Here is a 72,089-nt window from a genome sequence, read left to right as displayed (position 1 = left end):
TGATAAAGTCTTATCGAAGCATCTCGTATCAGAAATATGAACTTTGGTAAGAAAGTTAATAAAGTATTGATTTCTAGAAGTCCAAATGATTTATGGATACATGTCAAAGCTAGTGGGAGCATAAGTGTTATGCTAATAATTATCATGTTAGTGGGAGCATGATTTTTATGTTAAATTTTGCAAGTTATCAATGTTAATTATAGAAAAAAAAAATCAATTTGCAAAGTTTTGGGGGTTGAAAAGTTGTTTGCTATAATTAAGGGAGAGGAAATTACACTTCATTTAAATCTAAAAGATTAGATTTTGAGTTTTTAATCAAATTTATTCATAATTACATTATTTGCGTTCTAAAATTTGATTATGATTATGACATCCCTTTTCATAATCTAAATTATGAGAACATGGCAAATAGAAATAGATATATTATAGCAAAAGACTGGTCTAGTATCATGTCTTTATGTGAGACATCATGAATCATGTCCCATATGCTTCAGATATAGGATCGATTACATGTGCTGTGATATTCATCTGTTCTAAAATTTTCCCAATGTCTGGGGCATTAAGAGGGAAAAGGTACTAGAACTAGGTATGACTAAAATGATTAAGCAATTGTCGAGGACAATTTGAGGTTTACCAAAGATTGGTTGCTCATGGACAATTGGAAGTATAGTGTTAATTTTGGAAGGACCATATTGACATATTCTGAAAGGAGGCAACTCTTGTTCAGAAGTGATAGTAAAAAATAGGAATGTGGAAATGTTTCCATAGGTGGAAGTTATTCATTAAATATGTGTAAGATTAGAAAACTTAATGCAAGAAGGATGTTAAAAGGTATGTACTTTGAATGTGAGACTTTGTTTCCAAGGAATTGCTCTCAGTTGGAATACTTTGTAAATATCTGTTGCCAAGTCTTTTTGACTTTTGTGCATAGTCATTACAAGAGGATCAATGCATATAAGTTTAGAATCTAATAGATTTCAGTAAATGGAAAAGAATCTTGTATTCTTACATTTACGGTAAGGATTTGAGATTGTGAAATAAGCATCATTGGAATCATGTTCAATTGGTCTATTTCACAAAGTAAGGATCATAGACAAACATAGTGTGCATACTTGGAGTATGGAATAACTATTGGTTGGACAAACATAGTGTGCATGCTTGGAGCATGGCATGACTATTGTTTCAATTCAAGTATTATGTTTTGGTAAATCTAAACATTATACAATGAATAATGTGTAATCAATAAGGTGATAAATAAAAGATGTTTTATTTATATTCATAAGTTATGAGACCATATTGGATTTGATTATTCTTGTGTTTCACTTTGCATGTTTTGGCTTCCCGTATAACTAGGTTATTCAAATTCTCCACAATCAATCATACTTTGGAAGTAGGTATGAATCAAGATTTTCATGAATTGGGCTTGTAGACATCAATTAGTCAATTGTCATAAATCAAAAATCGAGAAACAACAAATGGACAGAGAGAATGATTATAATCCATGTCTCGGTCCATATGATATCTGGAATGGAGGAATATATGATCCCTTATCTAATGGACAAGTCATTGACTATATCAAAGTTTGACAATGGCTTTTAAGAGCTACGATTGCTAGTCGGGTTTTGGAGTCATACTTGCAATAATAGTTTTAGACTTATCCAAGTGGGAGACTGTTGGATTAGATGTCTAAGCCCATAACTATTAATGGTATGTACTTGACCCGAGAGTAGCATGGTCAATTTAGGTTGCATACCATCTGGACAATTTGTTAGGATGGACTTTTAAGAGAAGGTTATATATGATTTATTAATGTATTATATGTTATAATATATTAATATGAAATCATATGTTTTAATTAGTATTGATCAAGAATTAATTTGGAATTAATTTAGTGATCAAAAGAGACTAATTAAATCTATGGGGACTAATTATGGTAATTAGTTATATTTATATATGTTGGGCTTATGATCCATGTTGGACCAAGTTTATGTATGGATACATAAAGAGTTGGGCGACATGAACCATGGATCATAAACCCATGGGTATGGGTTTGGGTTAACCCATGACCTTTGGAATGCCACATATAAATATGTTGCTTCATAGCCAAAATCACCACAAAAAATGTATTCTTGGAGGATATGGACGGTTTTGGTGTGTACGGATTCTCTCTCAAGTTTCATCCTTTGTCCATGATGTGTTGTGACTTCATTTAAGGCTTCCACACTATTGGGGCTACTAGATCCAAAGATTTTAGGCTTGTATGTGCACCATAGGATGTTGTAGTATACTAAAACCCAACATATGAAACATGGTATTCGACGTGAGCTGATCGACCAAAAGGCCACTCTCATGAATGGGATTAGATCTGAGTGGATGGCAGTGGTTTCTACCGTCAAAGCGCACAAGCAGTTCAAAAATACACTTTAGCCAAGCTTGTTGGGATTCTTAAGGCGCATAAGAGTGAGGTGTTGAAAGAAGTGAAAGTTGTTTCTAGTATGGGGTCTCTAGCTCTCGTTGCAAAAGGGCAAGATAGTTGCATAGGATGAGTCTGAGTCTGATCATTCTGAATGTGATCTTACAAATGAGGAGTATGCTTTAAGGGTTTCAAATCCCAAGTGGTTTACAAGGAAGAAATTTCCATCAAACAAGAACAGAAACTGGCAGGGCAGCTACAACTCATAAAAGGTGAAAGAGGAGAATAAATGCTCTTCTCAAAAGGAGGAAGACAAGAAGGAAAAGAAGCTCATGGGTGACTCTGGCTATGACTGCAACTATTGTCATGGTAAAAATCATTTGGCCAAGGATTTCATGTTGAGAAGGTTAAATGAGAAGAAAGAAGGGGAAGATGATGAGACTTACCACATGCGAAAGTTGGAAGAGATCAAGAAGAAAAAGGTTGCCAATAACTCTATGCCTGCTTTGATTGTGCAGGAAAATATGGCTGAAAACAAGTTTGGAGGAGTTGAGGTCTGGTCAACAAAATTTGAAGATGATGAAGTCCGCAGGCCCACACATGGTAGGGCGTTCATTGTGAAAGAGGAAAGTTTGCGGTTTGCAGGAAGGTGTTTGATGGTGACAAATGATGGGTCACAGATGCAGGAGTATGATATTGGAAGTGGAAGAAGAGATGATAGCTGTTCCACAGCAAAACCAGTTCCTAAGCAAATCAATGAGTGTGAATTGCTGATCAACAAGGTAAATCTAATTCTTGAATCTCTCAATATACCTGTTTCTAGATACGAGACTGATTTAAATGACCTAAAATTTACTTTTTCAAAAATTGGTGATAGTTTAAAAAGAACTCGTCTGACAAACTCTAACCTAAATGATCAAACTAGCAAGGTTTCGTCGAAAAGCGATGAGAGGCGAATATGGATTAAGAAGACGAGTAGGATTTGTCTAAGTCTAGGGATCAATTATTTTACTTCCAACAAGACAATTTGATGCTTTTTAAAACAACATAACATTTTTTGTTTGATTGCTAAAAGGCTTTACTTTAACATTACTCAATTGCACCTTGATTGTGAGATTGGTGAGAAAATTCACAAGATGATTTTGCCATTTCTCAAAGTAAAGGAAGACGAAATTGACGCCGACTGTTATAAGTGTGAATCCACCGTATCATCTGACGAGACTTATGAAGCTTAAAAGATAGGACTAGAACAAATTGAACCGTACATTAAGTCCAAAGACCACAAAAACATGTTAAAACAGCTTTTGGATGAAAACGATAAGAAGCAAATCAAATCTGGTACTATACAGAAATTCGATTCATAAAGTGCTAAATTGAGTTCAGAAAATAAGATAAATATTGAAAGTACATCTGATTTCGATGAGGACAGTGATATGAGCGAAATATCTGTAGAGGATGAGGTGGATTGCTCAGAGTTTATTAAAAATGAAACTGAACCTGCGAAAGATTTGATTTCTGAAAATTTGGTTGAATTCGCACGTATTTTTCAAAATAAAGCTGAAATTTTAAAAGCCAAAGCAACAATTTTTCCCAAAGTACAAACTGTCCCTAATCAAGCGTTTGCTACTAAAGGACTGGACAAAAATCAAATTGTCAAATTAACGCCCATCGTCAACAAAGACAACAAAGATGGTTGCAATGAGTATTTTTTGGTCCGCTCCTATAGACAATGCAGACGATACGAAGAGTCTGTCAAAAAGAACCTCGTGGAGACTGAAAGGAAGATATGTGGCAGAACCACTGAACAATCGCTCGAGCTTTGAAAAGGGAAGTTCAAGTGGAACCAAGGAAATTCAAAGCGAACCTAAGTCAGTGGCGAACGAATCCCATGCAAGAAAAGCAAAACCCAAGGCGAACATCCACAAGTCCTCTAAGCAACTTATAGAGCAAAAACGTCAAATAAATGTCAGATATCAGAGAAATCTCAATGAAAGGAAGCAATTTTGGCAATCCCAAAATTCCAACTATGTTCGCAAAGAAAAATCCTCCAATCAAAATACGAAAGCTCGTTCGCATGTGAATCCCAGTCAATGTTCGCGCTGTCATACTTGCAATCCACAAAAACCCAAAAGGAACTTTATTCCTCTTTCAAAGAAACCTACGGAAAAACCAAAACCTCATCATTCTCTACCAAGAAAGTCTCATCCAGTGATTATAAAGGAAAAGGAAACTCTGAAGCACCAATCAAGAAAACTACAACTAACTCAAAGAAAGCTGAAAAAGTGTTTGTAAAGAAACAAATAAAACATAAACAAAAAGCATTAGTTCCAAAAGAAACGAACGTCAATAATAAAATAAAAGTATTCACCATAACAAAGAAAGATAAAACCACATTAGTTAAACGTACTTATATGGTTGATCTTGCAATTGCTTTTCCCCTTTCTGTAAAAGGCTCACAAGGACGCAAGAAACTTTGGGTTCCTAAATCTGCTTGATTTTTGCAGGTAATTCGTGACAAGCAGTTCCACTCTGATTGGTATATAGACAGTGGCTACTCACATCACATGACTCGAAGGAAGGAGGAGCTACGAGAGTTTCGAGCTCTCAACGATGGTGGAAATGTGATGTGAAGTATGGAAACAACTCATTTGGAAAGATCAAAGGCTGTGGGATGATAACGAACGGTGATTTTTTTATTCGTAAGGTGGCATATGTGGAAGGTTTACAACACAACCTAATTAGTGTTTCAAAATTGGTTGTAGGGACGGGCTTGAAAGTATCCTTTGACGATGAAGGATCTGAAATTATTAGAAAAGAAGACGAAAGCATTTCTCTTAAAGTCACAGTGAAAAAGAGAAATGTATCCATTGAATCTGAACCCGATACGAGGGAAGCCTTCCATATGATTGCTTACGAAAGCTCACTCTGATGATAACTGGCTATGACATGTAAGACTTTCACACCTCAACTTCAAAGACATCAACAAGCTCATTCTTAGTGATCATGTACGAGGGCTTCCTCTCTTGAAGTATGATAAGGATCATTTGTGTGCAGCCTGTGAGATGAGGAAGAAACGCAGGAAGAGTCACCCAACAATAATAAACACAAAAGTCATTGAACCATTGGAACTTCTACATATCGACCTTCGTAGACCTTCTGCAATTGAAAGTGTTGGTGGTAGTAAGTACATTCTTGTAACAGTTGATGATTTTTCATGTTTCACTTGGGTATATTTTCTTATACAGAAATCTGAAGCTACTCCAAAACTCAAGGATTTTATAAAGCACATTGAGCTTCAACTGTGAAAGCTGGTTCGCAATGTTCGCAACGACAATGGGCTAGAATTCAAAAACCAAGAGGTTGAAGAATTTCTTCCTGAAAAGGGAGTCTCATACAAATTTTCTGCTCCTTACACTCCATAATAGAATGGTGTAGTTGAAAGGTGAAACCGCTCTCTGTGCGAAGCTGCACAAACTATGCTCACTTTTGCATGTCTGCCTCTATATTTCTGGGCGGATGCTATTGCGACTGCTTGTTTCACCCAAAATAGATCTATCCTGAATAAGCGATTCTCTATTACTCCTTATGAAATCTTATATAATCGTAAACCTAATGTTAAGTTTTTCCATGTATTTGGTTCCAGGTGGTTCATCTTGAACTCCGAGGAACAACGAAACAAATTTGATGCGAAAGCTCATGGGGGTATATTTTTGGGATATTCGCTGACCTCCAAGGCATATAGGGTACTCAACAAACGATCAAAGAAGATAGAAGAAACCTATTATGTTACGTTCAATGATAGCTACTTGAAGAGGATTCAGTCGAATGAGAGTCAATCGAAGGAAATCTTTCCTAAGCCAAGTCCAGCCACTATTCCAATCTCCAGTCTGTAAGAGGAATTCATGCTACTCTTTGATGAGCCAGAGAAGGCTATCACATCTGAAGAGAAAGAAACTAACAACAAAGTAGATGAATTGAAGAAGATAATTGATGACACTACGAAAGCCATCCATAATCAGCCATCAACTGCGAACGTACCTCAAGACACAAGCACTACATTCCAAGGGGAGAATTCTGAATCTACTGCAAGTCCTCAGGGGGAGCAATCTAGGCTTGTCAAATTCGGGTAGAATGGGTCGGGTAGAACGGGTAACGGGTATGAACATTCGGGTAATAGGTTAACCCGATAATAATATAGGTCGGGTTTTAGGTATGAATATTTATTTTCGGGTATACCCGAATACCCGAATTCGTTTTTTAAATAATACCAAATATACAATGCAGTCACATATGCACACTTAAAATAAAACAAAACCCTTCGTTTCCTTCTTATGAACGACGGCTCAACAATCGACGCAAACTTGCAAATGGAATACGACGTTGAAGCTGAAGTCCTGAACCGTCATCACAATTCTTAGTTTCTCACTATCACGCAGAATGGAATTAAAAAAAGTACATAACATATTATAATGATTTGTATTGTTATTATATATGTACTTGTTAATTGTATGGAGTATTTTCCTACCCGATTCTTTATTAAACCAACCAACATGTAAAAAAAATTATCAATAAGTGTCATTTAAGAAAATTTTGGGTATACCCAATAATTACCCGACCCGACCTCAAACCCGAATACCCGAATTACAATATAGGTCGGGTATCGGGTATTATTTTCTTAAGGAAATACCCGTTCTACCCGAAACCCAAAAATTTTACCCGTTCGACACCCCTAAAGCAATCTACACCACAAGATATGAGAATTCCATCGCAGGGGGAGGGTTACCCTTTGTCTCCTTCTTCTGATTCACCCTCAGATACAAATGAATCACCTCCCACAATGACTCACGAACCTCCATTCCCATGAGGTACTTCAATTCATGAAGAAGATGATCTCTCGTCATTCGAGGGGGAGAATAAGGATGCAAATGACGATTCAGACGTTCAATAAGAATACAAAGAAGTAAATGTTGAATTGGATCCTTCTTATGATCCAAACTATCCTCCGCTGACCAAATGGACCAGAGATCACCCAAGAACCCAAGTTAGCAGTGAATCTTCTACAGGTGTTCTTACAAGTTCTCAGATAAAAGCGAAACAAACTACATTATTCTCTAAAGTGGAATTATGTATGTTTAAATCATTCGTTTTCAAAGTAGAACCCAAAACGGTTGATGTTGCTCTCGATCATTCTGATTGGGTGCAAGCGATGAAAGGTGAACTCAACGAGTTTGAACGAAAGAAAGTTTGGAGGCTAATTCCAACTCCACCAGATGCATCAGTTGTAGGTTTAAAGTAGGTGTTTCGCAACAAAATGGATAAAGAAGGGAATGTTATAAGAAACAAGGCGAGACTCGTGGTTAAGGGGTATTGTCAGGAAGAAGGCATCAATTACGAAGAAACCTTCGCACCTATTGCAAGGTTAGAATCTATTCGCATCTTCTTGCTAAGTTTGGCATGGTGGGAGACTCTAAAGCGAAGGTTCCAATGGCATTCGGAACGAAACTGACACCATCTCTGGAAAAACTAGCTGCTGATATGACCCTTTATCGTCAAATGATAGGATCATTGATGTATCTAACAATGAGTAGACCATATATTACATTTTCCGTTTGTTATTATGCTAGGTTCCAAGCAAATCCTTGCGAACCTCATATGGTGGCCATCAAGAACATTTTTAGATACTTGAAATAAACCTCATCACTTGGCATATGGTACCCTGTGAAATCAGGCTTCTTCATACAAGCGTTTTCGGATGCTAACCTTGGGGGATGTGGATTAGATAGAAAAAGCACAACTTGAGGATGCCAATTTATCGATGGCAAACTTGTCAATTGGAAATCCAACAAGCAGACATGCATATCCTTGTCAACATCTGAAGTTGAATATATAGTTGCTGCCTCATGTACATCTCAAATCATTTGGATTCAAAGCCAACTTCGTGACTATGGATTAAGCATGAAACGAGTCCTATTATACTGTGACTCCGAAAATTCCATTCGTATTTGTCACAACCCAGTGCAACACTCAAAGACGAAACACATAGCAGTGACATATCATTTCATCAAGGATCACGTAGAAGATGACAACGTTGAAATTCACTTTGTAAGATCCTATGATAAGTTGGCTGACATATTCACAAAAGCCTTTCCTGAAACAACCTTCAATAGAATTCTTCAAGGCCTAGGAATGATGGAAGCTGAATTTGTTCCAAAACCACTTTCGCATACATAATGATTGCACTACGACTTAGTGCGAACGTTCGTAGTAGTTCGTAATCCACTGTTCATTCGCAGTCTACTTTTACACTGCGAATCAGTGCAAACGCTCGCAGTAGTTCGCAGTCAACTATTCATTTGTGGTTAAGTTTTTCCAATATCCTTTTGTACTTTATGTATATTATTTCTTATCTTTGTTTCATCTTTCAATCTTTTCTGTTTTTCATTCTTTTTCAGATAATCTCAAAATACAAAAATATTTTATTTGTGTTTAAATTTTTTTATTTTTTTTATTTTTACTTTTATTTTTCACAAATCTCAAAATCACCAAAAATATCTTAAGAAGATCATGGAGGCACAAATTCATATCATATCTCAATTCATGAGATAAGGCATGTATAAAACTCTTTATCTATGTATTAGCTAAGTGTCCCTAGAAGCATGCTGCTACATGTTGACCAAAGCCTCAAGCGATTCCATGTGAAACCTTAATGATTCGATCATACCTATCTTTTCTTCCCAATCAGGCTGTTAAACTCACATTAGTCATGAGCTACCTTCCTCTTCTCATTTTTAGTTACGAGTTATCTGCTTAGTCACTTTCGTTTAGCAGAGGTACATTCGCTTCTCCAGAACCACCTTCACACTTCTCCACTGCCTTCACACTCATGAATGTAACCCTTGAGACTCTTAGTTACACCACTGAGGTTTATGGTTACACAACTTCTGTGTTAATGATCTTAGCTTCGTTCACCACGAACTGAGTGAAGCCCAAAATCCAACACAGATACATGAATTGACGGTGAACAATTAAATGTTCAAGATTTTCACCATGGAATTAACGAAAGCCAATTTTGTGGTTTAGAAGTCTCTTTTTCTTTTGTGAGATCTTAATGATGTGTTCTTATCCCAAGACACTTCTTCCCATAAGATCCAATTTTATTTTTGAGATTTCAAGATCTAATCTTGTCACCAAAATAATTCCAAACCTACTCGTTTAACTGACTACACTGGTCACATGAGTACTTCATCCAACATTCGTACTTATGTCAATTTTGTTGTTTGGTTGGAGAATTAGCCACCCATTTAGCCTAATTAAAATATGCCTTTCAACGTTTCTTATCAAACATTTGATCGTATTTCAACAGGAAACCACATAGACACTTCTTAGTCTCTCTTGACATTGAAGGAAGAGATATTTGCCTGGGATCAACAGTTTCATGTATTTATTTAGAAATCACAAAATCCGACAAACATATATTGGTTTATTTCTTTATTTTTGGGACACTCTTGAACGAAGATCCTAGTGATTTTCCCAAGTCTGGTTCGTGGTTCTTATGGTTCTTTTGAGATTCGCAGGTTTATCAATAACTCTTGAAAATGAAAGCTCTAGTCTCACTGCAAAAGAGATTGCAATATAATAAAAGCAAAGGGAAGAATTTCAAACGGTTACATTTTTGGATAAGATTTGAATTGGGCGCGTGAATATATTTTTACGCTGCCTGATACACGTTCTTGACGTCAGCAGCTGTTAGTCACGCTTTTTAAGGCGCTTTTTCAGCTACTGATGCACTCTCTCTCCTGATTTGTCTCACCAAACAAATTGTATATAAGGATTTGAATGATTTTTTTCTCACCACCACTCCCATATTTTCCCACAAACATTTCTAGCAATCAAACATCTACTGTTCATCTTCTTTCTCAAGAGTCAACAATGGTGTGACAACCCGATATTTCGAGACAATACGATGGATCACAAGTTAAATTTAGGTTAAAATTTAACTTTCCTAAAATCTTATTTTGGTTAAATAAAGTAGTAGCAATCGTATCAAGGTTTTTGTACATATAAAGAACCCTAGAATCCGAGTTATAACGAAGAAGTTATGACCAACCGAAGATTCTCGGCAAAACCGACAACACCGATTAAACGAAAAACGCGAAGTTTCATTACAATATTTTTTAGCCTTAGGTATCTAAATGAAAGTTTTGGATATCATTAAACCATAAGCGTACATGAAAAGAACGTCCAAATCTGACTTCGTATGAGGAAGTTATGATTTTTCTAAGTTACGGATATAGCAGTAGACAGCTAAAAACTCGAAATAGAGATCGAGAGACTTTTAGCCGACACAAACTAAATGAGAATCTAAGGTCTCAACAATGGAAGCGCAACGGTAAAAAGTCTGAGGGAAACGAACTTCGGAGGAAGAAGTTATGGAACTTTAACGGACTTTTCCTGTCCCGACCTATTAAAATATAATATTAAAAATAAAGTCAGAATTTGCCGACGGAGTCTAAACGAAAGTTGTAGATCGTAGTCTCACATTCGCGTGGATATAAAGAACGTCGAAAACGGAGTTCGTATGAGGAAGATATGAATTTTTGAAGTTTACTGAATAATTAAAATATAAATTTAATTCAAAATCCGGTATTATCCGAAGGAGGAGTCATCAGACCAATCCAAGTTACGCCCAGCGTACCCTCGTACGCCCAGCGTACTCAGATGCTAGGCTCCGGCTCGTCCACGTCGCTCCGATGCTTCGACCAAGGATGTGCTCATGCATGACGTTGCGTACGCCCAGTATACCCTCGTACGCCCAGCGTACGCGAGGGATTCAAACCCTATATAAAAGGTGCGAGGATGCCGGCCATTTTTGCTCAATTCTTCCCTTTCTCACACCGAAGCTCTGCGTTTCAACCCTCGGAGTCATCCCAAAGGCCCGGTTTTCATATCCAAGTTGGGAGGGAAGTTTTACGTTCCCGAGATTCCCGAGAATCCCGAGAAATCCGTTTGCTTGAGTAGAAGTTCTACTCGGTTTTCGTCTCGCTTTCTTCAATCTATCAAGTGAGTTCATACCCCTATAATCCACACTTTTAAATGTTTTATAAATGTTTTTATATGCTTTTAAGGGGGGAATACAAGTAAAACACACGATAATTTTCGTGTGTTATATAAAGTTTCATTATACACTTTTTATGAATGGAATCATATGTGATTTATAACTATTATAAGGAAACTTTCATATGCAAAATGTATCACGATAACATCATATCTTTTGAAATGAAAAAGGTTGTTATATGTGTATAAATCAAACACTCTGCTTATACTGTATGTTTATGTGTCCGTCTTAGACACGATAAAAATTATACTTTTCATAACAAGTGAACATTTTAGTAGGGATTACTATACAAACGAGACACACTTAAAGAAAACTATAATAGGTATAGTTTTACGAGAACATCACGAACTTTTACTTACTAGAAATACTATTTCAAGGAGATACATTCATATACCAGAACAAACGAACATTTTCATATGTACTTCAAATAGTTTTCTCAAACGTTTTTTACATGTTGAAATACTTTTAGAAACTGTCTTACAAACTGTAGGTTTCCTTTTGAATCTCTTATAGTTGTGCTTCAAACAAAGGTTTTCTCACACTTAAACTGTGTTGTCAAACGGTTTTCGATTTGATTTATAAACTGACATCAAGTCATAAATTCTTATCTACTAAACTTTTCAAAGGTTTTACAAAACTTCTTTTATGCTTTTATATTATAAATTGCATGCCTCTATATGTATAGTTATATAAGAAATGTTTAAAAGACATAGGAAGGCTATCCACCCTGTTTCCTTTTCCTCGATTTGGATGTGGTCTGATGGGATATTGGGTACTCGTCCGAAAGTCGTTTAAATATTAGTTATATATCATATGTACATATATAGTCTTAAATGTTCCATCAGTCAGTTCAATTCCGACACTCTTGGGTAGCAAGAGTGTATAAACCTACTTGGACGCTCATCAATTACATTCTAGTAAACTATTATAGGAATAGTTTAAGGGATACAAAACATTATTCTTATTACAAGAAATTACACCAGAGTCAGTTCATTCATGAGTCTAGACTACATGCTATATGAAGGGATACTCTTACAGAGATTCCTCTTACATGGATATACTTATAGGGATACACTTACAAAGATCTCCGCTTACATGAATATGTTTACATAGATGCGTTTACATGAATACGTTTACGTAGATAATATATGATGAGTTACTATTACATATTATATATGTAGATACTGTTATATAGTTCTCCTTCTTATCTTTACCTTGTGATACAATCACATAATCGACGAGATAGATTGGACTTTATATCCTAGTACCAAAGGATACTTTGTGGGACTAACCATTCCTATAGCCACTGTTAGCTACAGAGGATAATGACACATCTCCTGATGTCTACGGTTAATACTTATACTAGGAAACATTTAAGGAACTAACCATTCCTTCCACCTGCTGTTAGCTACATAGGAAAATGAACATCTACGGATATTCACGGTGAGAACGTTTCGGCAATTGTGATGTCGTGTTTATCCTAATACCAAAGGATAATACTTATATGGCTATATTTTCCTAATACATGACGTCCTCCGCCCCAGAACGTTTCCGCCGTTCTCGGTTTTGGGGTGTGACAGATTGATACCAATTTGTCACACCCCAAAACCGAGAACGGCATAAATGTTCTGGGGCGGAGGACGTCATGTATGTATCACAACAATGTAAAGTAGTAAACAAGCAACAACACCATCCATTGCATTAATAGAATAATTCAGCTTACAAATGTGTTCTTTCATAGTATAAAACAACATAACGAATACTCAAATTAAAAGACGAGTCTTGACTGCTCTGTCTTCTCTAAACCTTGCATCGGTACCTGTCTATTTGTAACCTGAGAATACAAGTTATTTTGAAAGCGAGTATCAGCAATAAAGCTGGTGAATTCATAAGTATTTTAATGTTATTGCTTTGAAAATTTGTTATGAAAGACTGGTGAATGTTTGATGAAACATTTAGTATAAGTATGAAAACCCTAGAAAATCCCATATTTCCTACTAGTATAAAAAGTAGTCTTCAACCAAGACCCAAATGTTTTGAAAGTAGTCTTTAACCAAGACCTGACTGTTTTGAAAGTACGCATCACTTGAAAATGTGATGGTTTTTCCCTGTTTAACTATTATTATAAAATTAAAAAAGAAATAATATAATAACTTATGTTGTATCCTTTGGTACTAAGATACACACGGCGTGGAAACTCGCCGTAAATGGTTCAACTGTAGACATCCGTAGATGTGCATTTACCTCTGTTGCTAACAATCGGGTTTAGGAATAGTTAGTCCCTTAAGTATACCTGTAATGGTATCAACCAAAAACATCCGTAGATGTTCATTTACCTCTGTAGCTAACAATGGTGATAGGAATGGTTAGTCCCACAAAGTGTCCTTTGGTACTAGGATATAAAGTCCAATTTATCTCGTCGATGATGTGATTGTATCACAAGGTAAAGATAAGAAGGAGAACTATATAACAGTATCTACACATATAATATGTAATAGTAACTCATCATATATTATTTGCGTAAACGTACTCATCTAATCGTATCTATGTAAACGTATTCATGTAAGCGAAATCTCTGTAAGAGTATCCATATAAGTGTGTCCATGTAATAGGAATCTCTGTAAGAGTATCCCTTCATATAGCATGTAGTCTAGACTCATGAATGAACGGACTCTGGTGTAATTTCTTGTAATAAGGATAATGTTTTGTATCCCCTAAACTATTCCTATAATAGTTTACTAGAATGTAATTGATGAGTGTCCAAGTAGGTTTATACACCCTTGCTACCCAAGAGCGTCGGAACTGGATTAACTGATGGAACATTTATGACTACATATATACACATGATATATAACTAATAATTAAACGACCTTCGGACGGGTACCCGATATCCCACCAGACCACATCCAAATCGAGGAAAAGGAAACAGGGTGGATAGCCTTCCTAAGTCTTTTAAACATTTCTTGTATAACTATACATATAGAGGCATGCAATTTATAATATAAAAGCATAAAAGAAGTTTTGTAAAACCTTTGAAAAGTTTAGTAGATAAGAATTTATGACTTGATGTCAGTTTATAAATCAAATCGAAAACCGTTTGACAACAGAGTTTAAGTGTGAGAAAACCTTTGTTTGAAGCACAACTATAAGAGATTCAAAAGGAAACCTACAGTTTGTAAGACAGTTTCTAAAAGTGTTTTAACATGTAAAACCATTTGAAGTATATATGAAAATGTTCGTTTGTTCTTGTATATGAATGTATCTCCTTGAAATAGTATTTCTAGTTTGTAAAAGTTTGTGATGTTCTCGTAAAACTATACCTATTATAGTTTTCTAAAAGTGTGTCTCGTTTGTATAGTAATCCCTAGTGAAATGTTCACTTGTTATGAAAAGTATAATTTTTGTAGCGCCTAAGATGGACACATATACCTACAGTATAAGCAGAGTGTTTGATTTATACATATATAACAACATTTTTCATTTCAAAAGATATGATGTTATCGTGATATATTTTGCATACGAAAGTTTCCCTATAATAGTTATAAATCACATATGATTCTGTTGATAAAAGTGTATAATGAAACTTTATATAACACACGATAATAATCGTGTGTTTTACTTGTATTCCCCCCCCCCCTTAAAAGCATATAAAAGTATTAATAAAACATTTAAAAGTGTAGATTATAGGGGTATGAACTCACTTGATAGATTGAAGAAAGCGAGACGAAAATCGAGCAGAACTTCTACTCAAGCAAGCGGATTTCTTGGGATTCTCGGGAATCTCGAGAGCGTAAAACTTCCTTCCCAACTTGGATATGAAAATTGGGACTTTGGGATGGCTCCGAGGGTTGAAACACAGAGCTTCGGCATGAGAAAGGGAGGAAACGAGCAAAAATGGCCGGCACCCTCGCATTCTATTTATAGTGGCTGGAGGACCTCGGTACGCTGGGCGTACGAGAGTACGCGTGGCGTACTCATGCGTCATGCATGAGCGCATCCTCGGTCGAAGCATCGAAGCGACGTGGACGAGCCGGAGCCTAGCATCCGAGTACGCTAGGCGTACGAGGGTACGCTGGGCGTATCTTGGATTGGTCCGATGACTCCTCCTTCGGATAATACCGGATTTTGAATTAAATTTATATTTTAATTATTTAGTAAACTTCAAAAATTCATATCTTCCTCATACGAACTCCGTTTTTGACGTTCTTTATATCCACGCGTAGGTGAGACTACGGTCTACAACTTTCGTTTAGACTTCGTCGGCTAATTTTGATTTTATTTTTAATATGATATTTTTAATAGGCCGGGCAGGAAAAGTCCGTTAAAATTCCATAACTTATTCATCCGATGTCTGTTTTCGCCAGACTTTTTACCGTTGTAATAACATTAATGAGATCTTCGATTCTCATTTAGGTCATGTTGGCAAAAAGCTGTTCGATTTCGATTTCGAGTTTTTAGCTGTCTACTGCTATGTCTTAAACTTAGAAAAATCATAACTTCCTCATATGAAGTCAGATTTGGGCATTCTTTTTATGTATGTTTACACTTTAATGATATCTAGAACCTTCATTTAGATACCTAAAGCTAAAAATTATTGTATTGTAACTTCGCGTTTTACGTCTATCAGTGTTGCCGGTTTTGCCGAGAATCTTCGGTTGGTCATAACTTCTTCGTTATAACTCAGATTTTAGGGTTCTTTATATGTACGACAACCTTGATACGATTCCCACTACTTTATTTAACCCAAATAAGATTTTAGGAAAGTTAAATTTTGATCTAAATTTGACTTGTGTTCCATCATATTGTCTCGGAATATCGGGTTGTCACATCATCCCCCTGTTAGAGGGAATTTCGTCCCGAAATTAGAGTTCATGCTACGGATAGAAGTTTTATTTGCTCCTCATGTTCTTAAGTGAACTCGGTTCCTCGCTTGGCATTCCAGCGAACCTTTCACTATCGGGATACGACTTTGCTTCTTTCGTTTGACTTCACTGGCATGATAACTCTTCTTGGTCGAACGTATGTTGAATGTTTTTGTGGACTGTGAGAATAGTACATCTTGTACCCTACAAGTAGTGTCTCCAGATCTTCAAAGCAATTACCGCTGCTCTTGACTCAAGATCATGTGTTGTATAGTTAACTTCCTGTGTCTTAAGCTATCTTGAGGTATAGGCAGTAACCTTTCCTCTTGCATAAGAACACAACCAATTCATACTGATTATGATGTCAGAACCTTGTGGTTGATTAGATGTCGTGAAGATCTAAAAGAAAGTATGATTACCCATGAATTAAGGAAAAAGGATAGGTACTTTTGTTCTATCTATCTTTCTTGTCCCAATCGACAGAAAGGGCATGTGTTGGGCTTCTAAGTTTATTCGCATGGCAACACGATCACTCGTAGTCTTGGGCTGTCTCTGTCCTGAAGTTCATATTAGAATTCATACATGGTTCAACGATCACAATCTCGTATATACGAGTTGTATATAATTAAGATTGAAAAGGTAGTCGAATAACTGATTCTTCTTTAAGCTCACATCCCATCGAAGAAAAAGGAGTTAAAGCGGAATCGTCAATTCTAAACCTGTAGAACCTTGATTATACATCACCCCTATGTATACATTCATCAGCGACAGATCAACTGTATGGATCTTTGGATTTGAACTTGACGTACTGTACGAGTGGTACTTCGGGGATTTCTTCGGAAAGGAAAAGAACTATGAGGTACTCCATCCATGAGTACTTGGTGTTCCGATATGACGGCTTCGTTGGAAAGGTGATTTCGAAGAAAGAGATGCACGTATGAAGTTGTTTTTGTGAGAATCAAACTAAATCAAGTCGTATGATAATGTCGGAATCATAAGGAAACTTAAAGACATTAGATTTGAACATAAGACGTTTATAGACAAAACACAATCGTGCAACCATCAACAGAGTTACAGTACTTTAGACTACTATAAGACTATTGTTGCGAATAAGGTATACTACAAAAGGCAAGTATACCCAGCACGAGCATCCCTATACCGACGAGATCCCACAAAAGATAAGACTCTGGTTGCACTAGTTTTGGATGGTTTATAAGTCTGTTACAACGAAACGCCTAAATTACATTAACGTGGGTTCGGAGTAGGTTCTCCTACAACTGTGATCCTGAGAATCCTACCGTCTACGCCAGAGTTCTTTGTTATAGGGCAATCCTTCTTGAGGTGCCCTATCTGCCCACATTGGTGGCATGACTGGCTAGTGCTAGCCTTGGTGCCCTTCTCAGGATCAAGGCTAGCAAGGTAGCCAGTCATGCCACCAATGCGGGGAGATAGGGCACCTCAAGAAGGATTGCTTTGAATATCTGGAGACACTACTTGTAGGGTACAATATGTACTATTCTCACAGTCCACAAAAACATTCAACATACGTTCGACCAAGAAGAGTTATCATGCCAGTGAAGTCAAACGAAAGAAGCAAAGTCGTATCCCGATAGTGAAAGGTTCGCTGGAATGCCAAGCGAGCAACCGAGTTCACTTAAGAACACTAGAATAAGATAACACTTCTAACAGTAGCATGATTATCAATTCTGTTTAAACTCAAATTTCGGGACGAAATTCCCTCTAACGGGGGGATGATGTGACAACCCGATATTTCGAGACAATATGATGGATCACAAGTCAAATTTAGGTCAAAATTTAACTTTCCTAAAATCTTATTTTGGTTAAATAAAGTAGTAGAAATCGTATCAAGGTTTTCGTACATATAAAGAACCCTAGAATCCGAGTTATAACGAAGAAGTTATGACCAACCGAAGATTCTCGGCAATACCGACAACACCGATTAAACGAAAAACGTGAAGTTTCATTACAATATTTTTTAGCCTTAGGTATCTAAATGAAAGTTTTAGATATCATTAAACCATAAGCGTACATGAAAAGAACGTCCAAATCTGACTTCGTATGAGGAAGTTATGATTTTTCTAAGTTACGGATATAGCAGTAGACAACTAAAAACTCAAAATAGAGATCGAGAGACTTTTAGCCGACACAAACTAAATGAGAATCTAAGGTCTCAACAATGGAAGCGCAACGGTAAAAATTCTGACGGAAACGGACGTCGGATGAAGAAGTTATGGAACTTTAACGGACTTTTCCTGTCCCAACCTATTAAAATATAATATTAAAAATAAAGTCAGAATTTGCCGATGGAGTCTAAACGAAAGTTGTAGCTCGTAGTCTCACCTTCGCGTGGATATAAAGAACGTCGAAAACGGAGTTCGTATGAGGAAGATATGAATTTTTGAAGTTTACTGAATAATTAAAATATAAATTTAATTCAAAATCCGATATTATCCGAAGGAGGAGTCATCGGACCAATCCAAGTTACGCCCAGCGTACCCTCGTATGCCCAGTGTACCCTCGTACGCCCAGCGTACTCGGATGCTAGGCTCCGACTCGTCCACGTCGCTCCGATGCTTCGACCAAGGATGTGCTCATGCATGACGTTGCGTACGCCCAGCGTACGCGAGGGATTCAGACCCTATATAAAGGGTGCGAGGATGCCGGCCATTTTTGCTCAATTCTTCCCTTTCTCGCGCCGAAGCTCTACGTTTCAACCCTCGGAGTCATCCCAAAGGCCCGATTTTCATATCCAAGTTGGGAAGGAAGTTTTACGTTCCCGAGATTCCCGAGAATCCCGAGAAATCCGCTTGCTTGAGTAGAAGTTCTACTCGGTTTTCGTCTCGCTTTCTTCAATCTATCAAGTGAGTTCATACCCCTATAATCTACACTTTTAAATGTTTTATAAATGTTCAATATGCTTTTAAGGGGGGAATACAAGTAAAACACACGATAATTTTCGTGTGTTATATAAAGTTTCATTATACACTTTTTATGAATGGAATCATATGTGATTTATAACTATTATAAGGAAACTTTCATATGCAAAATGTATCACGATAACATCATATCTTTTGAAATGAAAAAGGTTGTTATATGTGTATAAATCAAACACTCTGCTTATACTGTATGTTTATGTGTCCATCTTAGACACTATAAAAATTATACTTTTCATGACAAGTGAACATTTTACTAGGGATTACTATACAAACGAGACACACTTAAAGAAAACTATAATAGGTATAGTTTTACGAGAACATCATGAACTTTTACTTACTAGAAATACTATTTCAAGGAGATACATTCATATACCAAAAAAAACGAACATTTTCATATGTACTTCAAATAGTTTTCTCAAACGTTTTTTACATGTTGAAATACTTTTAGAAACTGTCTTACAAACTATATGTTTCCTTTTGAATCTCTTATAGTTGTGCTTCAAACAAAGGTTTTCTCACACTTAAACTGTGTTGTCAAACGGTTTTCGATTATATTTATAAACTGACATCAAGTCATAAATTCTTATCCACTAAACTTTTCAAAGGTTTTACAAAACTTCTTTTATGCTTTTATATTATAAATTGCATGCCTCTATATGTATAGTTATATAAGAAATGTTTAAAAGACTTAGGAAGGCTATCCACCCTGTTTCCTTTTCCTCGATTTGGATGTGGTCTGATGGGATATTGGGTACTCGTCCGAAAGTCGTTTAAATATTAGTTATATATCATATGTACATATATAGTCTTAAATGTTCCATCAGTCAGTTCAATTCCGACACTCTTGGGTAGCAAGAGTGTATAAACCTACTTGGACACTCATCAATTACATTCTAGTAAACTATTATAGCAATAGTTTAGGGGATACAAAACATTATTCTTATTAGAAGAAATTACACCAGAGTCAGTTCATTCATGAGTCTAGACTACATGCTATATGAAGGGATACTCTTACAGAGATTCCTCTTACATGGATATACTTATAGGGATACACTTACAAAGATCTCCGCTTACATGAATACGTTTACATAGATGTGTTTACATGAATACGTTTATGTAGATAATATATAATGAGTTACTATTACATATTATATGTGTAGATACTGTTATATAGTTCTCCTTCTTATCTTTAACTTGTGATACAAATCACATAATCGACGAGATAGATTGGACTTTATATCCTAGTACCAAAGGATACTTTGTGGGACTAACCATTCCTATAGCCACTGTTAGCTACAGAGGATAATGACACATCTCATGATGTCTACGGTTAATACTTATACTAGGAAGACATTTAAGGAACTAACCCTTCCTTCCACCTGCTGTTAGCTACAGAGGAAAATGAACATCTACGGATATTCACGGTGAGAACGTTTCGGCAGTCGCGATGTCGTGTTTATCCTAATACCAAAGGATAATATTTATATGGCTATATTTTCCCTATTACTTTTATTTTGTGATACATTCACGTAAACGATGACGTAGACTATATATATTGTTAATATTAGTCATAAAGGGGAAAACCATCTTTGTTACAGCAAAACATACAAGTCTTGGTAGAAGACTACTTTCAAAACATTCAGGTCTTGGTAGAAAACTACTTTTTATACTAGTAGAAAATATGGGATTTTCTAGGAGTTTTCAAAACATATACAAACAATTACATTGAACGGTTTCAATTGTTATCATCAAACTTATATGAACAATGACATTAAATACTTATGAACTCACCAGCTTAAATGCTGATCTATAATTTCAAAATAACTTGTATTCTCAGGTCACCAGTAGACAGGTACGATGACCAGGTTTTGCGAAGGCGGAGCAGTCAAGACTTGTCTTTTATTTTGATTACTTGTTGTAATGTCTTATTTCTATGAAAGAACACACATGTATTAAACTATTACTATTAATGCAATGGACGATGTTGTTGCTTGTTTACTACTTTACATTGTTGTGATACATACATGACGTCCTCTGCCCCAGAACATTTCCACCGTTCTTGATTTTGGGGTGTGACAAATGGCGGGTTCCTCTAAAAACATCTCTGCTCAAGATCAAACTACACACTCTTCCCTTCGGGCAGTCAAACAACCTCAAAACTTGGTGATTGATCTTGACCTCGTCAAGTACGATAACATTATGTTTCCTATGATTGAATGCCTCTACTATTCTCCACTCACAATCGCACTGTCCAAGATGGAGAATGTTCCGCTCTCAATCTTGTCTAAAGCTTATTCTTCTGCAAACTATGTTAAGGAGGAACAGAGGATCATGTTTGAGATCCATAACCGCACAACTTCCATCACCAAATACAGATTCTGTTCTTTCCAACAACTTCCTCAAACTGAGGCCATGATCAACCCTGAATCGATGACTAGTGCCGCTCTTCTCGAAATGTTTTATCAAATGGATTACAAATAAACCCTAACCGTCATTTCAAAGTTCAGGAAACCCAATCTACCTTCTCAGTGGAATGGTCTCTTCACCTTGCTGTTTAAGGGTTTTTCTAAAAGAGTGACTGGATCTGACTGTGCAAGCAAGATGTTCATGGCGATTCTCTATGGTCTCTACACAGGTTCAAATTCTGGTTATTGCTCTGTTCTTTGGGCTCAAGTAATTCAGATCACAATCTCTACCACACATCACAGTGAAATCTCTTATGCACGTTTTTGGACCATCATTGTCTAACGGTCCATTGACAAGCTCAAAATCCCACTGATGAAATATGTGTTGATGGCATCAATCTCTACCTTTCACACCACTGGGATTATTGTCTCTGATTCTTCAAAGTTTTCTTTCATTGGTTCAATTCTAGAAGCAATGTTTTGCGACATGCCAGCTTCTAGCAAAATCTTGGAGGGATACAGGAAACTGACTCCATCTGGGTTTCATTCTTTAATTCCAAAAGTGCAAGAAATCATAGCTGAGGCTGACAAACCCAAAATGGGGGGACAGAAAGGTGCAAAGAAGGGTGAAAAGAAAATTACTGATAAGGAAGGGCCTTCTGCGGCTGCGAAACCTCCTTCCAAGAGAAAGGCACCAATGAGAACATCTGTTGCTGCTCCCAAAAGGCGAAAGCAACCTGCTCACAAGCGAAAGTCCCCTACACCAAGTGAAAGCGAAAGTTTGGAGTCTAGTCCGACATTCACATCGAGGAGGGAGATCACGTTCGCAACGAGAATGATAACGTTTGCAACGAAGAAGAAATATCAAATCCTGAGGTAACTCAATCTCACACTGACTTTATTCCTTCTCCTCCTCCTTCACCTAAAACCACTACAACATCCATTACCATTACACTGTGCCCTCCATCAGTATCTTCTACACCTCAAACCACTATTCCTCTATCTATTCCTCACTTTACAGATTCCACAACCCCACCAATCACCTCAGCCACACATGTTGTTTCTGTCAATGCATCTGATGCGGGGGCTAGAGTATTAGGTTTCACCTCTATTCATATCTCTCCATCGATTTGCTTATTTCGCACTGATGATCCTGATATGATCTATGGGGATAGTGAAGATAACTTGCAAGGATTCACTTTCAATCCCTTCACCATTAGAACTGGCAGCGATGATGAAGCTCCAGTAACTAAGGGGAAACTTAAAGCTATCCATGAAAAGCTTGATTCTCTGTTTCAATCTGCCAAGCCTTCCTCATCTGATGACTACTCTCAAGCTACTATCAAGTCTCTTCTTGAAACCCTCACCAAAGAACACCCGTCAAATGTTGAAAGGATGAACACAACAGTTGATGCATCCATAACTGTTTGCAATCAAACGACCGAAAAAGTCGATAAACTAATTTCTGACGCTCAAGTTTTTATGGACAAATTTCAACAGTCCTTTGAGTCCAACACTACTGGAGCCAACGACGTGATTTCTAGCTTAAGCACTTCTCTCAAATCTGAATGGGCTAAGTTTCAAGACATTCGCAATGGTATTAAAGATGACCATGACAAGTTTCAATCTTCTACTAGTTCTCAACTCTCAAAGCTTCAAGAGTATTTAGCAGTGGAAAGCAAAGTCATGGATGCCCTTGCTATCAAGACTGAGAAAGTGAAAACTCTCTCTATTAAGCTCGAAGAGTATGAGAAACAAGACAAAGATCTGTTATCAGAGAAGGCGGTCATGAAAAGTTGTATCACTGATGTTACTGCCTTGCTCTCGGATCTCATTGAAGCTAGGTATTTGATGATTCCAATCACTGTGCGAAAGTATCTACGTGAAAAGCTAAGGCCAACATTCGCTATTAAGCCTGTAGTTCTGGAATCCTCTGACATTCCGAAACAAGAGGGAGATCAAGCAAATCCAACTACTGAGAAGCCAAAGTCTACTATTAATCCTGTAGTTAAAAGTGAAACTGAGCCAAAGGGTAAAGAGAAACTTTTCTCTGATGATCCTATTATCGATAATGAAGAAGAAGAAGAGCCTGATGAAGCGGAACTTAAAAGGCGAAAGTCCCGTGAAGAAGAGATGGACGAACATCAAAGAATCATACGAGAAGCTGAAGTCAAGGAGAAGGCAGAAAAATAAGCTCAACTCACACTTGAAAGTAGAAAACTTTTGTTTCCAAAGTGGACTTTGAAGCGTCTTCAGAATGAAGCAGTTGATATGCCTAGCCAATATTTGTTAGAACCTGTTGTATCCTTTGATCTTCAAAACACTTAGGACTCACAACTGGATCTTCCAATGACTCCAAAGGCCTTCAAGTTTCGCTCATTTATCACGGTTGTGAATGTTCCCTCTTCTAACAATGGAGCTGATCAACGATCAACTTCTCTTCGCCTTTTATCTCAAATACATGAAGCCTCAATACGAAACATGGAGCGCGAGTAAGATAACGACAGTGAAGGTCACTGGACCTATCGAAAATGATAGTTTTCCGAATGCAAAATTCACGGTTGTCAGAGGTTCTGAGAGCTAAGTTCATGAATTCACTCTCGCATACTTGCCATGTATCAATCCTTATGATTGGATCATGGTCTACAATCTTTTGATGCGAGAAGAATAGAAGTATGAACCTGTTGTCAATCATCTCAAATTGATGATCGTTTCGTATATTCAAGAGGTGGGAACCATGGATGTTGAGATAAATGTAGTCCTTAAAAAGAAGCCTTCTACAGTTGCCAAAGAGTATCCTAAAGATATTGAGAAGCTGAAACTTGGAAAGATTTACAAGGATGGATGGTATATGGTTTTTCAGGCACGAGAACGTAATGACTCTAGTTATCACAAGGCTTGCTTCTTCCTTGATGATAAACACTTATTCTCCACTTCTTTTCTTGAGCATATTCTTAGTATGACAGATAAATTCAGAGGCAACAGTGTTGGTGATAAGAAATGCTTTTCGGATATGAGTTGTTGGTATATCCAGGTTCTCAAGGCATTGCTGAACATAATTCTGAAGGTGTTTGAAGTTCAGAAGTGAATTAAGAATTGATGGTTCCTCGACTCGAATGACGCAAAGGGGGGGGGGGGGGTTGTTGGGATTATTGTATTACATCTATGGGCCTTCTTGATTCAATTTTTTTTGTAAACGAGTTGGGCTTGTCCACTTGTATTTATCTCTAGGGTTAGAGTATTTAAGATGCATGCATGCATCGTATTTTAGTTAACTCTGATTTTATTCTGTAACCCTAATCACACCTCTCAAGAAGGAATTCTTCATCGAGTTCTTCTGAGGCGTGACACTTAATCATTCAACATTATTTGATTCATCATTGTGTTCTTGCTTTTACTTGTTTTGAATCTAAACGATCTTAAAGGATTTTAATCCTAACAGTATGGTATGACTCATATGGTTTAGGTAAGTGTTAAGTGGGGAGTTGACTAGAGTCCTTCATGTCAATGGGATGATAGTCGTATGTCTATAGGCCCACCGGGTGCTGGTCAGGAATCTTCATGGTTAATATTGGATGATGGCAAGAAAGGTGAGGAACCGCGAGCTTCTCATTCTAAGGTAGGATGGTGTCGCAACGTTTCATGGACCCTCATGAATTTCACTTACGTGTTAGGCCGGTAGTTATGTCATGGAGATCCGCATGGTGTAATTCGTTAGGTCTTTGGCATAATTGGGTATTTTGAGTAGTATGGGAATACTATTGATGGCTTAGTAGCCAAAGGTTATGGTTCGGTTTTGGTAGGATTTTGACTTGTTGGAAAAGTCATTGTTGTTTATCGACAGTTCCACGTGGAGTTCCTTAGTGAATCCTTATTTGTTGTTTCAAGACTGGTTTCAAGTGAGTTGAGTTGCCAATGGTAGAGTTAGTTATAGGAACCTTGGATGATTTTTTAGTTAAATTGTACCCCTGAGTGCATGGGAGTATGGATGTTTCCCAAGATTTTCTTCCGGATTGACCAATGATATGCTCATGGAAGCAGTGAGATGGTGATGACTTGGCAGGAAGTCAAGTGTATACCTAAGAACTTTTAGGCAATTTCAAATGGATTATCATCAGCCATTATGTTTGACCATGGAAATTTTAGGTTGATGAATTCCCGATTCAGTGAGGTATAAGTTAGTTCAATCACAGCTTCGAGATTTTCCTAGCTTGAGTGGTTTTCAATTTAGGTCCCCGATTTATAGGACCGTTTTAAGTAGTGGCTAGGGTAGGGAAGATGGCCCACCAATTGGATTTTACTGAGAAGCTTAGTCAGATTCACAACACGTTCCATGTTTCTCAGCTTCAGAAGTGTGTGGTTGATGATTCAGTGATGGTTCCTTTGGATGACATTTGGGTGGATGAGCGCATGAACTATGTGGAAAGATAGGTGGGTATTCTGTATAGGAAGACAGAGACCTTGCACAACAAGGTGGTACTGTTGGTCAAGGTCCATTGGCGGCATAGGAAGGGTTCCGAGTGGACATGGGGGCCCGATTTAGAGTGTGTGGGCATTATCCAGATTTATTTTCAGTTGAGGATTTCGAGGACGAAATCTAGTTCAAGTGGGGGAGAATTGTAACACCCGTTCCAGGAATGAGTTAATTTCTGAATGTTAACCTTTTAGTTTTGGGTGGCCACGACATGGTGGAGCTTCACCACGGTGTGACAGTGTTTTATGGTTACTTGGCCATAGGTGCCACGGCATGGCAACTGTTTTTGGAAGAAACCCTCATCCTTGGGCTTTGGGCCCTATTTAAAGGGAATTATGTCTAGGGTTTCATGATCATTTAGCCTCCATCACCCTCCCAAGATCAGAAACCCTAACCCTAGCCTCCATTACATTTGTGAACTCATTTTGGTATTTATGGTGGTCTTTGAAGGAGAAGGAAGCCCTTGGTGTGAAGATTCACCTTACACGCATCATCTTCATCTTCTAGCATACCTTTTGGACCTTAGTGAGTGTCCAAGACTCAACCTTTTCCTTGCTAAGTTTTTATATCTCTAGTCTTTTCCATTATTCTTCATGTCTTGATGAGTTTGAGTGGTGAGATCTCAAAAAGTTTGCAACTTTATGAATCTCCAGACCAAATGGGGTATTTAGTGTTTTGGATCGGAAGTAGGAATAAGTTTTGGCGTCCTACATGAAATTTTGGTCATAAAACTCTTGTTTTAACATAATAGGAGTTCAAGGCATGCATATTTGTAAAGCATGGATTTTTATGTTAGTAATGATGCTAGGAATTCTTCTGGAATTGATGGACAAGCGACCTTCAAGATTAAGTGCTTAATGATTAAGCCATGTTATGTTTTTGTCCTTTTTGCACCAAGATGTTGAGATCTTGATCTCTTGGGGAGTCTTAAGGGATAAGTTGTGAATGCATAAGTTTTTTATTTAAAGAAGCACTAGCCTTCAAATATGTTTTATTTAAACTGTGAATGAGAGTCTTGAAATACTATATTAAACTGTGAATTTGTGTGGTGCACACACAAGGTGTTTGAAAAATGCTTCAACAAAGTCAAGTATGTTTTTAAGTTGTGAATATTATTTTAAGTTTTAAATATTATGAATGAGAGTCCTAAACTGTTTTATTAAAATGTGAATGCAATTCTTGAAATGTAAGTTTTAAGTTGAAAATATGATTTTGAATGTATAGTTTTTGTGTATTAAATTGTGAATTTATTATATTAAGTTGTGAATTATGTGTAAAAATGTGAATTGAATATATTAAGCTATGAATTGATTATATTAAAGTATGAATTGACTGTATTAAACTATAAATATATTGTATTAACATGTAAATTTTTTATAAATATTTTTTTGTTATGATTAATAAGTATTAAAGGATAAATATTTTAAGTTTTTTTAGCACTACCCTTTTATAAATAACTAATATATAGAATATAATTATTTGTTATAGAATTTAAATTTTTATATAAAAGAATATGGTATATTAGAGTTATTCTAGACTTCTAAATCGTAATCCTTCTTTAGAATAAAAATATGGTGTGATATACTTACCTTTTAGAACGGAAATTTAATACAAAGAGTTTACATCGAAAAGAAGGTACACAAACAACATAAAAAAAACCGCATCTTTTAGCCGCTTAGCTAGAAAAAAGGTCTAGATTAATTTATTTTTTGATGGACGGGTTGAAGGAAGCTGTATGATAAGTTGATCGAAACTTTTTATTTATGAAATATTCTAACAAAATTGATAGACCTCTTAAGTGATGTGTACTCAATCTAATACCATTAGAAATATTAATTATCGCAAAAACTTATTTAAGTTGCAAAGAAGAATTTAAGGTTCCACGTGATAATGTACAACTTCGTTGTTGTTGCAAAGAATCACATGAAATGTTTAATTCATTTGGTGGCCATGGAAAGTAGGATTCTATTCTAAGCGGGACACATGTGGTATGTGGTGGCATAATAATGTGCTTATTTATGGCACAATTTTAATGCTTTTTCCATAATACCCGTATAAGATCCATATTTGGTTATAAATTCTTTTCCAAATGATTTGTAATTTTGTATAAAAATTAAATATTTTTTTTATATTTTCTTTTTATTTATCTCCTATCCATATTAAGGTTTTGTTTGGCGCGCCACAGTAAGCTGATAAGCTAGCTTATTTTTCGAGCTTTTTTTATGTTGTCGTGTTTGGTAAGCCAAAAAATAGTTTTTAAGCTAGCTTTTTGAAAAACTACTTAGGCTATGTTTGGCGGACTAACTGAAAAGCTAGATGTTAGCTGAAAAGCTAGCTGATGGCTGAAAAACTAGCTGTTAAATAAAAAGCTAGTTGATATCTGAAAAGTTAGCTGATAAAAAATAACGTTTGGTAAACTAGCTGAAAAGCTAGCTGAAATATATAAAATTACATAAAAGGACATGTAAGAATATGTGTTTCTATAATTAATTAAGGGGTGTATTTGGAAAATTTTAAAAAAAACTCTTAAAAAGCTAGTCTAAGTAGCTTTTCAAAAAGCTAGCTTATCAGCTACTTTTTGGTTTACCAAACATGACAACATAAAAAAACTCGAAAAATAAGCTAGCTTATCAGCTAGCTGTGGCGCGCCAAACACAGCCTTAGACTAGCTTTTTAGGAGCTTTTTTAAAATTTTCCAAATACACCCCTTAATTAATTATAGAAACACATACTCCTACATGTCATTTTATGTAATTTTATATATTTCAGCTAGCTTTTCAGCTAGTTTTACCAAACGTTATTTTTTATCAGCTAACTTTTCAGCTATTAGCTAGTTTTTTATTTAACATCTAGCTTTTCAGCTATCAGCTAGTTTTTCAGCTAACAGTTAGCTTTTCAGCTAGTATGTCAAACATAACTTAAATGGTGGCAAGTTGATTAAAATATTATTAAATTTTCATTAAATGTGATACATGTCTACATATGACATGGTAGAAAGATAAGTAGAAAAAAAAATATAAGATGATATTTAATATATATATATATATATATATATATATATATATATATATATATATATATATATATATATATATATATATATATATATATATATATATATATTGGTTTTAACATGTCACAATTTGAATAAATATAGATAAAGGGATAGTTAGAAAGAAATTATATGAGGATATTTAATTTCACTACATCATATATCAAGGAAAATTATGTATCATAAGAAAACTATATATTATAATTTTAGTTATCTATCCCTACGATTTAACAATATATAATTTTTAAGAAAACTATAAATTGGTTTTTATCTTTGTCGATAAATAAATAAAATTCAAGTATATAAACTTTCAATTTTACAAAAAATTCTTTATGAACATTTTTCGTTGTAGTTTTGATCACTTCTCAAACTGAAATAATTAACTTATGTTTTTGGTATATTTTAACATCTTTTCATTTTTATTTTAAAGTAATACTTAAATAAAAATAATATGGGGATCACACCTACCCCCTACATCCTTACCGACCTTACCCATCTCTCTTTAATGCGTCTATCTATCTCGTACATTGTCATTTTCTATTCGCACCACCCGATCTCCTTGTTCTTATCCGTATCTCGGATAGGCTTAGAGAACACTAACATCCACCCCACTGATGACCATGCCACTGTTCTTGTCTTCCATCCCTTTGGATTCCCAACTACTCCCCCCTCTCTCTCCTTCCTCCCTCATTCTATATATATATATATATATATATATATATATATATATATATATATATATATGTCTCCCTTAACAACAACATTATCATTTGTTGATGGAGACGTGTTCCTTAACCAAAGGTAGAGGGTTCAAGTCTCACTATGAACAAAATGTGTAGATTTAAGAATATAGAGTAATGTGTGTGCAAGCCGTTCAAAAAACATGACCATGAAACAATAACCCCATACTTCCCGTCTCTTTATGCCTCCCAACACGCTACATAAAGGCATTTGTTGATGCAATTAACTCTGATGAGTCGATGTATTCAAATCCATCTAAATGAGGCTCTTCTAATATGATATTTATTAAATAGGTGCAAGAAAAGATAAGTTGAAGAATGTTTTCTTGGGGAAGATTACCAGCCATGGTAGAATGTTTATCACTATCAATCTACAACTGCAACAACCATCGCTAGAGTAGTTTGAAACATCATTATAAAATCGTTGGTTTTATATAAAAATGTTTTTTTTTTCTCAACTTATGCAGAAAATACGGTCCTAATATGTTTTAAAAATACTTCAAAAATATTTTTTTTTTGTGAAATTATGTTCGAATGTACCAAAATATAGAAATTTAGTTAAATGTCCAAGGTAGTAAACAAATTTATATATGGATTATTTATATAAGATATGGAGTTTGTGTTGGAGTAGGTTGCGATCAAGACTTAAATACGTAGAGAATACAAACTATTCTTGGAGAATACAAACATGTATGTTTATGTAAACATAATTCCCATTTTTCACTCGTCCCTAAACTTTCAGCTCTTGCTAGAAGTGCAAGTTAGTAATCAAATTTGTATATGGGTTGTTTATTTAAGGTATAAAGTTTGTGTTAAAGTAGAATGCAATCAAGGCTTGAATACATAGAGAATACGACATATTCTTTGAAAATACGTACATGTATGTTTATGTAAACGTAATTCCTATTTCTTCATTCTCATCTCTAAACTTTCAGCTCTTGGTAGAATTGCTCCAAACCTTGTTTTCCATTAAGTTTGTAACACCCAATTTTCGCCTTACAATATGAACGACCAATTACGTAAATAGACATTTTTGATAGAAGACTATTTTGGGATAAATAGTTTCGATGAAAGTCGTAATAATCGTAAAAGCGAGAGTGTACATAGAAAGAACGTCTGAATTTAACTTCGTATAAGGAAGTTATGATTTTAAGAAGTTTCGGCGCAGTAGCGTGCGACACATAAATCAAAATGGATATCAGTTGATGATTAGCCAAAACAATGTAAACGAGAGTTGAAGATCTCATTGATATAATTTCGTTGCTATAAAGACAGTTGGGAGTGGATATCACATGAAAGATCTATGATTTTGATACTGGTTTTAACAATCTAAGCCCTTTAAAAATATAATTTTAAAAATAAAGGAAGAAGTAGCCAATGGAATCTAAATGAAACTTGTGGACCTCGTCAATAGATATAAGTGGATATAAAGAATGTTGAAACGGAGCTTGTTTGAAAAATTTATGGGATTTACAAAATCCGCATTTTGCGCGACTCACATTTAGAAGCATGCGACACACGTCCCCAAAATTCACCTGTAGATATTACCATAAGCGTCCCTCATTCCACACACCGTCACACTCGGGTTTCTCTCTCTAATGAACCTTTTTCTCTCTAAATTTTTGACTTTTTCGGGGCTTTGAAGTATCCATAATAAGGCCCAGGGGCATCTGAGAGATAGAGCTTTTAGGTCAAGATTCTGCCCACGCAATTCCTGGTTTTAGTTAGAAACTCTCTGTAAGTTAGGCTACAATTACTATGCCTTACGTGTAACTTATATTTATATTCATACTCATTGTTATGAATATATAAATAAGATTTATCAATAATTCTAATTATAATACTGATTAATCTACTTACGGGAGAGGTGTCTAGAATGGTCACGTTGGCTTGGTTGTTGGATTTAAGAAATGCTATATACCGAAATGGTCATACCTGTAACACCCTAATTTTCATATATTGATTATATAGAAAATAATCAGTCCAACATCTCTCAAGACAAATTCTGAACTTAACTATAGACTAAACTACAACGGAAGCAAAATAAAATAAAACAAAATCTTCAATTGAACAACTTCGGGTGTTACGTCTTTGCGGAATTCCTCTGTCGTCTTCTGGATCAATCCTTCTCCTTGGACTTCTCTCTGTCACTTGCTAAATAGTTTCCTGGGTTGCACACATTTAAAGTTTCTAAAGGGTAAGTCTAAGGCCTAGTGAGTTCGTGTTGCACTTTGTAACATCCATGTCCTTGGATGAATCAAATTAGGGTTTAGGAGGGTCAAAAGATTGGATTTTTGTGAAAAGGGGTCCTCACGACGTGATGCATGGAGGCTCACGACGTCAGGAGTGCCACATGAAGACTTCATCGGGACCGAGCTCACAACGTGAGCAATAAGAGCTCACGACGTGAGGAGCGCTGCAGCCCAAGACCATGAAGTTTTATGGTTTCCCACGTATTTAAGCCCCCTTATCTCAGTTTAGGGTTCATTTCTCAGCCTCCACCTTCCCCAAACTCAGAAAACCCTAAACCTAATCCATCTTGGTGATTTCGCATCCATTTTAGTGTTTTGGTGGCTAAAAGAAGAAGAAGAAGTTCTAGAGTGTTGGTTCAGCAAGGAGGCTTCATCATCATCATATTGTGCACATTTTGGACCATTGTAAGTATTCAAGATCAAATCTTTATGAGCTCAAATTGCTAGATCTAATTTCTAAGCTCCTTTTTGCATGTTTATGTTGGATTGCATGCTTGGGATCCATAAAGTTTGCAACTTTATGGATCAATGAGTCATTCTCCATGATTTAGTCTTATGGATCTGGAGTGTGGTTGTAATTTATGAATCTTGGTTGAGTTTGAGTCCATTTCTTGTCATTTTGACCTAAGATGGGTTTAAGACATGCTTGGGGGCATGCATGGTGATAAAGTAATCGTTTTTATTGGCCTTTGGAGTCCTTGATAACTTCTGGAAGAAGTGGGATTAAAGGCTTAATGGATTAAGGACTTAAAAGTTGGACTTTTAGCCTCAGACTGTTCTCACAACGTGAGACACAAGGTCTCACGACGTGAGAAGCTTTTGGTCCCGTTTCTGGTCATCTGCTTGGGGCTCACGACGCGAGAAAGGATTCTCATGATGTAAGGGCAACCATATTGTCTTTTTCTTGGCTGAGTTGACTATGCCGAGTCGTGATGAGTTGGGATCTATTTGAGTGAGCTGTCACGACGTGACCAAGGCTGGTTAAGACGTGAGATGTGGTTTTTGGGCATTTGGGCCATGTTGGGCCTTACTATCCTGTATGTGAGCCTTTCTGGTGCTTTGGCTCATTTGGAGCTTTGGGTTGTGGACCAATTATTAATTTGGTATTATTTGTTGGTGCTAGCGTGCGGGATTTTCTGGATCGGCAATCCGATCTTTTATCTGAAATATTTGACAGTTTGAGGTGAGTTCTCCTCACTATACTTACGGTTCAAAGGCACCAATGCCGAACATTTGGATTGTTATACTAGTTTATCGTATGATCAAGTATTGTAGTGATATGTTAGATTTGTATCCTGGTATATATGATGATGCTATCCTTAGTGATATGTAAGATCTACCTGATTGCTTGCTGATCGTTATATGTTTAGCTGTGTATATGTCGTCGTCGTGTGGGTGGGTTGAGACTGTATTGCTTTGTGTTGTTAGCCAACAAACCCGTTAATGTTTATATCGATATGTTGTTATGGTTTATTGGGGTTATATGTGTTTTGGATATGTATATGTTGACATGTTGTGTGTGGTTGGTTTGAGGTAGTCTTGCTATGTGTTGAAAGCCAAAAAACCTACGACGTTCCAGATAGACTGAAGGCCAGTGGGGCGTACCGAAGTCCCGGAGAACGTTCCAGATATGCTGAAGGCCCGGTGAGGCGTACCAGTCATATTGATGGTTCTGTGAGCGTACCAGATAGACTGTAGGTCGGCGGGGCGTTCCGATAAGACTGAAGGTTCTATGGGCGTACCAGATAGACTGTAGGCCGATGGGGCGTTCTAGTCATGCTCAAGACCCTGTATACATGATGTTTGTTGGTATATGTTATCTGTTGTGTGGTGGTATTTTGGGAGAACTCACTAAGATTTGTGCTTACAATTTTGGTTTATGGTTTCAGGTATGTTAGTTGACCGTGACAAGATGAAGGCGTGACCGTACACGTCCTTGGTTTTACAACTAATTGGATCTTGGGAGACTCTGATTTTAAATAATGTTTTTAAACAATGGTTTTGTAACGCTTCTATTAGACAAAAGCGTTGTTTTGAAAAGTTTTAAATTTGTTGAATTTTTGGGATGTTACACATTTTTTGAGAATCTCCCAAAACTTCATCTGTAACAAGGTATACGAAATGTAAGAAGGATAATCACGAACGCAATATTAAGAGAAAAATTTTAATTTAGGGACTTGCAATCGATTTGAAATACATACTAGATGCAATTTGTATGTGGGATTAGTCGGGGGAATGAACTATTGGCTGCCATTTTTACAATAAACACCACCAAAATCCTTATTGTAAGAGCCATGAGGATTGGAAGAGGATCCATTACAGGGGTTGGTCTCCTTTATATGTGTATGTATGCTCCGGTAGTAGACAGAAAAACACGATGAGGCCACCGAAATTAGATTTCTAGAGCCGGTAGAAAAGTAGAAAACGACCGCGAGGATGACAAAAGTTGGTGAAATCGGACGATTTTGAAAGGGGAACGATTCATCAAAAATTAGTTGTCCCTGAATCACCAAAATCAAGCATCCAACATGTTCTTATTTTCGTATGTCATTAATTTTGTACCCCTATTTTTATTCCAAAATTGAAATATCTAAAAGGAAATTGACTCATTTGATAGTTGAAAATGATCAATTTATGACTTCAATCAACAAATCGACAATGAAGGCAGATGAAAAAACTTATGCATTTGATTGATGCATAGTTTGTTGGTTCGCTAGACTTTTTTTTTGTCTCTCTCTCTCTCTCTCTCTATATATATATATATATATATATATATATATATATATATATATATATATATATATATATATATATATATATATAAGCTTTTATAATCTCCTTTTGAATATATGAAGAATTATTCAGTATCAAATTTATTATTTTTTGAAAATTTCCTATAAACCTAAAAATAATTTTCCAAAACTAAACACAACCTACTTAAATAAAAACTATTTTCATGTTCAAAAACTTCACAATCTTCCGACATAAATTTAGATCCAAAGTATCATCACCATCCGTATATCTTTTTTACTAGGTGTGAGACCAATGTATCACATGAGTTTATTTAAAAGAAATTAATATAAAATTCAAAATATTTGGGAAGATTAAATTTATAAGAAAAGTGAGAATTGAATTATAAAAATTAAAGTGTTTTTTTTGTCTTTTAAATTTAAACAAATAATTTAGATAAAAAAATAAATAAAAGAAATTAATAAAACTTTAATTTAGTAATTTTGAAATTAGAAGGAAAGTCCATTAATAAAATTGATATTCATTTATTATTAGACTTAAATAATATTTGACATTTAATAAAATAGAAAAACCATAAAATGACAAGTAGAATAAAAATTAATTTAAAATTACTATAAAATTACATGTGCCAAATTGAATGAGAATATGACAAGTAGAAAAAAAAAACTTTCATTTATTAGAATAGCCTAATATTAAAAAAGTATGTCTTATTATATTCCGAAAGATATTTTTTTAATCAACACAATTTCTCAATTGTTTGTGGTTGTTAGAACGAAATTTTTTAAATATGTTACATATGATAACACTGGACGAAATTTATCCAGATAAACTTTTTGGTCCCATCAAAAAATATGGAATCCAAAAATCAAAATATTTCTTCTACTAACACAATATCAATGCTAAGAAAAATAAACCCGGCCCAAACCGGTTCCCCATAATCACAATTCACAACTCACAACTCACAAGTTACTTTTAACTAATCGGTTTATTCTTTGGGCTCTAATGTATGGGCTAATTTCTAGGCCCAATTTGAAGGCCCAACTTCAAGAAGCTTCACAGTTCACACACATAACACGGAAGAATATTCCGTCGGTCTAGAGTTTAAACTTTACAAACCCTCGAATATATCCCCCTCTTTCTCTTTTACCACCATCCATCTCTGCGTGTTTTTGTGTGTGTAGCAAGCAAAGTAACAGCGAAGAAGAAAACCTAGGGAATCAACAGCCATGGCGGAACACCGTGTAAGCAAGAGGCTGAGAAATTACGTCACCAACAAGGAACAACCAGAATTCACCGGCAAAAGTCTCAGGAAAATTCGAGTCATCTGCTCCGACCCTGAAGCCACCGACTCATCATCGGATGAAGCTGACAGCGGAGAGCGATCATCGCCACGCCGAATTGTTTGTGAAATTGTGATTGGGGTCAAATCTGATGAAGCCGAGGAACCTGTGGAGCGGAAGGATTCGGCGGATCAAACCGGAAAGAAGAAATTAACCGGAGTTCGATTGCGAAAGTGGGGTAAATGGGCGGCTGAGATCCGTGATCCATTTAGCAGAAAAAGAATTTGGTTGGGTACATATAACACCGCGGAAGAAGCATCGAAAGCGTATACGACCAAGAAGCAGGAGTTTCAAGCAAGATTGTCGGCTTCTGCCCCAATTCGACCCAAATCCGATGGCGAATCGTCGACACAGGTTTCTCAGGAGGCAGATCATTACTCTACGGAGGGGGAGGAGAAGGAGACGCGTTTGTCGGGTCGGGTCGTTCCGGATCACGCCCCAATTGCGAAATCGAAAGTGGTTCATTGGAAGAAGTGGGATAGATGGGGTGCCAATGTTCATAACCCGGTAATCAATTCAAACATCCAGTCTGATGATACATGTGATGCTGAAGAAGAGGCTTCAAATACACTCCAATCGATGAAGATGGGTTTGAGGCCGGGTTACATGGCCCCATTCGGATCAGAAAGTGGCTCATCTCGTAAATCCTCAAAGACCGAGACGAGCGGTGGCGGTGGTGGTGGCGATGAAACAATCAGCGGCACCACCACCACCACCACTTCCATGGAAGTATCAACAGAGGAGAAAGGAAGAAACACAGCTACGGAGGAAGGTCAATTAAGTGAAAATGTAGATACAGAAGAAGGAAACAAGCCACCATGGTTGGGTTTGGGCATTGGTATGCTTGTGATAGATAACAATGGCAATCTGTTGGGTCAATTCAGCAGGCTGGATGATGACCTGAGGATCTGCTGATTAACAACAAGGGCAAGAAGCTGTTTATGTGACTCCAATTACCTATTTGCTGACTGCAGCGATTGTACATGTTTTTAATTCTGCAACAGTCACTGGTATACGAATATCATTTGTTGAGTCTTTCCTGCTTTCCCAGTAACATTTCCTTTCCTTTTCTTCTTTTCTTTTCTTCCATGGAGTCAAGACCTGTGTATGACAATTGCATTTTGTGGTTCTACATTCCTTGAGCTCTTCAATTTGATATTGCAGATTTACATTCTTTGAACTTTATACATTGAAAGATAATAAATGTTTCAGTTTCAAATTCAACCAAGAATTGCCTTCAAAGTTTTAATTCTGTATATCTCACAAGGGTTCGTTGTCTTCCAATGTTTTTAAAGATGTTATAGTATTAGGATATGTAGATTGATTTGTTATTCCTGATAGTGAAGAAGACGATATGTTCATCAAAAGCAGCTTGCTCCACCATTTTGGGAGGTAATTATTTTTATTTTGTTTGTGTTATGTAAGAAGTTTTAAATGCAATGAGTGTTTATCTATCAAATGATGATATTGTAGAAAGTTTAGGAATGAAAAAGCAATGAGACTGTTTTGATTCCTAAATGTGTTCTTTAGATGGAAACATTATGACTTGATAATCTTTTTTTTGGAAAAATTCGATGCAGTCTTCAAACATTTGTGTGTTGGCTACTATCCAATTGCTGCATCTGTTGGCATTAGTATTACATCTATATATGGTAAGTAACCTTCAACATCTAATACTTAATTTCTTTTGTTGTGTAGTGCAATGTTGAAAATGTATTTAGTTTGCAATGTGTATATTTTGTGAAATTGGAAAGAAACTAGTAAAAGAATTTGAGGCAACTTTTTATTATGTTGGTATCTTTGATCTTCTTATAATAATAAATATGATATGTAAACTAATACAAAAGTTCAATGATTTACAAAATATCTGAATTTGGTATATGTTAATAAATTTTCAAAATATCAGAATATCATATTTATCCAGATTATTATTTTAATCAATTAAAAACTACAAACTAAACAATTAAATAGTTAAAATAAACCCTGTTACGTTGTCGTCTGTTCTCTGGCATGTGGGTTCATAGTGTCGTCATCCCTTTCTCCATCACTTCTTTTCTTTTTCTGTTCATGTTTTGGTCCATTTTTTTCTTTTTAATATCATATTTGAAATTTCGGCTCGATTCCTCTCTAACGTTGTCCTCATGTTATCGCTTTGGTTTTTGTTAATATGTTATTTTGTATCTTTGTTGAGTTTATCTATTTATTTATTTATTTTTGCTAATTGCTTGATATATTGGTATGTAGGTTGATTTGGTGCAAGGGGGGTAAAATGATTACTTCTATAAGCTTTAATGATAAAAATAGATATATTTTTAAAAAGACAATGATAAAAATAAAGATTTAAAATTAATATAAAATTTTCAAAATGTGTTATAATAAGAATTTGGGCAAATGCAATATTTGAGAGTTTGTGAAAGGTAAATATGATATTTTGTTGTTTAAAAAGAATATAGACGATATTTTAAACTTAGATTTATAATATAGTATATTAGATAATTGATAGAAGTAAAGATTTATAATGAGTATACAATATTAAAAACAAGGATATGAGCAATTTTTATTAAGGGACAATAGGATATACAAAATGAAGTATGATATTTTGATATTTGATAATTACATATAGTGACCTCAAACGTCTACCAAAAGTATTTGATTAGCGACATAAACTTGTGACTAGATGTGCTCTTTTTGTCTAATAAAAATAAAAATTGTAGCATTTTCCTTTATATTAATTTCAATGCTAGATTTATTTATTGTCATGCAAGCAAACCAATCAATAGTTTTACGATGTCATATTTGGGTAAAATAAAGAACTTGAAATAATACAATTATATACTAGCATTTAACAACAAACAAATGATGTTGAGATGTTTCTTACATTGACGTGCATGTTGCAAATCCATATATGGTGTATGAACCCAACCAAATCAACTTCCGTCTAAGGGAATTGTATTTGTATGACTCAAAACAAGTCAGAAATCCTCTTCTCAACTATCTGAAAAACTTGTATGTCAAAAGTGAGCAGTTAGGGTTTCAAATGGGATAATTAAGCCTATGGAGGACGGAGTTGCTGCTGCTAGTCCCTTCAGACAAGGATTTATGCAATTCTTTCCAAGTTTACAACACTGAGGGGCAGAGTTTAAAGAGGGAACTATGGGGACATTTGACCCCAACGATTGGAATTTTTTTTTGTATGGAATAGATTGAAATTTCATTTCAGTTTTGTTCTTCTTAAGCTTGGTGGTCTCTCCTCAATAGATTTGGGTTAAGTTCCAAGTGGTTTGGAATGTTATGGGGACATTGGGGAAGAAGAGGTAAGAAAAAAGTATATAGAAAATACGAAGGAGCTTAACACTCCGGGAGACATGTGAAGAAGACATGTAAGGATTTAACGAGGCGTTAGGATGATTGTGGTCTCTCTCTCTCTCTCTCTCTCTCTCTCTCTCTCTCTCACACACACACACATACACACACATAAATAAAATTGTCACTCTTCTTGTGATTGTATCTACCATCTGGTCCAGACTATAAAAAATACTTTGCAGACTAAAACCCATAGTTTTGAAAAGCTTGTTATGGCGCCCATGACTCCAAGATTTGTATTCGATGCCACATTTTGAGAAAATGTTGTCTTTTATATATATATATATATATATATATATATATATATATATATATATATATATATATATATATATATATATATATATATATGGTGAGACTGATAATGTTTAATTTAAACATGTGAGGACACATGTATAAATATCTCGTATACACACATGTATATACATATACCTCTTATGCAGTTAGAGACTTTTTGGCTTGTGATCTTGTCTTTTCTTCTTGTCTTTTCTAGCTTGCTTGGACGGAGATGATCCAAAGTGGAATTACTCTATTGGTTCACCCTCAAGAATGCCAAAGATAGAAGCAAAAAAAAAGACTAGAGGGATCAATTTCTACAAACCTTAGAGAGGGTTAAGAAGACTCAAGGATCAATTTCTACAAACCTTAGAAAGAAGGGAGTGTCAAAAGTTCTAAGCCAATGAGCAAATGGGTTTGATTCATAACAACTTATTTATAAGCCATAGTCCTAAAGCAACTTCCAACCCATTTAGGTCGAGCCTCAATTTTGTCCCCTTTTTAATCCTTAAGAGATTCTGGAATATTCCAACTAACTAACTTTTAATTAATTAATATTCAAATCCTTGATTTAATTAATTCTTAATTAACTTAAAAATAGTTTTTGATTATTTTGTCCAACATAATAAATTAATAAATTAGTTTTCCTCCTTAATTCCTCAAATATGTCATAATGGCAACCAAAAATGATTTTGTTATTGTTAGAAACATTATCAATATTTATTGACATTGACCACTTTTACAAACAAAAGAAATCTTAGAAGTGTTTGAATAGTGTACAATGTCATAACTAAATTGGTAAGACTATCCGTTTATAACAAGGTCCTTTTTAGGTTTCCCTCGATGAACCAAATAGCATTTGCATGTTATAAGAGAGATACAAATAGTTTATTAATTATTTGTTAGATTTTGGGGTCTTGAGAAAATCAATATACTTGTATAATATCTAGGATTGTGATTGCATTCACTTTCCAAAATCTATGATTTTGACCCTTTTGCCTAGGGTATCACAATATCCGATTTGGGATAATCCAAGAAAAATGATTTGGAAGTCAGGCTACTTCTAAATTCAAAACACAGAATAATACCTTGCTGTTTTTGTGTTCATTAAGAGATAGAGAAAATCCGATGAGTGATTTTCGTATATATGGAATGTAACCCTTTTCTAGAACATGCAATATGTTCTTATACAAGAGGGAAAGGTAGTTAATGGTGGTTACATGCAGATTTAGCGCCAAAATGGAGGTTGAACGGTAGTTATCAGACACAACCAACTAATTACATCATCATGATGTCATAAACCCTTTTGGCGGGAAATGCATGTTCAGAACCACTGCCAGGGGCTCTGCCCCTTGGACCTTGCTAGGGGTGTTGCCTCTTGGAACCTCGTACCCAGGGGCGCTGCCTCCGGAGTCCCGTATTCATGAGTTCACATTTATCGTCATGAGTGTGCACTCCAACGTCTACTCTCAATAAGTAAATAGAACTCAACATATCTCAGTATTAATAATAATTATACTAAAATATGTTGATAACACTAAAATCACCATAACTCCTTCCTCATCTTAGTGGAATTCAACTAAAACAAACACAAAACCAAACTCATGCATAAATGAAAATATCTTGAAGACTGAATTTTCACATTAGTATTATATACATGTTAAATACTCGAGAATCAGGGTGTCATAAAGATTGAACCATTCAACTCATCTGAGTAACTGAAGATACTATACACATAAGTTAAACACAATATCTAATGTTTCATACTTGAGACTATTACAACCATGTGTCCTATCTATTCATGAGTGGATAAAAGCCTAGCCCAAACTTTTTGAAGCGACAACACTTCACACTCACATAGGTAGTCCTTCTATATCATGCACCTATTAATGCACTTTTTCAAAATAACTACTAAGAACGTACTCAACCTACTTTAACTCTATAGGTTATAAGTACATACCTTGGGATGTAATAACATAAATGTGCTACAATCTCCATAATTAATCTTTCCACATTGAATTCAACTTCTAGCATTGTATTAGAAGGGAATTGGGTATCTCACCCATAGAGATATCAAGTGGGCCTCAAGCCCCATACCTATAACATACTTTCTTACCAAATCTTTAGTTAACCTCTTCGTCAAGTGATCATCTAAATTTTGATGAGATAGAACAAACTCAACAGAAATGATACCATGAGTAATGAGTTCACGTACCATACTATGCCTAACACTCAAATGTCGTGACTTTCCATTATACAATTGATTGTATGCTTTTGCCAAGGTGGAAACCCTATCACAGTGTATTAAGATAGGTGATATATGCTTTGTCCATAAAGGAATTTCATAAATCAAATTCCTCATTCATTTTGCTTCTTTTCTAGCGGCTACAAGGGCTACAAATTTATATTTAATAGTTCAATTTATGATGCATGTTTGTTTCTTAGAAGCCCATGAAATGACACCTCAACCAAGAAGAAACACCTAACCACTTGTAGAACAATGGTCCTCAATATTTGTAATCTAACTAGCACCTGAATATCCATCAAAGACTGAAGGAAACCTTACATAAGTCAATCCATAATCCATGGTTTTCTAAAGATACTTATGCACCCTCCTTACTGCCTGCCAGTGATGAGTACTAGGATTGCTAGTAAACCTACTTAGCTTTCCTACAAAAAATGAAATATCAGGCCCTGTGCTAGTTATAGCATACATCAAACACCTAATGACCTTTGAATACTCAAGTTGACAAACCGCTTCACTAATATTTGGCATAAGTTTCATACTTGGATCAAGAGGAGTACTTACTGGAGAATAATCTAAACAATTGAACTTCTTAAGTACTTTCACAATGTAATGAGACTATGAAATTGAGATTCCTTGATGTTCACGCTTGATTCTTATTCCAAGAATCACTTATGCCTCCCGCATATCCTTCATGGAGAAGTGAGATGATAAAAACTCTTTGGTCATGTGAACTTGCCTTTGATCAGTACCAAAGATCAACATATCATTTATAATTTTATATATAAGCATATGATCACTCCTTTATCAGGCTCATCAAATTTGCTATAGACACACTTGTCTGATTGATTCAAATTGAACCCATGTGACAAGACAACATCATCACACTTTTGATGCCACTGTTTCAGTGCTTGTTTCAGCCTATACAACGATTTAATCAACTTGCACACCTTATGCTCATTTCTAGGCACGATTAGACGCTCAAGTTGCTTCATATATATCTCTTCCTCTAAATCACCATTCAAGAATGCTGTTTTAGTATCGATTTGGTGAATGACCAGATTATGAATTCCAACTAAGGCAATCAACAATCTAATGGTAGATATACACGTAACTGGAGCATATATATCAAAGTAGTCAATGCCAGGTATCTGTCTAAAGCCTTAAATAACCAATCTAGCCTTGAACTTGTCAGTTGATACATAAGCTTTCATCTTTCTTTTGAATATCCACTTGCAACCAAAAGGTTTGCATCTTGGAGGAAGACTAGACAACACCCAAGTATTATTTCCCATAATAGAACATGACTCATCATTTATTGCTTCTTTCCAGAAAGCAACATCTTGAGATTTAATTGCATCATCATATGTCTTAGGATCTACGTCAATACTAAAACAATATGAATATTGTGACAACTGGAAAATTTTGGAACAAGCAAAGTCTAAGTTGTAACTATGTATAAATGAACTCATAATGTAACCTTGTTGCAATAAAACTTTGAAAGCCAAAAGGGCATTATATATATATATATATATATATACTTTGGAAATCATATTTTTAATATACTCTTGAACGTAAACAAGTTATAACAAGTCAAGACAAGTCAAATAGTTGAACATAAATCATGAATTAAGACTTTGCTTTATAGTGTTAGGCCTAGGAACCCACCACCTTAGTGATTTCGGTTTTCTTAAGGCCGAAATCCCATGATGAAGACCACTAGGACTGAAAACCCCTTTAATGGGTGATACCAAAACCGAAAACACCATGAGAGAAGGGTGTAGGACCGTAATCACAAGCCTAGAACACACCTAGGCCGAAATCAAACCATGTCTAGGCCGAAATCACTTAAGATTACGGTCATATTAAGGAAATTTCAATGGGTTCTCAGTGGGAATAAAGAGATAAGGATAGTTGACTTTAAGAAGTGATATTTCATCAGTTTCCCATGCAAAGTTTACCCAACATGTATATATATTATTGCCCAACAAATATCTAAGTAAACATAACCTCATCTTCTCCTTTATACACACGACAAGAATAAGCACCGAAAATCCCCACCATTTTTCCATTCTACTTCCTGTTAACTTCCCTTTTCTCTCAAATCAATTCCAAGCTTCAAAGGGGTACAAATGTCCAAGCTTATTCATAGAGTTTTGGTAAGTTTATCTCACTAATCTAGTGTTTTTACACACATTTACATTAGTTTCATTATATTCGCACCCATTATTATGTGTTAAAACTCTTAGGGGAATATCATCTTCAAAGAGTTCATCAACCCCATTTAAGAGTTTAGGCTTGGAAATCTTCACACCATCTCTTCAAACAACCACAAATCCACTCAAGGTGAGTTCATACCCTCCCATTCTCAAGTTTTTTTTTCATGTTTTAGGGGGGGGGTGCGAATTCGACCCACCCACGAGGAACAAGAACACCGTAAGGATGCCATGCTGAACCTATAAGTGTTTTAGTAAGATTTATCTTTTTGTGAAAACTATTTAAGTGTACTCTAGCCCATAAACCAAAATGTTTTGTTAATACCCTATATGAGTTATTATAACCATACTAATGCGAACACCGTAAGGATGCCATGCTGAACCTATAAGTGGATCAGGAAAACAATACAAACTGCCTCCACGCCTTAGAGGAGGAGATGGTCTCCCTAAGACAACAAATCCTTGCGGCTGAAGCTAGGGCAGTCGTAGCGGAATAGAGGGCGGAAGAGGCCACACACGAGATGTGTGAGATGGCGGGGCACCTTGTGCATCACTTCAGTATATGATAAACTAGTATAGCCTAGTGAGTTAGGGATTACACTACTCACACTGTGTGTTAGGCATTATTTCATCTTTCCTCACAACTAGTAGTAGTAGTAAATCAAGCAAGGTACGACCTCTAAAATAAATGTAACCCAAATCAACTTAATATTTTGACATATATGTTCTATTTTGGTAACTTAACATTTGTACAACACCTACTACTACTTACTACCATAAGTACATTACGATGATGTTGATCGAAACATCGGGAATCATACAGTAAAACATGTAATTTATATGTATACATAAATGTAGACAGGATATAACTAATAATGACCATAGTTTAAATCTGAGTTCCAATTGAACAAAACACTTTCACAACTTCAGGAGATTTGCTTTGAAATTCTTTGTCGACACACCAGATTCAGAGTTTAAATCTTCTAAATCACAAGAATTTTCTAAAACACCTAACTCCCCTCAACATAAGCATTTGGAGTTATCTCATTTTCTTGAACATCAAGAACATCATGAACACTATGAACATCTTCAACACTTTTAAGAACACAAACATATAATTTCCATTATTTGTTTTCCCAATTTAAATGATCTTTGATAATACAAAATTGCTCCATTAAACCCTTATTATCTCATAAACACCAGCTATACATGTTACAAGATGTATTATCAAATATCTCTTCATCAGCATAAATATTATACACCTCAGTAGCATTCTTTAAACAAGATGCACTAAAAAGTTGTTAGTAATATACCTTTTCAACTTTACAAATTGGATTTGTAACCTTTAATCAAGGTGCTTTAATGGAGGATAACAACAAATCTGTAGAATCCATTAAATCTTCAACAAGAAATCAGAATTTGAAGAGAGAGAAAATAGACCTGAGGAGAATTCTAGAGAGAGAGAGTAGATTTGAAACGAATTTGAAGAGATCTAGAAAGAATCTATGAACAAAATATGAATCTCTTCAACAAAATCATTTCTAAACACGAATCAATAACAAATCTAAATGAATTTTCAAATAAGAAACAAGATCTGAAAAATGTTTTGGAGAGAGAAAATCAAATTTCAATGAATCAAATAATAGAATTTGATTTCTAGAACAAGAATTCCTTCCAAAAATAGAATACTTACAACACTGAAGAATGATGTAAGATTCATGAGATCAAATTGTCATATATGATAGTTGTTCTTGAAATAGTTGCTTAAACCTGCAAGATTAAGCTCTAATACCACATATAGGATCCCATGGAAATGACATTGCGAAATTAAGAACATCAAACATGAACCAAACGATAAGGAAATCAACACAAGGTGTAAATAATTTAATCTAAGCTTAATTAGTTTGGAAGGTAATATCAAGTGTACAAATGTACGAACTCTCTCTCTCTCACACACACACACACACACACCCACTCAAGACTACAACACTATATATAGTAGTGTTATCACAGACTCCAAAATGTATAGTTTGACTAAGACATAAAGTACAACCTCAATGTTCACACTAAAATAGATAGATATATCAAAGGTTCTTCACCTTCGATATAGAGAACTATACATGACATTCTATAGAGAAGCTGAGTCTTTTACATGAACTTCAATAGGGAAGGTGGGTCTTCTACATGAACTTTTATAGAGAAGCTTCTCTATCACCTTCTTTATTAGAAGTACCACACAATCAGATTCAATATTTATTGACTCAACAAAAATGCTTTTAACTCACATATTTATTATGGGACAAATTCCACATTTATAAAGTATACTCTGTTTTAAAATAATGATAAAGAAAAGGTATTTTCAGGCCGTGAAAAGTAGGGATGCCACATTTTTTTTGGAGGGTAATATCAAGTGTACAAATGTATGAACTCTCTCTCTCTCTCTCACACACACACACACCCACTCAAGACTACAACACTATATATAGTAGTGTTATCACAAACTCCAAAATGTATAGTTTGACTAAGACATAAAGTACAACCTCAATGTTCACACTAAAATAGATAGATATATCAAAGGTTCTTCACCTTCGATATAGAGAACTATACATGACATTCTATAGAGAAGTTGAGTCTTTTACATGAACTTCAATAGAGAAGTTGGGTCTTCTACATGAACTTTTATAGAGAAGCTTCTCTATCACCTTCTTTATTAGAAGTACCGCACAATCAGATTCAATATTTATTGACTCAACAAAAATGCTTTCAACTCACATATTTATTATGGGACAAATTCCACATTTATAAAGTATACTCTGTTTTAAAATAATGATAAAAAAAAGGTATTTTCAGGCCGTGAAAAGTAGGGATGCCACATTTTTTTTGAAGGATAAGATTCAAATACGTTATGCAATTGGGATGGAATGGTAATTTATCTGAGATTACTCTTGGTAAGGTATTATGATGTTAAGATGAACAAAATTTGATTATTTCATTGAATTCCAAACAATTTCCATTATTGATATGTTTTAACGTTTAATCATTCGGCTAACGGTACTTGAATTTGAGTTTTACTTTTTTTTTTTGTTATTACGGCTAAGATACATTATTGCAAATTTAATCACCGTTTCAAATTCAATTAGTGTAAGAACTAACACGGTTAGCTGAATTAACATACAATATTCCTAATTTGTAATACTAAATGTGTAATAATATATAATGGTTTAATTGTAAGATATTGTATTGTAAAACCACTAGTTGTGCCTAATCCAATAGTTTTATGGACTAATACAATTAGTTGGATCAACATATCGTGTGCCCAAAATTATATAGTTGCATGTTAATTAACCATATGTTTATGTAATTAAGTTCAATATAGGAGAAGATAAGTTTGGTAATTCTTGTCATGTAAACACAAAACCAAAAGTCCCATTGTTTGCTTGCCTAAACTAAATATCGTTTTAGTTGGGGTGTGCGTTGGCACGCTTTTTTTTTGTGTGGCTAAAATTGCACCAAAAATCGCATAGATCAATTTTTTGCTTGTTAAAACGTCCAAATGTGGTTTGAGGTTTTAGACGTGGTTTGGTTTCTATTTGGTTCGATTCTGTTTATAAACTACAATAATCATGATATGGTTTTTTTACTAAAAACACAACATCGGTTGACTATAATCATATTTCTTTGGCTTATAGTAAATGGAACACAAATATAAAGCGAATATTGTTAGATTTTGGGGTCTTGAGAATACCAATATACTTGGATAATTCCTAGGATCGTGATTACAATCACTTTTCAAAATCTATTATTTCGACCCTATAGCCTAGGGTGTCACAAAATCAGATTTGAGATAATCCAAGAATAAAAATTTGTAACTCAGGCAGTTTCTAAATCTGAAGCATAGAAAGTACCTTGCTATTTTGTGTTTGGTGAATTAAAGAGAACCAGATGAAAAAATTTGAAGTGTAGAGAACGTAACCCTTTTTTGGAACATGGAAAGTGTTCTTATACAAGAGGAAAATATAGTTAATGGCGGTTACATGTAGTTTTGGCGTCCAATTAATGGTTAGAAATATGGTTATTTAGACATAACCGAATCTGACATCATCGTGATGTCAGAACCTATTTTGGAGGGAATTTGCTGTTGGATTAGGTGTCTAAGTCCATAACTATAATTGGTATATACTTGAATTGATAGTAGTACAGTCCTTTTAGGTTTCCTCAAAACTAGCAATTGGACAGGATGATTTTTTTGGAGAAAGTGGTTGAATTTATTATTTGATTAATAAATTGAAATAAATGATTTGTTAATATATTATGAGAATAATATATTAATTAGAAATAGTAATATTTAACTAATATTTAATCAGAAATTAATTGGAATTAAATTTGGGATTAAAGGAATTAATTAATAGTATAATGACTGAATTGTAATTGTTTAATGGTTGAGCAAGAGGCAATCTAGAACCCTCCATAGAGCCATGGACGGTTTCTTAGGGCTTAAGGGTTCTAGAATAATCCCTAAATGGATAATTAGGAAAGTGGATAATTACCCGATTTAAGATAATCATGGATTTGAGCTTATCTAGTGTTTCCTGACTGCACTATAAATAGGGCATAACCCTTTGATTTTTGGCCAACTGATTCTATAGAAGGTTAGGCTGAAAATTTCATCCTCTCTCCTTCTTCTTTATCAACTTCCTTTGCTAGTGTTGGGTGTGAACCATTAGAGGCACAACATTTGTTGCGCTTGCTCTCAAGGCTTTAACAACACAAGGTTTTCATTGTTATTACTATATAACAATTGAGGTATGATTTTTCTTAACCCTAATTGTGTATTTTGATTATATACTAGTGTACTAGGGTTTTTACTACGTTGTTCAATTTGTATGTTCAATTAAAGAAAACATAGATCAATTTATATATGGTTGCATGCACACATAAGATTGTTTGTTATGCTTAAAACCCATCATTTGCATGTTTGGACTCCTTCCAGATATAGACATAACTGCTAGGGGCTCTGCCCCTTGGACCCCACTAGGAGCGTTGCCCCTTGGAACCCTTGTACCCAGGGCGCTACGCTCTGACCCCCGTATTCATGAGTTCACATTTATCACCCTGAGTGTGAATCCCGCACTATGAGCCTCGGTGAATATATATAGCTCAACCTATCTCAATATTAATAACTACACTAAAATATGTTGATAACACTAAAATTACCAACAAATATGTGGCGAGTTAGTGGCTAAAATGCTAGAAAATGTTGAACTACAACCAAAACATATTTGAGATTACTTAAAATAATATTTATGTGGTCAAATATACATTTCATATGTCGTGAAACTAAATATTTCCAATATTTAGCCACACTTGATGAGCCTAAGCATTTGTTATATGAATCGTGTTAAGAAAGGGTCGAGTAGAGCTACATTTTGACCACTACATCTACCTTCTTCTAGTCAGGTTCAATTGGTTGGTTTTTGAGTCGGATCGTCATATGTTGGATCAATATGATAAGGGCATCACATGCTTCACAATGGGTAGAGAATAACTCTGGTTGCTCCTGAATCACCCATGATGAACACCGAAGGATAAGGATGAAGAAATTTTAGGGTTTTTGTAGTCAGTATGAAGGAGCCATGGGTGCGAGAAAATGAGAAAGAAGGAAAATGAGAGAAAATAGGAGATATTTTAAGCAATATTGGAATAATGCTCTGATACCATTTTGAGGAATGATTTCCTTGAATTCAAATGAGAGTTACTAGAGATTAAATACATGTACATATATGACCATGGGCCTAGACTATACAATGCTCAATGTATAAGGTGGGATAATCTACAATATACACTAACATTTACGTCAACCGTTGCCTTGCCTCCCCAAAGGCACCGTGTATATATATATAGTTTGGAAGCTTCCCCTGTAAAAACTAAGGTCAACAATAATATCATAGAATATTCGTGTATTTGTTTGCATCTTTACATATTGACCCTAAGGTCAAAAATAATATCATAGCATTTAATAGACTCAAGAAGACCTTCTAAGAAACTTCTCCCCCGACAACCGAAGTAAAACCAAGAACCACTACTACAAATCCGGAAGAAATATTGAAACAAATTGACGGTGGGAATAACATGAGAAGCATGCCACAACAACCGAAAGCAAATTGTATTGGATATGGAGTTGGGCTTGAGTTGACATGTATGAATCCTATTGGCTTTAATAATTTGCCCAAAAAGGAAGAAGGATGAACCCTTAAACATGCCTCAGAGTAGTAAAGGTAAAAAACGATCTTACTAGAAGGAGGATGATTGATTGTAGCGACACTACTGGGGATTGAAACAACGTCTTCATCGACAAGATGATGCTTCTTGGAAATTTAAGCCAAACGGTCGCGAGTAACAGTTGAAGTTAACATAGGCATAGCAGAGCGAAATATTCTTTAAGAAAGAAGGTGAAGTAGCAAGAGTAAAAAGAATAACTGACGAAGTAATGGGGGAACAACAGATGTGATGGGCATTTACATGGATGAATTAGGCGGCAATATCAACCGCTGATAAACCAAAAGACTAAGCGGTCACGTGAAATCAATGCAGGACGCTTCAATACCTAAGCCATTTCAAAACCCAATTATTAAAAACAGTTTACCAACAGCCTTTAACAAATTGGGCTGGGGGGCTTAATTGTGTATGAGGGTTAGCCCATACACAAAGACTATACGCATCACTAAAAACAGTTCAGTTTGGCATGATAAGCCATGGGCTTATCAGGTCGGCTAGCCTAATCAAAAGCAAACCGAGAAGAATTATATTATGACAAGAAAATCACTCGTATTATGCAAACCTGTGGACAAAAGCACCACCCGGTTAAAGGTTCAAGAACCCGGACTATCCCACCTGTATATAAGAACCTCAACGCACATCGGTAAAGGCAGAACATTTCATCTTAAGCAATTTTACTACACTTCTAACTAACATCTAATTTAGGCATTAGAGAGCAATACCGGAGTCCGTCCCTTGGTATCGTTTTCTAACCTAATGTGTGTCTATCTTTTGCAGCGTGCCATTCAGATTGTGCATCCAATTCGCTATGAGGCATCCGGAAGGCCATGTAGCAACAATTATTAATATTAGTCTTTTATGTTCTTAAATATAATCCTTTTTACATCAACTACGAAGATTCCGTGACTTCATATACCAAGAAATCAACATCAATATGACCTTTATAGGAAATTCTTATTTTATTAATTATGATGAAACTTCCAGAAATCCCTTCTTTTGAAAACTTTTGATGCAGTCATCAAACATTTGCTCAAGTGATTTAAATGGAGGTAACCCCAGTTGTAATATCTTGCTGCTATCCATGCTATGTGGGTTGTCGTCCCCTTTCCGACTGCTACACCTAATTAATGGCATTCACATAAATTCAGTAACTAGCATTCAACATCTAATACTTGATTTCATGAAAAATAATTAAGAGATGTATGTCATGTGTGCTTACTTGTCTATATATGGATAAAATGGGTATTTTGATTTAAGCATCTGAATAACTTCAGACCAGTGAGCCACTGTGCTTGAACATATGAGTCTACCTTCAGCCTCTTTTTCCTCCATTGCTAAAATATGAGCAGCTACAACGTCTTCTATGTGCACAAATCCTACTGTTGTGTTCGGGTATTCCCCTACTGTTCCTGATATGAAAGTGTTTGTGAAACACAATATCTTATCCATCGTACCTTGCTTTTCGTTACAGAAAACCCTTTGTTCTTCCAAACATTGCATAAAGAACATCTCAATTTTCTAGAATAAACAATTATCCTATTCATAATGTGGATCACTCCATTTGTTATCTTTCTATGACTATTTTTAATGATGATCATAATGACCCCATTCACATATGACGCAAATATCGAAAACGAGTCTTGTTTTATTCTATCATGTCATGTCTTGTATATGCATCAAGATTTAGTAACCAAGATTGTTTCTTTTAGTACCTGTAATATAGGCCAGTATCATTAGAAGTGTACTCGTTGGTTGTGGTGCCAACAATGGGCCCACCACATAAGAAGGGTTCACGACAACTAGATCGATCCCGTTTTCCTTTGCTACATCCCATGCATCTTTCTCTGCTATTGTCTTTGCATATGCGTACCAAAGCTGGATGTAATGAAGAACATATATAAAGAGTTTAAATGACGATAAATGAAGACTATGTTTATGGCTTATGCTGAAGTTTGCTGATATATGTAAATGTTGCATTACGTTGTATTCTTTGCAGTAGTCAATGTCGCTCCAATGCGATTCATTAAGAGGAGAAACTTGTTGGACGTCATAACGGTATCTTATTGAAGAGCAGGATGACGTGAGCACTACCCTTTTCACACTTTTTGCCTTCTTGCATGAGCTTAGCACATTCATGGTGCCCTTTATGCATGGATCAATTAGTGTTTCCTGAAAATCATAGTAATTTCATGTTCACCAAATCTTGTTATATGTTTCAGTGTCATTTTTGTACATGAGAGTCAAGTTTGAGCTTTGAATAACTTTATAAAACCTCAACTTGTTAATTTGCAACTTTATAACAAAAGTACAAACTTTCTTTTGGTTTTTGATATTGATGATTTTTAATTTAAAGGTAAATTTGCCTGGATATTGTTGTCTTGTGGGACAACCACCGGAGATGCAGTGTGGAAAACACCATCAACACCATCTATAGCTTGGTCAAAACTTCCTTCCTCCATCAAATTGGCCTTCATAAGCTTTAGTCGATCGTGGGCTCCTTCAAGCTCCAACAAGTACCCTACTTTCTCCACATTTTCTAATGAAAATTGCAAGAAAAAGTTGCATAAAACATCATCAGATTGCTATATATGCTTCTGTTCACTTGCATACTTAAACAAAATAGCTTATCAATCACATGGTCATAGTTCTTGAATCTTGTCGTATATTCCGACAACTTCAATATCTAATTAACGAATTAAATGTTGCCTTATTATTTATTATTTTTTTTGTAAAACCTTGTGTTCTTGATAATATATATATATATATATATATATATATATATATATATATATATATATATATATATATATATATATATGAACTATGAAGTACCTGGATCTCTGACAGTGGTTCGAACAGTATGGCCTTGTTCAAGCAACGCCTTGACGAGGTACGCTGCTATGAATCCGGTGCCGCCAGTCACACAATATTCCGGCATATCGCCGTCGTCTGGTACTTGTGCGATTGCAGCCTGCAACTTTATATGTTGAGATTCAAAGAGAGTGTGTCGTTTTGGGCAAATATTAAGGCGGCGCAAAGGGGCACAAATGTCATTTACAAAGAGTTGTACACCGAGTATCTAGTACTAAGATATCATGTTACATTTGTTTGTATCTTGCGCAGTAGTAGTTGTACTATCGGTTGAATATGGTTGTTGGTGGTAAGCAGGTGAGTTTTTGGTATTTGGCAAGTTAAGTGTAGAAAAGGTCGGGGTGTCATGTGGGTTGTGTTTTCTATTATTAGTATTTGGTGATATATCAATGTCCAATGGTGCTTTGAATGATACCAAATTGTTGAAATTGCAAAAAACTGTCTTGTAATTGATGTTCACTTGATAAATTTGTTAGTATGGTTTTAATTGTACAAAATAAATATATAAGCTCAATAATTTGTATGAAGATATTATTATTACCGGATATTATATGTTAAACAGGCAATAATAGGTTTTTTTAATTAATTTATTTTTGTATAGATGCATATTAGGTTTAAAGATTTATTGTATGCAATCAAAACAAAAATGAGGAATATCATATATAGTCACATTGTTATCCAAATATTTGCTTCTTTTATACTTATTACATGGCATAAGGCTATTGTTTTTTTTTAAATGTACCTTGTATTTTTATTTATATAATCAAACAGGGTCATTAGTTACCGAAGGCCCAAACCGTTGCTAATCCGCTGCTAACGGGGCTCCAATGGATCCTAATTCATAGGTATATTGTTGTCGGATAATTTTTGTGATGAAGTTTTTGACAGATACGACCTAATTTGCCGAAAGATTTTGCTGATTAGTAGCAGATTACTAATGGATATTGTGGTAACAAATTAGTGACAAATTCATTTAACAATGGTTTTGCGGACAGATTACAAAGCATTTTTACCGATGATTTTCATTTCTAAAAATGGCAATTGTATTAAAAAAGTACATAAAATACCCACATTTTTTTCCTATACTAAATACACAACATCAAATTCAGAAATATCTAATAGAAACTTTTTAAACATAAATAATACCTTAAGAAACACTTCGCTTAGCCGGTTTAAGAAAATCAAATTTCGAAGGATAATATCAGTTACAATACCCATAGTGGTATAGTCTAACTGCACATAGACCATTCAATACACTATTTTTCAAACCTGATGGATTTAAAAACCATAAAGACCACCCACCATAGGGCCTTTCAATATCTTCTCTATTGCACATACTTCACTTTGCAAGCCAAGTAGGCCAACTCCTTTACATATTTGAAATGTTTGCAAATGATATTTAATATTAAACTAAAGATTGGTATTTGGTAAAAAGTGTTTATCCTTCTCGTTCAATAAACACGTATATATAATACAATTGCAATAGAATCCCTGCAAATTAAGAAAGGATAATATATATATATATATATATATATATATATATATATATATATATATATATATATATATATATAGAGTTAGGCTATTCTATTCTAACTAATTATTGTGCGGATATCGTATGCTATGAAAATTATTAAGAGAATAAGTTGTTTAGCAATGCGAATACGTTCAATCTTACATAACTATTGCCATTAACACATATTCTCACTAATTAAATCGTCTATAAGGTTATTATACACTTATTATTATTATTCTCATTTCTGTCATGTCAGAATGTTTATTGGGTCGTATTCTGTCAAAATGAAAATGAGTGAAAAACGATGTGTGAGAACAAAAATAAATAATAATTAACGAGAATGCATGAAAATGACGATTATTCGAATTGCTAAACAACTTATTCTCTTAGTAATTCTTATAGCATACAATATTCGCACAATATATAATAATAATAATAATAATAATAATAATAATAATAATAATAATAATAATAATAGCCTTCCTCAGTTGGAGCTGGAGGTGGCCGAATGCTCAAACTAGATGTGAAGTCAAGAAACAATTGACGAGGGAGACCTTTGGTGAAGATATATGCATATTGGAAAGCGGAAGGAACGTGCATGACACATATGTTACCAAGAGCTACTTTTCCCGAACAAAATGAATGTCCATTTGAATATGTTTTGTCTATTGATGATGGATTAGATTACCCGAAAGATAGACAACGGAAACATTGTCAAAGAAACCAAAGTTGCTTGCTTTAATGGTGTGTAAAGTTCATGCAAAAGATTTCTTAGCCAACATGTTTCAGCAACCACATTGGCTAAACCCCGATATTCATCTTCAACACTTGATCGAGAAAGAGTAGGTTGTCATTTAGCAGACCAAGATATGAGGTTGTCTCCCAGGAATACGTAATAACCCGATGTTGAGCGATGGGTGTCCGGACAGCCTCCCCAGTCAACATCAGTGTAATAGATAAGTTATGATGATTAAGATGGATAAATATGAAGTCTAAGGTCAAGTGTACCCTTGAAATATCTTAAAACACGCTTGATTGGATTAAAATGGGAATCTCGTGGGGCATACATGAATAAACATATTTGTTGAACGACATAAGCAATTTCGAGTCTTGTAAACGTGACATATTGAATAAACCGCGATAGAGAGTAGGGTCGGTGAAAAGAGAACCGTCGGTAGCAATGAATTTGGAGTTTGTGTCTATGGAAGTAGCGATGGATTTAGAGTTAGACATATTGGCCCGATGTAAAATTTCTTCCATGTACTTTTGTTGAGTTTGGAACATATTGTTGGATAAGAAGAAGTGATGAGGACAATATCATCTACGTAGAGAAGAAACTTCGGTTTTAAGAGCACCAATAATCTTGTCTTTGAGAGCATAAGAAGAAGTGATGAGGACAATATCATCTATGTAGAGAAGAAACTAGGCATACTCATGTTGGCGACAAAAAATCAACAAGGAATTATCACATTTGCTGTAAATGAAATGAAGGCGTAAAAGATAATTGGCAAACCGTTGATACCAAGCCCGCATGGCTTTTTTTAGACCATATAGGGATTTCCATAGTTTGCACATGTGGTACGGATATGATTGGTTAAATAGCCCAGGCGGTCGATGTATGTACATTGTTTCCTTGAGATCGTCATGTAGGAAAATGTATTTAACATCTAGTTTATGTATTTGCGAATTCCGACCCATTATAATACTGAGTATCGTGTGTATTGTTGTAGGTTTAACCACAAGACTGAGAGTGTCAGCACAGTCAATGCCTTCAATCTGATAGTTTCCATGTACGACCAATCGTTCTTTATACCATTTAAGGGTTCCGTTTGCATGGATTTATGTCGAAAAATCCAACGACAACGCATGATATTTTCATCGGTGGGACGTGGTACCAAATCCCATGTATCTTGTTTATGTAAAGCGTTAAACTCACTTAGTATGACATCATTCCAATTTTGATCACGTAAAGCGACTTTATGATTGGAAGGAATATGAGAGATTTGTTGAGTATAAAGAGAGAAACGATGTTTAGGTTTGATAATTCCACCTTTTGAGAAGAGTTTGCATAGGAAGATTAGAAGTGAAGGTGGTAGTGGTTGGTATAGGTGAGTTTGGTATTAAGGAAGGGAGGGTGGGGAGGTCAGTGGTGAATTAGCCATGGGTGAGTTTAGAGGCGATTGAAAAGGTGATGAAGAGGTGGTAGGGGAAGAAGACGTGGGAGAGGGGATACCGATTTGGATCGACGGGATAGGAGGGGGAGAGTGTTGTGTGGAATGATAAATATTGTATGGTGAAGGTGGTATGACATTCATAAAGTCATAAGAGAGGGGAGGAGAGGGGTCCGATTTGAGAAATGAAAGGTATTCTCATCGAATATAACATGGCGAGAAACTATGAATTGTTTTTTTTAGATGGAGTGACAAAGATAGCCACAATGATTTGGCGGGTATCCTAGTAATAAGCATAATGTAGATTGAGGGCGAGTTTATGAGGGGTGGTGGAGGAAAGGTTCAGATAACATAAGCACCCAAAGGTAAGAAGATGTTGATAAGCTTTCGATTATAGAGTATTTTAGTGGGAGTTTTGTTGCAAATGATGGTGGATGGTAAAATATTTAGTAGGTAGGTTGAGAGAGAGAGAGAGGGAGAGAGAGAGAGAGAGAGAAAGAGAGAGAACATAGTTCTAGTAAGAAAAAGGGATAGATGCTTGAATGAGGTTTGTACGGATCATGTTATTAATGGTTTGGATAATGCGTTCTTATTTTCCATTTTGAGGGGAGGTATAAGGACACAAAAACCAGAATTGGATTCAACGAGTGATGCATAACTGATGGAAAGATGTGTTGTTAAACTCACGGACATCATCACGCTATGGGTTTTTTATTTGTTTGTAAAAGTGGGTTTGGATGTATTTGTGAAATTTCAAGAAAATTGAGAAACTTAGGATTTTGATTTAAGTGTAAATGTCCAGCTGAAATGAGCAAAATCATCAAGCAAGACTAAATAAGCAAGTGGTGATGTCCATAAGTCAGCATGAATAATATCAAATGGAGAATAAGTAATAGTCTAAGATAATAAAAACTATAAAAGACAATGTTTGCCTAAAGAACAGGCATTACATGATTCATTATGTTTGAGTTTATTAATGGTGGGTTTTATAGGTTACAAAACCATGTGCTAGCAGAATTTCACTTAACACTTTAGGGCACATGCTACCTAAGAGATCTATGTCATAACACTTTGAATGTAACATACTATGAACAAAAAAACTATCATGAACCCTAATGAAACCCTAATGTAATAAAAATACATGAATTGGGGTTACATACCTTTGATTTGTTGTAGAAAATAAATCACTGCAATCACTTGTGTTTGTTGGTCTTAGAAAGTTAGTACCAAAGGGATGATGCTTCTAATGGCTCACACCCAAAACTAGAAACCCTAGAATAAGGAGGGTAGAGGATATATGAGGGAAATTTCGTTTATATGCTTATAGGTAATGTCATGAGTGATATTTACAAGCCAAGGGGTCCTATTTATAGTTTTGGTAACTTGCAGACAAAACAAGATTTGAATTAATTAAATAATATATTTAATCTTAATTCAAATCATTTTCTTTTATGCAACCAAGAGACTTCCAGAAACCCTAGAAGATCTCCCAAAACTGCCCATGCTTGGATGGTTCTAGAATTGCCTCTTTTGTTCAACTATTGAATAATTACAATTCACCCATTGTACCTTTAATTAATTCCAATTAATCATGAGTTAATTCCATATTACTTTTGATTAATATTTAATCAATCTAATTGATTTCACATTAATTTATTAATCATATAAATTAACAAAACTAATTATCTAACAACTGATCTCATATTAATTTATTAATCACACAATTAATCAACAAATCAACTATCTATTTCCAATTAATATATTAATTATATATTATATTAACAAACCATTTTCCCATAATTTCCAATTAGCTTATTAAACACATAATAATCTAATAAATTATCCTTTTCTTTCCTAATACCATTTCTTGCTATTCTTGGTTATGAGGGCAAACCTAAAAGGACTTTGCTTCTAATTACAAGAGTATACCAATTTAGTTATGAGTTTAGACACCTTTATCTAACAAATACTAAATGGAAATTGATAGAAAAAAGAAAATCAAACACTACAGATCTGGGGTGATCGAGCCGATGGTGCCATGTTGAAAGAGAAATTGTATAAAAAGCGACTGGTACGGATGAGGTCCTTGAAGGAAGAGGAAACAGGTAAGGTCACCAGACCGTTGCATCTCATGAGAAGCTGCTTCGTGTTGAGATCCTTCAAGGAAAAAACCAAAATGATCAAATTCTATAGAGATATCATGGTCACAACTAAATTTTCAAATGGATAGTTTTTTTTTTATTATAGTTGGAACATGATAAACATTGTTTAAAATATATGAACGATTGAGAGAAGGAATAGTGGAGGAACCATGAATTTGAATTGTAATATTATTGTCATTACCTAATAAGATAGAACGATGTTTACTTAAGGTAGATACATTAGATAACATACAAGAGTCATTGGTGAGATGTGTAGCGGAACCAGCTATGTCCATGTACTAAGTATTGTCAGAAGGTTGAAGCTGCATTGTATAGAAAGTATTGATATGGCCCATAGGTTCCATAGGGACACCTTGCAAGTTATTTGAAGCTATTTTATTTGTCCTAGGGAGGGGTATGCTGTTATCGATTCTGAAGCTGAGAAGGAGTCAGACCAAGTAGGCACGGTTGGCTGAGTGGTTGCTATACCGTCAGGTGTGGTCATGGTGGTGATGTCAACTAGCTTGCTAGATAAAGGTTTCCTATTGCCATGGGTTTGGCTATGTATAGTTGGATCGACCACGTCCTTTTCCTAGGTAGCCATGACCCCGTCCACGATAAGCTTTTCCTCTAAAACTGCTACAAAAAGTGTCGTGGTCTCCACTATACTCAGTACATAAATTATTGCGACCATTAGTGTTGTTTTTGGTGGGAGAATAAGTAGAAGTTTGAGATGTGGAAGTTTGTGTAACAAGAGATTGTGGGAAGGTGGTTTTCTGTTTAGCTCTGCGGGTTTCTTCCAAAATCATATGAGATTAGGGCTTTATTTAAGCTTGGAAGGGGATCTTATTGTTGAATGATGGTGGAAATCATGTCATAATCGTTCTTTGTAAGACCGGATACGAGTTAAACTACCATCTTTTGTTCAGAAACAGGATTACCAAAATTAGCTAATTAATCATCAAGGTTTTTCAAACAGACATAATATTCAATGATATTGGCAAAGGCATCAAGATGTGTGCTAGTGAATTGTTCCTCCAGTTATACAGCACAAGTTGCTCTGTTATCTTGAAATATTTCAGACAATCAGGTCCATATATCTTGGGATGTAGCGTTAGGATTCAGGATGATCTGTGCGAGTTCTGGTGAAATTGTAGCATAAATCCACTGTTTGACAATGGCATCCAATCGGTCCCATGTAGCTTCATCAATGCTAGCAGGACGTGGGGTTTTTGGATTGATATGGTCGAGTGCATCGTATGCACAAGCTTGGATTTGAAGAAACTCGACCCATGACACATAGTGTCCTACTGTTTGGTCAAGGATTAAGGGTATGAAGTTTTTCATATTGTTAACAAAAGTCGGATGAAACGGTGTTTTTCTGGGAGTGTCGCTAGGGCCAATCATATTGTTGAGAATAGAGGAAAGGTAATAAGAAGCTCTACACTTCTATCAACTCATCCTTGCCTTAAAACTTTCCGAACAAAAATCCAAAATTCATAAAAGCCTGAAATGAAGCTTTACCGAAATACCCCTTGGCGCCAAAACACATATCAAACTCCCAGATCATCCAAATTACATTATCCACACCCAAATGGGTCTGAATCCATTTTCCTCAAAGGCTCTAAGCCTGATGATACTTGGTTTTCGGGCCACCACCCCCATATAGGAAACGGTTCGGAACATGGCGTTACAAGGAAGCTAGGGTTTCTCAAGGAATGATCTTAGGTGATGGAGGCTAGTTATGAGAGGGTTTCCCAAAACTTAGATCCCTTAAATAGGGCTCAAAACCAAAGAATTAGGGTTTTGATCTTCCGCAATTACGCCATGCATACCATAACCTACGCCATGCGTAGGTCATTTATCCCGCGTCTAAAAGTTTAGCATCTACGCGCTGCTTAGATTTATTATGCCCTATGTAGATCTATTATGCCCTGCGAAGGGCAAAACACCAACTTCCCATTCAACTTCAAACATCCATAACTTCTTCGTTTCAACTCCGCTTTCGATGTTCTTTATATGCACGGAAATGTATTGAAGAGCCCCATAAACTCTATCTAGATATTATTGGCTTAACACAAGTCCAACTAAAAACCACAATCCATGCAAGAAGCCCGACATATAACTTTTCCCTTTTTACCCTTTGGTTCTAGCACACAAAACAAAGGCTAAGATCTAATAACCACTATTATCAACCTTCAATAAGGTCTAAAATTTACTTCCTCAAAGCCCAACGATTTTACATAATTGAATTATGGTTCACAAACCCTGAATTAAGACATATCCCGAAACAGGGTATTACATACCGGTTATTGGATGACGTAGGTGATGGATGGAATTGGAGGACGAAGAGGATGGAGATCAACGGTGAAGATAAATGTGATATTAGGGATGTAAACGAGGCGATCTAGTCGCGATCTACCCAAGATCATATCGTTAAAACTTTGAAATGAGTTGTGCCTTAACGAGCATGAGCCTAGAATAAAGCTCATTTAACAAACAAGTCTGATCTTGAGCTTACACTTACATGCTCACGAGCTTAACCGAGCTTCTGTACAATATAATTTTATTTTATATATTATTATTTATTACTTATGTATTAATAAAATATGAAAAAAAAATAACAAGTTGAACTCAATCTTTAAAGAGATGTACGGAAAAACGAGCCCTAGTGAGCCTGAATGAGTCGATTCCAAGCTTCGTATATGTTTCACGAGCTCGAGCTCAAGCCTCCATACTCTTAACAAGCTTGAGCTCGAGCTTCAGTAATTTTAAATGAGCATAGCTCAATTAGTATGAATTTCGGCTTGAGTCAGCTCATTTACATCTCTCGGTAAAATGATGGAGGACATGTAGACGGAGGTGAAGAGGGAGAATGGAGATAAAGAAGGTGGGTACCAGTATGTGTGTGCATGTGATATATATATATATATATATATATATATATATATATATATATATATATATATATATACACACACACACACCGTTGTTTGGGTGTAGGGGTGAGTTTTCTTTATTTATTAATTATTAAAGTAATAAATTAAATATTAAAAGATGAAAAAATGAAATGAAAGGGGAAATTTAAGAATACCACAAGAAATTCTTAATTTTGGATGGCCTTCCATAAAAGTTAGAAACTTTTTGGACTATATCCATAGTTTTTGCGAGACCGTAGGGATCAAATTTTCATTTTTGTCTTAAAATATGTATAATTGTAAACATTTTAAATTAGAAGAAATACAATTATTTAAAGGTAGTCGATAAAATACATAAAGTAACATTATTTTCCAGCTAATAACATAATATCGAGTTGTAATTCATACAATCTTTTTAGTCGTTCTGACAATGTTGATGAATCATTTTCTATTAATTTCTCACATATGACATGTATCTTCAAGAATCATGCAAAAATACATAACAGATCCATGAATCATAAACTAAAAGCATATTTGGTTGATGAAATTTAAACCTATTCAGTGATGAAGAGAATAATGATTAATATTGTAATATTCTTTTTGTGATCATGTTGTTGAAACATTTTAATATTGAACATTTAAGACTAAATTTAACCTTTAATATTATTTTTTATTTTTTATTTGAAAATATAATTTAATTATAAATATAATTAAATTCACGTATATTATTATATAACTAATGATTTTTAATATTTAAAATATATGTTAAGAATATATGTTGATGTGACAGTAATATCATTTTTGAAAGAGAAGTGAAGTATGTTTCATTACTGTAGAAGTAATTATAAAAACTAATATGATATGTTTGAAATGTGAGACATTATATTGATATAGATAACCTAAAAATATCAAAGGGAATAAAAAGGATTTTGAAACCATAAAGACAAAAATGTTTGTTATTAGTTTTTCAAAATTAGGATCAAAACTGAAAAATACACATACCTTAGGGACTGAAACTATAATTTACTAAAAGAAAAGTACCGAAATAGCCCTGCGCAAAAAGACAGTAAGGAATATGTGTTCGTTGATACATCAAATCAATTTTAAGGACTTTTTTGGACGTGGAAATTTACGCTATCCCACCCAAAAAGCATTGCTCCATAGTTCCATATTCAATCAATTATTTAAGTTTGTTGCGTTTGGGTATATACTTCACTAATATTTTCGTTTTATAAATTGTGTAATAGGCTGGGGAGAACCTAGGCTATGTGTGTATCCGGTAGTTTCTATTGCCTTTTAAAAAATTTCAGCTGCGGTAGAAATATTTCGGTATATATGCGTGTAATTTGATATTACGAGGCTGAAACTATATACACATGGTTCAAGAATGAGACTACAACACATGATTTAGTGTTCATGAAACGAAAATCGTTACAAGAGCTACATAATTTTGCAGTTCGATGACTATTAATTACATATTTCTTAGCCCTCTAGTTCTATATAACCTCACCTAGATAGAGTCGTGATCATATATGATTTTTATTGAAATCTTGACAAGGACCTTAGACCAACTTGTAACAATTTCGGTTGCAAATCTGAAAAGTAATGTGACCAAAAAAATACAATTCGGTTACATGTACACTATCTTTAAGATTCTAAGGGTGCATCAGATCCACCTATAACCATTGGACATCATAATCTAAATGATACCATTAGAATAACTAGTGATGCTTGTAAGCTCAAAGGTTTCAAAATTCTATCAGTTGATTGCCCTTACGTCAACATCTATCTCGTTTTCATGGACAAATTGTTGGGTTGATAATTTTCTTGTTCTGATAAAGATACGGCAATATCTCCACATGGTTGTTAAGGGGAGTTTAGATGCGCTATAAATATTACATCAAGTTGTAGGAATCAGTTTTACAATTTAGTATATTTAAAATCAGGATTTGGTGATTAATTGTGAAGAACTAAGTGGATATCCGAACGTTAGTTAAATTTTTTGTATATATATTTTAAAAGTAACAAGACATTAACTATAAAATAATACTTTTGCACTAAGTTGATATATAACTTTCTTATTATTTTGAATCATATTATAAAATATACATCTATCAGAATCATATTATTCAATAACATCTATCGATAATTTACGTTTAAATAAAATTAAACATTGTTTTCAATTTAATATTATAATTTAATGTTAAGATTGATTATTTCATAAATTACCTATCTATTTTTTTAATTTCGATCATGAAAATTAATTGATATATGAACCATTGTTTGTAAGTTAACGTAATATAATTTTTTTTCTTTTAATTAATTAAAACATTATTTGGAAAAAAAATTGAATTATAATAAAAAATATTTTTTTAGTTAATCTGATTCGTCGTTCTATATTTTTAATATTTAAATATTTTTAACTATTTTGAAAAATATTATTTGAATATATATTTTTAAGTTTATTTTATATCTTAGATTTAACCTATTATTTAACAGCAAATAGATGAATTATAATAATCATTTTAAAGTCTACCACTAATAAAATAATATTTTGCTTTTTATAACATATTTTAAATTAAAAGATCAATTATATGAAATTGAAAATTAAAAGATCACGGAGGTTTCAAAATGCATATGGTGAAAGAAAAAACCTTTCATTTATAGTATATTATTATATGATATTATTTTATATTGAATCGTAAACAAATTTATAATTTTATTTGGTAATCCAATGTTATTTAAATAAAGGCGCTTAAATGCAATATGAGAAAATAAAGGGATTTATGTATTTAAAGTTAAGGAGGTATGAGAATGGTATTTTTGAAAAAGAAATGTTAAGTCACACCATACGGCTCACGTTAACCCGCTCATGATGTACATGAGAGGTCAATTGTAAAACATTGACAAGATATGAGACGTGGTAGTATTTGAAAAAAAAATGACATATTGTATACAATTTCACACATCAACCATCAGACACTTATCACGAGAACAAATGAAGATTTTATAATAGCGAACAACTTGTTAGGCATGTGTTTAAGAAAAATATATTTTTATTTTCTCATCCTCCATATTGAATCAACATCGAGAATAAGATAGATATTTCAGGCTTGTCATCTTTGAAGAACAAATCTGAAAGTTGAATATGTTTTATTTATGAAATCAAAGGAAAACCAAAGTATCAATCTCTTTTACTTAGTTGAAAATTTTGGATGCATTTTGTAGTTTGAACTATCTCACATAAAACTATATATATATATATATATATATATATATATATATATGACTTTTAGTTGTGTAGATGAAGTTTTTATGACTACATCTACCATTTTTCCAAATATTAACGATATATTATATTAGTGAAGTGAAACTGACATTAGTTATGAATCAAGAATGATTTTGAAACATCCTCCATATCTAACATCTCAAAAATCACAACAAACTTAAACTTTTAAAAAACAACTCATTTACTTAAAAAAAATGTTTACATAACCGTTATTTCCATATGTACTTGATTTGATAGTAGCATGATCCTTTTGGGTTGCCTTCACTTTAACAACTTGACAGGATGACTTTTAGAGAGAGAGGTTGAATTTATTATTTGGAATAATAAATTGATTTATAAATGTATTATGAAAATAATATATTAATTAAAAATCATGTTATTTAATTATTATTTAATCAGAAATTAATTTGAAATTAATTTTGGGATTAAATGAACTGATTAAAGGAACACGGCTGTTTGCAAATCATTGACAGTTGTGAAATTGAGCTCTCTTGGACTCCTTGGATAGGAGTGGACAAAAATTATAGGGTGGCCCTATAAGATTTTCGTCTAAGGTCTTCCAAAGAGGAGTCCATGGGCTGCTTATGCCTTAAGCAGGGAATTAGGGTTTCCACCTAAAACCCTTAGCTTTGGGACTAAGCCACCTCATGTATAAAAGGGATGTAACTCTTTTGATATTCGGTCTAATACTTCTAACCCTAGAAGAACCGATTTGCTAAAGGCGTTCCCTCCTCTCTCATTTCATCCTCTTGCTAGTGGTGTTTGTAAGCCATTAGAGGTGCAACATTTAAGGCACTAAGCTTTCAAGAGTCAAGGATCTACAAGGAGTTCTTGTTATTACTACATAACAAGCAAGGTAATCTTTAAAACCCTTTTGTTATATAATTTTTGAAATTGTATGCTAGATCTAGGGTTTTGCTTTGGAATTCAATTTGCATGTTCAACTAGTAAAAAACTTAGATCCAAAGCAATTAGGGTAGCATGATCACATAGGATGTAGTTATGCTCGTAACCCATTAGTGGTGTCAGAGCCTAGGATGTTTTTCAGTCAAATTTGATGCATATGTGAATTCTCCAAAAGAGGAAGAAACAGATTTGTCAATCTGTTCAATGAACTCAACGAGTTCCTCATGGGACTCGACGAGTTGGTCCAACTCGACGAGTTCACTGTCGAGAAATCGACGAGTTAACTCTTCAAATCCCTGATTTTTCGATTTTCATATCTTGATTTGATTAGGATAATTGGCTTAATTCGTTTTTATTGCTTAATATTGAATTTTTTGAATAGGTAATGGTATATCCTTATGAAGATAATTGATTTGGTCAAATTTTAAGATAAAGACAAAATTAATTTATTTATTTAATTATTTAAAATTTGATTTAATATTTTTGAATAGTTTTAAAAATACACCCTATGGTTTTACAATTTAAAATTTAATTAAATGGTTTAATTTTGAAATCTTAAATTTAAGAACCTTAGTATTTTAAAAGGTTTAAAGTACATCCTTCTGGATGTTATTAATAATTTAATTAAGTGTTTAATTAAAAGAGAATTAATACATCCATAAAGGGTTTTAATTTAATCAAATTAAAAGTTTAATTTATTAAAAGATTAAACCCCTAGTATTTTAAAAGTTTAGAATACACCCTTATACTATTATAGAATTAAAAGTTTAATATATATATATATATATATATATATATATATATATATATATATACTAGAATACACCCCTAGTGGAGGGTCATTAGCCGAACGGGTGGGATAGGACACTAAACTCTCATTAAAAGTATAATGACATAAAGTAACTAAACTTTTTCTAAAATCTCATTCTTAATTACGTTAGGAAAAATGTGAATTTGATGTTAATCCATGAAATTACACATTGCACCTTATTGGTCGTTAGTGGAGTGTGTGTGGTTAACCGACACACTAATAAAGGAACAATATTGGTGGCAATGGGTGTCTCGTAAATTATCATTGATCAATATAGTTTATGTGGTTAACTGACACATTGATTAGGTGATAAATGACATCGAAAGTGCCAAGCTAATTTGCATGGCTATTCATATCTCGTTTGTGATCCTCGGCATCCCATTCATAAAGTGAGAGCATAATCAAGATTAAACATGCCATTGAATAGTTGAATGAATCTTTAAAGATCCAGGAGTTTCATTTGATTGAAACTGGTAATTGCTTACCTACCTAAAATATATTTGAATTTGATTACAGCATCCCTCTTCAGAATTCGAATTGAAAATATGGATCCTAGACTTAATTTAAATCTTGGGTTAATAATTAAGGATTAAATAAATCAACTAACTTGAATTCTTTTCTCTCTTTATAGATGTCAAGTTCAAAAAACTATGGTCTTCCTCATCCTTTTGGAAATGGTTTTCCTTCTGAAGATCATCTTCCACAAGTTGATCAAGGTGAAAGAATCTTCCCTTCTTCAAATGGTGGAACTAGAAAACATTCTTCCCCAACTCTTCCTCCACCACCTCCAGTGATTCTCCCCGACCCATGTTTTTGTCAAATTGAAAAGTCTAAAGTTACACAAGCCCTGTTGGCATGCAAACACCTAGATGGAAATTTTGTGTGTGCACATGTTCTAAACATGAAGTCGCACATTTATAGATTGGGAATGTTGGGTGTCGTTTTCCCAAAGGAGCTGATTGTTGACTTGGTTCTTCACTCGCTTCTTGAGTCATATAGTTAGTTTGTTTAAGATTACTATATGACTGACAACGACATGACCCTTATTGATCTGAATATTTGGTAATTGCTATTGAATCAGAAATACAAAAGTGCAATGGTCAAGCAAAAGTGTTTGAAGGATCAATCTCCCAAATTTCCATGGACCTTAACAATGGCAACATTGGTATTCCATAAAAGGTTTCTCTTCCCAATGGAAAGGGATCTGCCAAGGTCAAACTGTTTGACCATATGGTAAAAAGAAAAGCCAATTCTGAGATAGTCCCATGTGCTATTCCTGAAGATTCCATATGTTTCTATTGCCAATTGAAGGGACATTGGATGTGAAGATGTCCTGTCTACCTGAAAAATCGCAGAGATAGTAAAGTCAAGTTTATGACTCTACTTCAAGTACATCCACTATCTAACTCTATTAAGCTCCTATTCATAGATTCTTATTACATGATGTGATAATCACATTTTGATGTTTTGCAGGATCTAAGAGAAAGAAGGAATCTTAAGAAGTAAGTTTAATCTGACCGTAAGAGATGGATTTCGATCGCATGGTACGAGGATCAGATTTTTGAGCTGCTGATTAGGAGTTATGATAGATTAATAAATTGCTTAGGAAATATGTCTAGAAACATAGTTTCATATGTTTGCATTGTAAGGATAAATTTTTCCGCATTTTATCAATAAAGTGAATTTTTGGTTTTATCTCATTTACTTTATATATTTCTTGACAATGGCATTTATGAAACTTGGTGGTTATATTTCTATTATTAGCAATATTAAATATGGATATGATTCTTTGTTATATCATTAGTGGTAATTTCATAATTGAATTGTCATCACCCAAGTTTCAGTTGGATAGAAACTTAGAGTCATACAATTCAAATTGTGTGATGTATGAGAATCTTGATCTTTGAAAGATTAAGACTAATTCGTTGATCACATGTTTGTGTGTAGCACCTGATTCCTGGTATGTATTCGTGATTATTAAATCTCTTTATTTTGCACAATTAGCCTTGGACTCGGCGAGTTGAGGGACTGACTCGCCGAGTAGAAGCGGGACTAGACGCGGGATTTACTCGGTCTACTCGGCGAGTAGGTCCGATGGACTCGGCGAGTAAACCCTATTTGGACTTAAACCCTAACCCGGGTGTTTGCACCCTATTTAATCGATCTAACCCAGCCTCCACTTCCCTTAGCACTCCCAGAGACCTGTAGAACGAAACCCTAGCCTCCTTTGTGTCCTTGTGGGTGATTGTTAACATTTTGAAGGTGTTTTGGGGGCTTGGGAGAAGAAGTAGAAGGTTGAAGAGGGAAAGAAGGGAAGGAGATTCGGAATCTACTCTGTGAAAGGCCTCCATTCAGGTAGAAAAGACCCTAACTTGATCTTTAGCTCGTTAGTCCCCTTTTTGTCCCTAAGAAAAGAGGTTTTAAGCCCTAAAAACCTAAATCTCTATGTGTTTATGGCTAATGTTCTGCAAGAACTTCGGATGTGGACCTTTTGGACTTCATAGTAGCATAAAGTCTCTGTGGTTGAGGTAGTGGAAGTCCCCAATGAGCATAGGACCTCTTGTATAGCTTGGAAGTACATGTTTGAGCTCTTAGGGCCATGCATGCACGTAAAGTTTACAACTTTACGTGGTAAATGAACCCTAGGACCATGGATATGTGGTCTGGAAGTGTTGCATGTCCTAGATCTGGCCTACTCAGGAAGTGGGTCGAAGGACTCGGCGAGTCCCAAGGTGGAACTCGGCGAGTTCTATGAAGATGGTCGTCGACTCGGCGAGTTGGATGAACAAACTCGGCGAGTCCTATGAAGATTGCCTGGAACTCGCCGAGTAGTTCTTCAAACTCGGCGAGTAATATGAACATCCACAGAACACGAGGGGTTTAAGCGTCAAAGGCTCAACCCTTCGTACCTGTGCACAGAATTAACCGTATAACGTAGTCCCGAAACCCCCAAACCCTCAAATGGGGCGTTTTGGTGTGGATTGGAAGCAAGCAAAGGACCTGCTCGAGGAACTCGGCGAGTTGCTCGCAGGATTCGGCGAGTTGGTACTCGATTCGGCCCCAAAGTCCCGGATAGCGAGTCAGGGGTGACTCAGTGAGTGAAAGAGGGACCTGGTAAGTGGGACCGGATCAGCGAGAGATGGACTCGGCGAGTCCAGTCAACTGGAAGTTGAATTTAACCTGGTCTTTGACTTGGTGAGGGGTAAAAGGGTCATTTTACCCTAAGAACATCTAGCATGTTTGGCTGATCGTTTTGTGGGAATTACAGTCGAGGGACGTTAGCAGCAGCAGCAGCAGCAGTAGACAGCCAGTTCCCACACAGACCAGCAGCCTATTCGAGGTGAGTTACCTTCCAGTAGCGGTGGGTCTAAGGCCACAATGCCGACCCACCAGTAGGAGACGTATGATAGATGATTGTCTTTGTGATATCATCTAGGTTGCTACCACCGATATGTTATATGCTAGCATGATATGTTGTATGTGATAGTAGTCGAGTTCGGTTGTCAGGACCGAAGGGTAGTTAGACACCCCAGTTACGTCTGACAGTATGTGATGATATGTTTGCATGTTGGCTTGTTATGTTATATGCGATAGGGGTAGTATGAGGGGATCAGTCCCTGTGTTCGGTTGTTAGGACCGATGGGTAGTCAGCACCCCAGAATGGCTTGACACGGGTAGTCAGCACCCCAGAATGGCTTGACATGGGTAGTCAGCACCCCAGAATGGCTTGACACGGGTAGTCAACACCCCAGAATGGCTTGACACGGGTAGGATGGCACCTCAGAACGGCCGTACCGGGTAGTTAGGCACCCCAAAGTAGCCTGTCAGTATGCGTGTTAATTGTTTGTATGATATGTGGTACGATGGGGGAACTCACTAAGCTTTGTGCTTATAGTTTATGGTTTTGGTTTCAGGTACCTCTTCATCGAAGGGGAAGGAGCCGGCGCGGTAGCGGCACATCATACACACACACGGATTTCCGCACTTACGAGATTCTCTGGGATTTATACTCTGATATTATGATGATTGTATGATTTGATTTTTAGACATGGCTTACGTTTTGTTATGATTTAATCAATCAATGTTTTTAATAATTAATGTTTCTCTAAAGTAATGTTTTTAAAATGAAATTTTTGGACGTGAAATTTGGGTCGTTACAAGTTGGTATCAGAGCCCTGGTTTGAGGGATTCGGACACGCCTTCGGGAGTGTCTGAACTCAAATCGAGGGATTAAAAGATTTTCTAAAAGAAAATGATCTCTAGAATTGAGAAAAGAGTTTTGAGAAAGAACGAAGTGTGTGATGTGCGCGACCGGCCGAGCTCAAGTAAGTATTCCCCAAAGTACCCATACGAGTTTATGTTATGTTTATCAGCTTTTGTAAAACAGCATGCTAGAATAGGACTAAGGACCTAGGAGTGATGCCTTATGTGCCTGCTTTATGTGTTCCAGTTGTATGAGAACTTGCATGCTAGTTGTTGAGTAAACAGTAAGTAGGATAGCCTGCTTAGGTTATGCCTGGTAGTATGAGCTTAGCACTTTATGCTAGCTCAGTTCCTGAGAGTAGATAGAGTTAATTGAGATTTTTACCCTTATCTGAATGTTGCTTGCTTCGTGCAACGTGGGACTCTGAATAATGGGAGTTAGCCATTAGGCGAATGCGTCACGTCACATGTGATCAGGGTTGAATAATCTTAGAGTGTCGGGTTTGATCCTACTGCACAGCTCTTG

At 35.2% G+C, this 72,089-nt stretch overlaps 2 protein-coding genes across 2 annotated transcripts; one reads left to right on the top strand and one right to left on the bottom strand.

The window, feature by feature from the left end:
• The first annotated feature begins 36,147 nt into the window (after positions 1 to 36,147).
• LOC111904548 (uncharacterized) lies at positions 36,148 to 37,585 on the top strand. Its single transcript, XM_023900301.3, has one exon. It carries the CDS (start codon positions 36,248 to 36,250, stop codon positions 37,274 to 37,276), a length of 1,029 nt encoding a protein of 342 aa, XP_023756069.2. The 5' UTR covers positions 36,148 to 36,247; the 3' UTR covers positions 37,277 to 37,585.
• A 13,980-nt stretch (positions 37,586 to 51,565) lies between these two features.
• On the bottom strand, positions 51,566 to 53,933 carry LOC111904547 (tetraketide alpha-pyrone reductase 2). Its single transcript, XM_023900300.3, has 6 exons — positions 53,570 to 53,933; positions 53,101 to 53,273; positions 52,718 to 52,906; positions 52,450 to 52,612; positions 51,957 to 52,146; positions 51,566 to 51,857 (listed from the first exon to the last, which is right to left on the bottom strand). The coding sequence occupies exons 1-6, from the start codon at positions 53,673 to 53,675 to the stop codon at positions 51,704 to 51,706; spliced, it is 975 nt and encodes a 324-aa protein (XP_023756068.1). The 5' UTR covers positions 53,676 to 53,933; the 3' UTR covers positions 51,566 to 51,703.
• Between the last annotated feature and the right edge of the window lie 18,156 nt (positions 53,934 to 72,089).

The sequence above is a fragment of the Lactuca sativa genome, chromosome 3, assembly GCF_002870075.4.
Source record: "Lactuca sativa cultivar Salinas chromosome 3, Lsat_Salinas_v11, whole genome shotgun sequence".
In the NCBI taxonomy this organism is placed as follows: domain Eukaryota; kingdom Viridiplantae; phylum Streptophyta; class Magnoliopsida; order Asterales; family Asteraceae; genus Lactuca; species Lactuca sativa.
This window is presented reverse-complemented; position numbering and strand designations above follow the sequence as displayed.

Coding starts and splice junctions, on each gene's coding strand:
- LOC111904547 (XM_023900300.3), bottom strand. CDS start 53,675: ATGCCGGAATATTGTGTGACTGGCGGCACCGGATTCATAGCAGCGTAC. Junction 52,907..53,100: donor CACAAGACAACAATATCCAG/GCAAATTTACCT, acceptor TATGATTTTCAG/GAAACACTAATTGATCCATG. Junction 51,858..51,956: donor TTTTATCCATATATAGACAA/GTAAGCACACAT, acceptor GCCATTAATTAG/GTGTAGCAGTCGGAAAGGGG.
- LOC111904548 (XM_023900301.3), top strand. CDS start 36,248: ATGGCGGAACACCGTGTAAGCAAGAGGCTGAGAAATTACGTCACCAAC.